The sequence below is a fragment of the Ruditapes philippinarum genome, unplaced genomic scaffold, assembly GCF_026571515.1.
Source record: "Ruditapes philippinarum isolate M1 unplaced genomic scaffold, ASM2657151v2 ctg227_1_1_1_1, whole genome shotgun sequence".
Classification (NCBI taxonomy): domain Eukaryota; kingdom Metazoa; phylum Mollusca; class Bivalvia; order Venerida; family Veneridae; genus Ruditapes; species Ruditapes philippinarum.
Genome location: NW_026863206.1, coordinates 259,000 through 331,088, shown reverse-complemented (window position 1 = coordinate 331,088; position 72,089 = coordinate 259,000). Strand labels below are relative to the sequence as shown.

Genomic DNA, 72,089 nt, shown 5'->3' with positions numbered 1-72,089 from the left:
AGGCCAGCACCACCAATATGATACAACCAAGGATGTTTAAAAGAACGGATCTGAAATGAAAAACGTCATGTTAATCTATGTTCAGATCTTTATAAATAAATTACTGGTTATAAATAAAAAAACGACATTGTGAAGGCCAATACAGTGACGTTGGCCTTGCCTGATGTCGACAGCGATCGCAAGCCTAAACATGGCGTCATTTTGTTCTAAAATTAAAAAAAAAAGAAAAATCAGAAATGTCGATTTGTAAAATTCTGGTATATAAAATGGTTGCTCCGGTGCCTATGTCATGTTTAAGAATAAGATAAATTGCTCATAAATATGGTGGCTGATTCGGCACATTGCGCGTTGTCGTGCGGTTCGATGTCGCCCTGTCACTTGGCTTATATGCCAATCCTTCGATTTGAACAAAGCGACAATGTGACATCGCGACAACACACCGCACAACAACGCGCCGTTTGCCGTACATCGTTAGCGACTGGACGACAAGACGAATGTCCGACAACGCGCCGTTTGGCGCTTTGTTCTGATGTCGCTAGCGCCAACACGACGCACAAAAGCGTTCCAAATCAGCCACCATATATACGTAAATGGTATCAATTCCTTCTTCCGGTTTGTGTCACGTGAGGGAGGGTGTTTCCCACTGTTACGTCATTCTATGAAAAAGTACCAATATGGCGTCTGTCATTATTGAATACAAATGTACTCGGGTCAGTACTGAAGTGATGGAATAGTAAAGCGAAAAGGAATGCCCAAATATACATAGTGGTATAATACAATGTAACTGACTGTAATTCCGCCATTATTTATCAAACAGTTCTTGCGATCTATTCAAATTTTGATATTTATAATGAATATTATTTAGAATTTACTTTTCAGTATTACTTCATAAGAATTACTGAACAAATATATGGCACCCACACTGGAAATACTATTGTGATCAAGGTCCTTATCCGAAGACAAACGAAAAGGGCCGAAGAGTTGCGATTGCACCGATCTGTCCGCAAACTTTTTTATTCGTGAGAGTGAAAGTGTGCTAAGTGTTAACTTACATTTTGGCCTTTTTGTAGGTTTCAACTGCGCAGTATCGCTGGACACTGGCCTGGGTCACTCCGAACGCACCTGTCCACGTGACAGCTGTGCCGAAAACAAGAGACCAGATTGAATGGCGAATAGTCGGATCCGGGTTTGCCCTATTAAATATAAGACCATTTCAATGTAAGACCATCAAAAGGTAAGACCATTAAATTGATTTTAATGAGAATTTGTATGATATACATGTACATATAACCCTGCAGTCCCCTAGCCAAGACAAATTTATACATGTTATATGGGATATTTAAAATGTATAATAAATTTTTGTATATCGATAACATCTTAAACAATGTAACTTATACTTTTTAGCTTATACAATGCACTGTGATCTTTAAATAAAAATCATTGTTGATGTGATCTTATCAATTCAGCCTCGTTTTCATTTTCAGTGTAAAAAAATCATTTCAAAGACCAATTTTACTCCATCTAGCCTCGCTTTCAGTTTGCGAGTCCAAAAATCCATAGCAATTAAATAGGTTATTTATCGAGAATCGTAACATTGATTTTCAGATTGTAATTAAATAAGAGAATGATTATATTATATGATCGTTAAAAATAATGGTAATAACATATTCTTACTCCCAGAAGTCGATTCTATTCCAATCTTCGTTAATTTTCCAAACTTCACCAAAGCTACCGACCTTAATAATGCCCTGTGAAATGAAACAACATTTTATTTAGTTCAAGAACGTTTAAGTAACCCTTTCAAAAATTCTGTGTACCATTTGATGTAAGTCTGGATCAATGACTTGTGTGCAAACGGGATACTTCCTTGCCTTTTTTTCTCCAAATAATTGTTTTTCTTGCAGTGCCCAACAAAAGAAAACAAAGAAAAATAAATACTTCAAAAAGTATTTATATATAGGCACACTATACCTGTTATAAATGTTTGTTATCTGGAAAAAAAGAGTGATTAAAGATTTGAAATAATTTGTCATAAAAGTAGCAAAATGTAAACAAAGTAATATTTTGATTTCAATACAAAATATAGAGTCTCAATAACTGTACTTATTGCTAAAAAGCAACAGATGAAGAAAAAATGTTCTGGTAATCGGCCAATGAGTTACTTTTTGGATTCTATTATTAAAAGTACACCAAAATAAAAACGCTTTTGAGAAATAAAAAATAAAAGCAATTCTGAGGCATAATGGGCCTTCGAATTAATATTGGATATTGTCAGAGATTGAAAATACATGTAATGTATTAGTTTGCGTTTAAATGAAAACATAGTTATCAAACAATATATAGAAATCTTAGATAGACTTAAATACTTGTATTGTAATTGCAAGCAGTCCGGCCACCATGATCGTAGATTGAAAAACGTCCGTCCATATCACAGCTTTCATACCACCCTGAATTCAGAAAATTATAGACTTCAAAACATCCAAAAAAATGTAACACTATTATTAAAGATCTTACGTCACCGAAATTGCAGCTTTTACGTCAAACTGATTGAAACTATGTGCAATAGCGTACTCAAAATGATAGCTCTCAAATTACACTGAATGTCGTATTACTCAAAATTACAGCTTCTAAACCACCCTGATAAACTTCATCAAATCTTTAAGCGTTCATCTCATCATGACTGTAACATTGCAAAGGTTAGCGTTCAGGCCACCCCGATTGCAACTCTTTTCAAAATTAGGGCGCTCAGGCCACCTCGAATGACAAAGCAAAAGCTGCAAAACAATAAGAACTGTATAGTTTTATATAATGAATTAATATATTTAAAGATAGAGAGCTCCTTACAATTTTGGGTATTTCAAAGTTGATAATTTCAACACGTTATACACAAATAGTGTAGAACATATGCAAATAACTTACGAGAAACGTATAAAACGTGGACACACATCCTACTGTAACAATTGTTGCCCAAGTTGGAAATCCTGTAACTGAAATAAAGTAATTGTAGTACCGTACGGTACTGGTTACGGGAGTTGACGGAAGTGAACGGAAGGTTCCGGGCCAACCGGAACTTGTGTGTTAGGTCTGACAGTTGGGCGCCATATTAGTTAATTATTTAACCAGAAGATTTAGGCAATTCTATATAATCTTCGAAAAATGTTTTGAAATTTGGGATATCAATATGTACAGTTAATTGTTGTATACATGTTCTTGAAACCAATTGTATGTTATGCCTTTTAATATGCGCCAAACACTTGTTAACCCACACATGGTTATAGCGGGGACTTTCATTAAAACAAGATAAACTTTAAGTTCAGTAAACATTAACTATGACATACTGCTGTCTTTCGCAGGTGAGCAGCCTAGGCCGCTCAACTTCATCTTGTTTAATTATTTCTATTTGTTTTAATTCTAAGTAGAGTGAATAATGTTTCATGAAAAACAAACAAATGAATAATTGAACAAAAGTTTACCAGCCTCCAAGGCAGTAGAAGGGGCAAATGTTGCAATTCCCATGTACATAATCTGAAATATGAATAGAGACGGTGCTGAGTTAAAACACACACACACACGCACGCACGCACGCACGCACACAGACACACACACACACACACACACTCACAAACAAAACTAACAAACAAAACTGGGACATACTATAAAACCACACACACAAAATTGGGACATACTATAAAACCACACACACACAAGTGGGACATACTATAAAACCACACACACAAAATTGGGACATACTATAAAACCCCACACACAAAATTGGGACATACTATAAAACCACACACACACAACTGGGACATACTATAAAACCACACACACAAAACAGGGACATACTATAAAACCACACACACAAAACTGGGACATACTATAAAACCCCACACACAAAACTGGGACATACTATAAAACCACACACACAAAACTGGGACATACTATAAAACCACACACACAAAACTGGGACATACTATAAAACCACACACACAAAACTGGGACATACTATAAAACCACACACAAAAAACTGGGACATACTATAAAACCCCACACACAAAACTGGGACATACTATAAAACCCCACACACAAAACTGGGACATACTATCAAACCACCACACACAAAACTGGGACATACTATCAAACCACACACACAGAACTGGGACATACTATAAAACCACACACACACAACTGGGACATACTATAAAACCACACACACAAAACTGGGACATACTATAAAACCACACACACAAAACTGGGACATACTATAAAAACCCCACACACAAAACTGGGAAATACTATAAAACCACACACACAAAACTTGGACATACTATAAAACCCCCCACACAAAACTGGGACATACTATAAAACCCCACAGACAAAACTGGGACATACTATTAAACCCCACACACAAAACTGGGACATACTATAAAACCCCACACACAAAACTGGGACATACCATAAAACCACAAACACAAAACTGGGACATACTATAAAACCACACACAAAAAACTGGGACATACTATAAAACCACACACACAAAACTGGGACATACTATAAAACCGAACAGACAAAACTGGACTTACTTTAGTTATTTATGTCTAAGAAGAAACAAACTTTTATTTTGCAATGACGGAGAGTACAATTACATACAACAGGATCTTTCAAATAGAAGATGCATACAAGTAGATAAATGACTAAATCTCATTCTAAAGATTGGTGTGCATCTGGACCGTTCCAGTTCAACCAGCAGAGCATGCGAGGGATAACAGAGATGTAGATTAACATTTATCAATTTTAGCACAATTATTGTCACAATCGCAACTTTTCGGCTCATTCCGTCAATCTCCCGATTAGGCCATGAACAATAGCCGAAGACGTTCCGATTGATACTGTCGATCAAGCAAATGAATTCACTGAATTTTGCGGACATTTCCGTCAACTGTAAAGCATACAATGTGCCTATTCGGAACGCTTCGCCAAATATCAATAATCATACCGGAAAGTTGGCGGAAAGGACCGAAAAGTTGTGATTGTTGTAAGTACCTGTTGCACTACCATGATAATTGCACCTGTCAGCTTGGCTGCTTTCGATTTAAACCTTCCTTCTAAATACTGAAAAAAAAAGAGAAAAAATGTTTCAGATTGATGACATCAATGTCTTCTTAAAAATGAATATAAAAATCATAGAGTGCAATGACAAGTAGTGTTTTGTATTGTATGGGAGACAACTGTGTTTGAATTATTATCATTATAGTTGTACTATTTGCCTCCCTTGATAAAAAAATCTCAGTTCAATTTATCCTTTATGCATTCTCGTCTGATAAATAAATAAAAACTTTTATTTATCTAAATAATCAGCACTTTGTATTATGAAGGGAGACAACTGTGTTTGAACTATTATCAGTTTAGCTGTACTATTTGTCTCCCTTGACAAAAAAAATCTTGTTCAAGTTACAATTTATGCATCCTTTTCTGATAAATAAATACATGTATTTAATCACACGCATTTCATGCATGTCTTTGCTATAATAAATCAAGGTCTCTTAAACCATATTGAAATACACTGGATAAAATATAATGAAGTCAGTTGAGTATACATCAAATTGTAACTAAACACGGAGGAAAGGGTATTGTAAGCTATATTTTTTTAATAAGCCTTTTTACTGCATTTGTTAAGAACTTGCCACGTAAGGGAAGATGAAAAAATAACAAGATGCATGTTCATGCTTTACATATAACGATGTCCAAAAACCGGTTTTATATATGTGAACGAGGTCAGGATATGCGCATGAACGTGCGTATGCAAATCAGCAAGTAATCGGGATCATCTACTCAAGCAATTACAGTTCATTTGACCGATAGCATCGCTTTTGTGTCAAATTTGAATAGAGCAAATGTCACACGTCAAAATCGACCAAATTATACCTCTGCACAATGAAAATGACAAAAGGAAGTGTGTGTCGGGGTGGGGGAGTGGTGGTCCGTCAGTCTGTTTGTCTGTATACACTTCTACTCTTTATCCACTCAAACAATATTAATGAAACTTGACAAAATGATGTCTTCTTGCGCATTTGGTAGAGACTTAATTACTTCGTTATATAAAGCTCCATATGGTAAGGAATTTGACCTTGACCTATAAATGATATTGACCTTTAAGGTTGATTGCTAAGTTTTGCTGAAATCGGCTATAATTGTACAATTAGATATAGATTTTGTTATTCATGGATGTATTGCATTTATACTCGAACATAACTACCATTTTAAAAATCAATACCTTTAACTGACCTTGACCTTATATTTTAAATGACTGACTGGAAGATCAAATTACTGTATTTTCCTTACATTGGCCATAATTTTTTAACAAATGAGGGATTGGATTCACACTTTCAACAAAACAAAAAATAACATAAAACCATCATATTGAGAAGCTACAGTTTGACCTTGACCTTTTAATGAATTTGAAACTGAAGGTCAAGTTGTTAAATTTTGCGGAAATTTGCCATAATGATAATATTATTGGACGGATTTGATTGAATCTTGGGAAAAACATGATCTTATTCTGTTAGTTCAAATTATTGAATTTTGCTAAAAATGGCCAATATTTTGTTTTTATTGCAAGTTTTGTATTCAGACTTGGGACAAAAGAACCTTTATGTAAAAATCTATATGCAAGTCAAACTGAACTTGACATTGACCTGCCACATGACCTTGACCTTTAGGGTAAATTTATTTATTTTTTTTCTAAAACTAGCCATTACGTTTTCTATTAATTGACGGATTTATGTGATGTTTGCACAAACCAACACGTCATGGTCAGCAATTTTGCTAAAATAGCCATAAGTATGCTATCAATAGACCGATTTGATCTACCTTTGGGTAAACCACCACTTAACATAAAACTGCCAGGAATGCCTTGAACTTTTAATGACCTTTAAAGTCAAGTTATTGGATTTTCATGAAATTGTCCAAATCTTTGTTATAAATGAATGGATTTGATTCATTTTTGGACATAACAACACTTTGGACAAAACCTTCATGTGATGAAACTTAAGTATGACCCGAACCTTAACAAATATGAAACTTTATTTAATTTATGCACATATATGATTAATATTTGGATCCATTTACATGTTAAACAACCATTAATTTATCATTTGAGACTTGATGGTAAGAGGAATTTTTTTTCATATGTGTAAAAAATTGTTTGAAGCCCAGTTTTATCGTTATAATAGGTGTCCAAATTTTTGTTAAAATATTGACATATGTTTTATAGAGTGTTTACAAGGGCGTATCATGTCGGGGGAAGAACTATCCCCCAAGCGTCTGTGGATGATACAGGCAAATGTTTATCATTATACAGGCCAATATTTATGTTTCTACAAGCCAATGTTTATAATTATACAGACCAATATTTATGTTTCTACAAGCCAATGTTTATCATTATACAGGCCAATATTTATGTTTCTACAAGCCAATGTTTATCATTATACAGGCCAATATTTATGTTTCTACAAGCCAATGTTTATCATTATACAGGCCAATATTGATATGAAAATATACCTCAAAACTGCTAGTAAGCTTCAATGGATATAGTAATGGAACGAAAATGGCCGCAGAAAGCGCACACGCAAGAATAAGTCCGAGTAAATATAAGAAATACATAGTCCCAGCTGTGTACATCTCGGCTGGTGCCCCTAGTATGGTTACCGCAGACATATTAGAAACCAGGATGCTGACTGACACCGGAAGTAGTGGTAATTTTCTTCCTCCCATAAGAAACTCTCCAGTGGAGTCGGCTGTTCTATTGTAATGGCCTTTTACAGCATAATATACACCAATTAATGCTGAAATTCCGACCATTGCTCCAAAAACAACCCAGTCCCAGGTATTAAACAATTCCGTCATCTTTTGAATAATAAAACTTTAGAAATTCCGTCCAAAAGGCATCTTATTATACGTGCGACTTATGGTCACAATTATTTGTACCCGTTACTGCCTTTCTTGTATTGAATAATCACTTGGCCGTCTTCTATTCAGTGAATAAGTTAAGAACAAAAAAAGAAAAGAAAAAAGAACAAACCCAACTCCGAATTAATTGACGCAAAGCATATAAAACTAATCAGATAACCTATGAGATTTAAAGGCATTTATTATATAATTTACGTGTCAATACATTAATTTATTATATGAAGGTTACCCTTTAAAGTACAAAACAAGCTTTTTTCAGTATTCGACGCTACATTATAGGTGACGCACAATCTACGTCATTTATAACATCCTAGATCTTTGCCGATGAATAATTAAATGAGTCGCGTCACGACAAACCAACATAATGGGTTTGAGACCAGCATGGATCCAGACCAGCCTGCGCATCCGCGCAGTCTGATCAGGATCCATGCTGTTCGCTATCAGTTTTTCTACTTGCTATAGGGTTTGTAAGCGAACAGCATGGATCCTGATCAGACTGCGCGGATGCGCAGGCTGGTCTGGATCCATGCTGGTCGCAAACCCATTATGTTGGTTTTGTCGTGACGCGGCTCAAATATCTTAGATTTTTTTTGCAGAAAATCTATAGATCGTCTTTTCGGTACATGCATTTCTTTTTTTCCGCAGAAACAGTAAAATGAAATCTAAGATGAAGCGGGCGAACGAACTGGCATACTAACATTTGGTGATTGAGGGTTTTATTTACCTTTGAGTGGCATTTTTATACATGAATCGGTGTAAATTACTGCTTAAGGTAGTCTTGCTATACTGCTTTCCCGCTCAAAAAAAATCTGACATCGTCTAGAATCGTAATAAATCGGTTATTTCCGGAACGTTTTTTTTTTTCTCACGGAATCTTCGGTATTCAATAATCTTTAACCGTTTATAACCGGACTTTAAAACATAGCGATAAAGGATGAGTGATTGAAAATAATCTAATGCCCAAGATTTTGAAAGAATAACGTTCCGGAAATAAGCGATTTGCTTGTCAAGAGATCTTGTGATAACTGTCACGGAGTTCGTCGGAAAAGGTTTGTATATGCATGTACTACAAAAAACTCGTCAAAAATGGTAATTTTCATAAAATTTCTCAAAACTACCCTTAAATACAACACGGTTTTTTTTATCTTATTTAACAAATTACACGGGGGAGGAACTGTAACACGAGGGATGGAGTTCTTGTGATAACTTGTCAGGAGTGTTTGTGATAACTGTCACGGAGTTCGTCGGAAAAGGTTTGTATATGCATGTACTACAAAACAATCGTCCAAAATGGTAATTTTAATTACCATTCTCAATACTACCCGATTTTAAACAAGAGGTGATAAAAATGGCTTATGAATTAGTTTTTACTCGTAATACAAGATGTATGACAAGATTAATCATAATAAGCTTAATTTGTCAACCAAAACTCACTTTCTAAAGATGAAAATTTCTATTTTGACAAGTGTTTTTGGAATATATATAAAACGTTTTCCGACGAACTCCATGACAGTTATCACGGAAACTCCTGACAAGTTAACATAAGAGCTCTATCCATCGTGAAACAGTTCCTCCCCCGTGAATAATGAATGAGAGCGCTTTAAAATAAAGCTGCATCAGCAAATAATGACAATAAAGCATAGCTTTAAACTAATGACAAATATGATGTAAAAGTTCATAGAGAGAAAGACATTCACAGAAATGTCAGCTCCTCTATTCATTGGACCAATGCTTTATGGTCAAACAGCCGAATATTTATGAGAATACACTGTCAGGTCAAAGTTTCCTTTTTACAGACAAACATTCATGATTACAGAAGCCAATATGTATCATATTCCAGGCCAATATTAAAAGTTATAGTGAGCAATTTATATTATATTGGAGGCCAATATTTATGAGTATACAGTGCGATATCAATTATATCACAGGCCAATATTAAAGGTTATTCAGGGCAATATTCATTATATATCAGGCCAATATTAAAGGTTATTCGGGGCAATATTCATTATATATCAGGCCAATATTAAAGGTTATTCGGGGCAATAGGCCAATATTAAAGATTATACAAAGCAATATTTATTATATTACAGGCAAGTATTAAAGATTATACAGGGCAATATCTATTATATTAAAGGCCAATGATCATTATAAAGCAAGTCAGGCCAACGTTAATTGTTTATCACTTCACAGGCCAATATTTTTAAGTCACAAACCTGAAAACTGCTAGTAAGCTTCAATGGGTAGAATAATGGAACGAAAATGGTCGCTGAAATCACACACGCAAGAATAAGTCCGAGTAAATATAAGAAATACATAGTCCCCGCTGTGTACATCTCGGCTGGTGCCCCTAGTATTGTTATCGCAGACATGAACGAAACCAGTATGCTAACTGAAGCCGGAAGTAGTGGTATTTTTCTTCCTCCCATAAGAAACTCTCCAGTGGAATCGGCTGTCTTGTTGTAATGGCTTTTTACTGCATAATATACACCAATTAGTGCTGAAATTCCGAGTAGTGCTCCGAAAACAACCCAGTCCCACGTATTGAACTCTTTCGCCATCTTTTGAATAATAAAACTTTAGAAATCCCGTCGAAAGGGTATCTTATTATTCAATTATATATCGCAAGTATTTCCACAATTGCAAAACTTAATTGTATGTTTAACCACCATTTGACCATTTGTTCAACGAATAACAACGAATAGGTAAATAGTAAAGATTCTTGTCTGATAATTTCCTACTTATTTGCACACAGCATCATATATGATCCAATGAGAGAAACAATCTTGTTTTATATATATATTTATATTACATGCATTATTTGTCAATACATAAATTTGTATTTACAACTTGAAGGTTACCTTTTAAACTCGTTTAAAGTACAAAATAAGTTTTTTGTCGTATTCAACGCTACAGTTTGAGTCACGGTCCGTCACCCCTGTTTAAATAACCTTGAACCTGCACTGTGAACAAGTAGACGTTTTTAATATGTTTCACAGCAAGCTAAAATGCTCTCAATTATTCTAATGAGTAAATAACTGTGGTATAATGAGCGAATGACCTGCCAAATATGCAGGTTATTTGTTTATATATACATGTACATGTATTATTTGCATGCGGAGAAATGAGAAAAGTACTTAAAGAAATTTAAAGGTCGTCTGCTCACTATAAGTATATATTTTTCCGCCGAATAGGAAGCTTTATGAAAATATGAATAAACTAACAAACGAACGGACTGGTGGACGGACGAACATACATACCAACATTTTGGGTTTATAGGCGGTTTCTTTGATTTTTGTTTAAGCATTTTCTCACATAAACCAATTAAATTACATGTACCACATAACCCAGAGAGATGAAGCTCACACACGCTTTGATGTTTGCCTGGACGGACAGACGGGTGAGCGGATTGCCAACATTTTGGGGTTATACATTTTTTTCTGTGATCTTTGTGTGACAATTTCCCGGCAAGATAAACCTGTGATCATTTCCTGTTAAACCAACTTGAAACGTTTTCTTCCCTTTTTGGTATGTAGTTTACAATTAAGCTTACGCACCATTTGATGTAAGCCATAACAAAATTAAAGGCGAACGACCGGAACATTATACAAGTGTACTGACACAATAATTTCACAGATGAATCGCAACTTCCCTATCTTGTTTATCTCAAAATCAATAAGTTTCACCAACATGACATGACCATCCTCCCTATCAAGTATGAAATTCTCATATTTAATACCGGTAGGCGGACTGACAGACGGACGCACGTGCAGACAAGAGCCATACCAATGCGACCGAACTTATTTTCGACCAAACTTATTTTTGGCCAAGGCCGGCTAGATTGATTTCGGGCATATAAGAAGCAAAAAGGCAAACTAGATTTAACAAATACATTTTTTTTTATTCTAAGAACTATGAGAGGTCGATTATCTATTACATTTAACAACATACTTGTGTGCTCTATACCAAACATAACAAACAAATAAAAAAAACATGTTTTATTATTCCATACCCATTGGCAAACTTAACACATCAAAATTACTGTATAGAAAGAAAAAAATGTAAAATTAAACTGTGATTTTGCAAAAATATTACATTGAAATTGTATATGAGTATAAAATGTAGAAAGATTTTTATACAATATTTTCATATGTTTAAAAGTATTCCAAGCTTCTTTAAAAGAACGTCACAAAGTGTACATATTATAACATGCTGCTCATCTATTTAATGGGGTTTGAATTTATGACATAGTTGATACACAGTTGCTAAAAGATAACAAGCAAAAACAAATATGAAATGATTTGCATTTTGATTGATATTTTGGTAAAACGTTTTTTTTCAAATTGATAAGCGATTTATTTTACACATTTTAGCTTGATTGTGAGGAATGATTCAAACTTTTTTTCATAATGTACAAAATATGAAAATATTGAAAAAAGGGGAGTAACTCTCATTGACATAAAAGACCTTAAATTATCAGTGACTTCCCTTTGTCAAGTCTATCCCATTTGCAATTTTCAAGGGAGGTCACTCTGATTTTCTTAAATAATGAAATTTTGAAAACTGGTGATTTATATACAGTGTACATTTCATGACTGGTGATCTAAATTTCATTGAAAAGAAATATTTTTATCAATCTTTTTTAAACAGTAGCCTACTGTATTTAATGAAAAATAAACCGTGTCAACAGGTATAAAAATTTAATGCACATGTCTTGAACTGTCCCAAAGTGTTTCTGAAATTACCACCCCTTACAAAATGGAACATAATGGATAAATAGCGTTGAATTTTGTATCAATTTAAACATGATCCTTCATGATGGTGCATATTAATTGTCTGTTAAACAACCATGATTATAAAAATGATTAAATTTGTTTTCAAATACATAAATGAGTTTTGACATATGATATGCCTGCAATTTACATGGAATGAAACTGAAAAATCCTGCAACATGCTTATTGGTCACACTTAATTTTTTTGATGTACATGTTCTTGCCATTTTAAAAACAACTTTATTCCCTAAATTGTCAAATCTATCCTCTCAAAAGTCCAAAACATTTGGAGACCAAAAAAATTGTTCCTCAATTAATTCCAGCATGAATGGTCTCACTTTTTTTTAAATAATCAATCAAACTCCACACATTTAACTTGTTAAGGTTAAAATAATAAATCAAACTGAGGCCTTTCAAAAATACAAATCATAATTATGTGTCAAATGATTAAAATATCTTTGTACTATGTAAATACTGAATCAACTAAAATAAAAAAAACAAACTAATTCAGCCTTCTGAAATAATTCATCATTCAAACTTCCTGTAACCAACCATCATCCTTCTATTGGTCTTAATAAAAATATTAATTTGCCTAAGCATGTTTAAATTGGCCCCTACAACATTTCATTTATCCTGATTATCTCTTTTTATAGGTCCTGATTTTCTATTCATAGACTTATAATGTTAGCCTGTATGGCTCAACTGAATTTATCTATATGCCCAATTTATGTATCTTTTAAATTGATTCTATTTATTAACCAAATTAATATATTCTCTATTTTGATTGGTCCAGATGATATAATTACAGCAGTTCTGTTGAATCTATTGATTGGTTCAATTATAATAATCTAAAAATAGCTGCAATCACATTGGTCCAAACAGCTGTCAATATCAGATGACAGTGTAACAAAAGTATTTACTAACCCACCCAGTTAAATTAATGATTTTGGTTGGTTTGTTTTTTTCTGTTTTGTTTTTATGCCAATTATAACTTAATGTATTTGTCTTGAAAAGAACTCCTAACAAATCAAATTTATTGGCCCCAATTAAATTCTTGATAAACTCTTATACACAAAGTCTAAAACTTTTACATATATACATTTAGCTCCCTTCACCAATATATATAATAAAACAGTTTAAAAACAAAATGTCATTAATATTCAAATAACAAGAATGAAAATTATAAAAAACATGTAAAATATATAAAAGAAAAAAAATCATGTAAAATTTATCTAGTATATAGTAACAAAATATCACAGTAAAAGTAAAAACACAAATAAATTTCTATAATAATATCAGTAACAATTATTAAAGCTATAATATTTTTAATATTGTAGAAAATATTGTAAATAAAAACATTCTAACAATTATAAATAAATAAACTATTAATCTAATAAGAGTATACTGGTCTGTTACAAGATGATATATATTTATATCTTTCTGAGATGTGATATATATTTATATTTTTCACTGGAATGTAAATCTAGAGAAATATAAAACATATATCTCAGACATATCTATATATATAGATTCCTCATCTTACCACGAAACTAACACATTTCCTTTTTCATTTCGTCCCTATGCATTAAATGAAAACAAAATTTCAACTGTTAACTTCGGTGGGTTATATCAAAGATATCTCCTTGTTTAAAGCATATTAAGGCTAATCAATTAAAGCATATAAATAAAATTGAGATCACAGCTAAAGATATCTGAACATAAATACTATCAAAAAAGTAATACTTGAAATAATGTAGTAAAAAACTTACATAAACTTCATTTAATAATACAGTCATGTATTACAAAGTCTTTACCCTCCATTTAACAAAGTAACACCATACAGTTATTGCCCTTTTTAAAAATATCATAACAGTTCTATCCCTTCTTTTACAAACCTTTCAGAGTTATTGCCCTTCTTTTAACAAAATTTCATAAGTATTGTCCTTTTTTCTCAACAATATCATACTGTGATTATCTCTCTGTCACTGGCATTATATATGGCATTATATATTTATCTCCCTTCTTAAACAGTATTACACAGTTACTGCCCTTCTTTCCATAAAATTACAGTTAAGTGCCTTTATTGCAACAACATTACATTTATTACTCTTCTTGCAATAATATTGCATATTAATTACCCTTCTGTCAACAGGATAACACAGTTATTGCCCTTTAATGTGGTCGATATCAGGACTTATTGCCCTTTGAAAGTGATATTGACCGAGAAGGGTAGAGCTTCATACAATCTTGATTTTCACACCATGCTTTAAGCTCTTTATCTGAATGGAAGACATGAATTTATTCGCATATTAATCATAAAACATGTAATACTGTTTCAGTCATTTGCCAAAGGGAGGCAACCACAGCTGTAACAGAACAAGTACTGTAAACAATTACTTCCCTTTCTTAGAAATTCTCACAAAGAAACAACAGCGAAAAACGAAAATCATGTGAGACATTAAAGTATATCAAAGGGTATAAAAGCTCTTACTGCCAAAAACATACATTTTAATTACATTATAACATTGTTTATATATATTTGTTTTTTTTTGTTTAATTGGGTTTTACGTAACATCTACACATTATACGTCATATGGTGACATTCCAGCTGTACTGGTGGAGGAAGACCTCAGGTGCCCTTCTCTGCATTATTTCAGGCAAGAACGGGAACCCGAGTAGAACCACAGGCATTCCGTAAGCTAGCTCGGGATAGCTTCCTCACATGAAAAAAACCAAAGTCCCTGTTGGGATTCGAACCTTCAGCGGTGAGGGGCAAGTGGTTTGAAGTCAATGACCTTAACCACTCAGCCACAGATGCCCAACATATATTCTTATATTTCACACTGTTTTTATTTTTTACCACCATATTAATACAGAGATTTAGCAAAAACTGTCAGAAAAACAGTGTTGGGGCATCTACTACCTATGGACAGATTCTGTTTTTTAAATTATCATAGATATTTGTTGTGTCACCAGCGACAGCTTCAATGCCTTCAAACCAATAGGAATAAAGAGTAATTAACTCTAAGTTAACAACTAACAACAAGTGTGCTATGGAAGCCCAAATCAGCATTATTCTTAAACAACTTCAAACATCCAAACAAATCAACTGTGTTACAAAGAAATACAAAAATTTCTATCCATACTGATTTGTCTACATATACACAATTATGTAGTTTTGATCAATGAATTTAAATCAATAAAACCTGTACTTTATACATATGCATAACATCAGAATATAGCAATATATTCAATAACTGATAAAAATTAAATGTAGTATTTCAAAACCTGAATATTGCAATTTGATTGGTCAAGAAATAAAAGTTGTATTTCAAAACCTGAATATTGCAACTTGATTGGTCAAGAAGTAAAAGTTGAACGTTTTACAAGTTGAGTATTGCAATTTGATTGGTCGAGAAATGAAAAATTGAATACAAACATTTATATTGCTTTTTTTTGATGACTCACTTTCATAGTTCACAATAAAAAAAGCAAACAAAAATGACAAAAAAAATTTAAATGAGCAAAAATTAAAGTGCAGAACACAAAACATGTCATGACAGTAGAATCAAACAAATTATTTTGGAATGTCATGGAATATATCTGATTTTAAGTAGTTGAATATGGTTTAAAACTATTCCTTACTGTAGAGAATAATATTTCCTTAATTAGTGCTTCATGTCTGTCAACAACTGCATCCTTCATTGTATCATTACTTGAATAATTTTGTTAATTATCAACTATAAAAATAAAATAAAATTACATGAAATTGTTTTAAGTGTGGTTGAGATTTTATTATTCTGTTGTCTAAATTTTACTAATTGTTCTTTATCTAAATTAAAAACAAGAATAATTCCAAAAGACCTGTATGGTTCACTGTCCCCAACCCCCAAACTCTTTGCAACACACCTTACATAACTCCCCAAACCTCTTGATAAATGTTGGACTCATTAACACAAAAAAACAAACCCACAAGACATTCTGGGCAAATAATATCAATTCACAATAAGATTTCTTTCTTTATAAAAAAAATCATGATAAAAAGTTTAAATAACAAACAATTCCACTGTTTTCAAATCATTGACCAAAACATTGTAAAGTTAACCAAAAAAATAAATATAAAATTAACCATTCAAAACAACACCTCAAACTAAGTTTACAAGAATATCCTTTGGCAAGACTAAATTAAATGATTATCATTTCTTATATAAAAACTAAAACTGTGTCCAAAGGACACGGATGCCCCCACTGTGCAGATGTGCTCGTAAACAAGAGCATGCATATCTGTATGTAAGATTTTAATGTGGAACTTTTTATTGAAATTTGCCATCCCGTTTAAGAGTTGTGTTCACAAAATTTCTATATGGTATATAGTGAAAAAATTAACAAAGGGCCATAATTCTGGTAAATTTGGTAGCAGCAAAAATTCCTTCCTTTACTACCATCTACACATTAAGGCTGTTCATCCCTGAAAGTTTCAGCAAAATCTGCCATCCGGTTTAAGAGGAGTTGCGTTCACAAAATTTCTACATAGTATATAGTGAAAAAATTAACAAAGGGCCTTAATTCTGTTAAATTTGGTAGCAGCAAAAATTCCTTCCTTTACTACCATCTACACATTAAGGCTGTTCATCCCTGAAAGTTTCAGCAAAATCTGCCATCCGGTTTAAGAGGAGTTGCGTTCACAAAATTTCTATATGGTATATAGTGAAAAAATTAACAAAGGGCCATAATTCTGTTAAATTTGGTAGCAGCAAAAATTCCTTCCTTTACTACCATCTACACATTAAGGCTGTTCATCCCTGAAAGTTTCAGCAAAATCTGCCATCCGGTTTAAGAGGAGTTGCGTTCACAAAATTTCTACATAGTTTATATTGAAAAAAATCAAACAACAAAGGGCCATAATTCTTTTAAATTTGGTCGCAGCAAAAATTCCTTCCTTTACTACCATCAACACATTAAGGTTGTTCATCCCTGAAAGTTTCAGCAAAATCTGCCATCCAGTTTAAGAGGAGTTGCCTTCACAAGATTTCGGGACGTACAGACGGACTGACTGACTGACGGACGGACAAGTGCAACGCTATATGCTCCCACTTTGTGGGGGCATAAAAATCTAATTTACATAACAGACTCTGTGTCACAATAGACAAATATTTTGTAAAATTAAAATATGAAATTTAATATACATTCATTCCATACTTATTTTCAGGAATAATTTCGTCAAGAAATAATGTAAATATTGAGGAATCAAACATTATTAGCTCCCTTTAGTGTTTTTATTACCTTTTTCAGTCACTCTTCAAGAATACATTTTTAAATGTATTTTTTCTGTCAGTCCCTGTTGAGTAAGCTGAAAGAAGAATAACTCTGCTGCACATTTATACAGGAGAGTTAGCTCCCTTTAGTAATGAATAATGTTTCCTAGACACTCTTCAATCAAGAAAATTAAACAATCTCCCTAACAGATACATTTTTATATATTATCACCTTATTGCAGTAACAGGTTAACTCCTTCTAAATTTAATAGGAGTTAACCAGTTATTGCACCGAGGTGACGAAATGTATAACCCCCATTAGTCCCTGTTGAGTTGTAACTGCAGTAAGTCATATCTATATAATAGATTGTTTATTTTATGTCTTTTTTGTTGCACGTGCTAATGTAGTTCTTCAAGTGCACGTGTAAACTTGAGTATTTCAATCAAAGACATGTTCAGTCTCTTCTCTAAACACTGATAGAAGAATTCCGGGGCCTGAAATGTTTATAAAACAATCGAAGATATTATAAAGTTACGACAACATTATCAGTGTCTATTCTAGGAGGGGGGATATGGGGGGATTCAGTCATATTTTTGAGTTTTCCCCCCTATTTATTTTCTTTAAAGGCAGGGGAAACATTTTACATAGAGAAAGAAGGAAAAAGATCAACAAATATAATAAATTCCCATTTTCCCATAAAATTCAACCCTGTTTTTCGAATCCTAGAATAGACACTGTATTATGAATCAAAACAAAGATACATGTATTATTAAATTAACAAAATATTTCATGAAATTATTCATATTTTTACCATTCACCTGCTGAATTTCTGTAATCGAATTACTCTGCTTTGAATATCGAACAGTCCATTCAAATTTTAAAGCTGCATGCCTCTAGATGAGTCAAACTGTTTCAATAAAATCAAACTTGAGAAATATGTTCTACGATTTTAGGAAAAGTGTAAACTTTGATTCAAGTAATATTTTACATATTATGTGTGGTTAATGACTGATTTTTTTCTGATATTTACAACTATATTTCTACTGGGTTACTAACGCAGAACGGGCTATTTATGCATATTTTGACAACGTTTTGGTAATTTACGTGGGCTATAAGTGCCATTGATAATGTGCAAATTCCTTCCTTTTGGTTATTTCACAATATTATACATTCAAATACATTTTCAAAATGTTCATGAAAATTAGCGTAAATCTGGAGGCGTGCTGCTTTAAGGGGATTTCAACAGCATTTCCAGTGACCGTTGAAAAATTCTCAAAAGCTTTCTTAAAAAAATGCGTGTTTCTGTGAAATTGGCATTTTAAAGATACAGTGCAATACCTGTGCAGAATAGAATGATGTACTTTAGTAGAGCAATTCCTGTTAACAATAACAGTAAAAAAAAAATTCCCTGAGATAAAACAATGTGTCACTGAAAGCCCAGGTTCCTGGTTTAAATCCTAACTGAAAGCCCTGGTTTAAATAATAAGCATAAGTAAGTTTAAATCATAACCGAGATTCCTGGTTTAAATAATAAGCATAAGTAAGTTCAAATCATAACTAAGAGCCCTGGTTTGAATAATAAGCATAAGCAAGTTCAAATCATAACTAAGAGCCCTGGTTTGAATAATAAGCATAAGCATACATGCCATAATTTTTGGACAGCTTTCCGGGACACTTTTCATTGCGGCAATAATGGATGTGTTGGCAGTTGTGAAAAAGGGGGGGGGGTGTGTGTCAATCGTATAACGTTATTAAATTAGGACGACTTTCTCCTGAATTTTTAATGATAAAAAGTTAACTTACTAGTTTTATAAGTAGTCTTTTAGGTCGACATATTTATCATTTTATAGTATTTCTTTATTTCATTAATTATTCCCTAAAGGCATGTAAGTTGTAAGTTATAATGCCGGTGAATGGGCGCAGCCATGTTGTTCACCCGTTATATCTTAAAGTCATGATAATTATTACATGTCACGTAATGCAATTCTTCCAGTCATAAAAACAAACACAGCAAGGTGATTTATTTGACAACTTTAATTTTCTATTTGATAGATATATTTACATTGTTTGTAATAATTAGACTTTCGGCAAGTTAGCGATTGATCTAAAAATTAATGATTATCGGGGATTAACGATAATTGTTAAGGGCCGTAAACCATTAATTAACCCGACCATTAAACGCTGCTGAATTAAACAGAGAATGTTAATTGCCGATGCATGAAGAAAGCTATTGCCGAGGGGAATCGACAGTCGATAATTGGGGGGCTGTATATTGTAAACTTGTGTCAACGTTCCTGTGTATTATGTGTACCAGGTCAGAATATGTTTTACGATCGAGAGGTGAAATGTGCGAGATTTGATTTAAGAAAATTTATGAAAATTTTGCAAAATATCATGATTTTTTTTTCCGGGATCAAATCGATGCCCGGGACATCTCCGGGACAGACATCCGATTTCTGGGACAATCCCGGGCATCCGGGACGTTATGGCATGTATGGCATAAGTAAGTTCAAATCATAACTAAGAGCCCTGGTTTGAATTATAAGCATAAGTCAGTTTAAATCATAACTGAAAGCCCTGGTTTTAATAATAAGCATAAGTAAGTTTAAATCATAACTGAGGGCCCTTGTTTAAATCATTATAATAACTAAAACACAATGTTTACCTCTGTCCTCATTTGTTTAAGCTGCAAGAGTAATCTCCCATCAAACTCTAGGAAGGCGGGTATACATCTGTAACATGTAAAGAGGATATTGAATGAGTGTAGGTTTAATATTGAATTTATTGAACAAGCTGAATAAAATCATATTATGCGAGCCTCTGGTAGCATAATACTGTTTTATTCAATGAGTTCAAAAAATTTAGTATTGAATCTACACGGATATAATATTCTATTTATCACATATATTTCATCATACATCAATATCAAGCTATGTTTTAAATAGCCCAAAAGTGTTATTACACTAGCGTAATATCGTTTTTATTATAAATGGCTTTATAACACTCCTGCGCACGGTTTATGTGATAAATTTCTAATATTGTATTTTGTAACCTTGATTTTCATTGGTTAATCATGACATTTATATAAACTAAAAACATAGCTGCTGTAAATTTATAAAGAAAATTTCATTTTTCCACAATAAAGGAAGAATAGTGTAGATTTGTTTAAATGATATCTGGCAGGTAATATGACCAACTAGGTGCGAGCTTTTTCTGTATAAAATACTTGAGATTTCATGTCAAATCTGCTTTTTTTTCAAGGTTTGTCCATTATTTATATAATTTGAGAAATCAAAGAGATGGTTTCAATTTAAAATTCAACATACTCTGTTAGTTTGACAACTCTAAGCCATTTTACTAATTCTTCCTGGCCCATCGACATTAACACTGAATTGGAAGGCACTGGGGTCCCTGAAAACAATGACAGCATGTGTTTATTTTAAGAGGTGAGAAAAAAACAACAACTACATTGTCTTTTTAAGGTTAAAAACAGCACTTACTTTATTAAATTAATTATAAATCGATATAGATTTCACAAAAATAACACAATGCATTTGTTTTCACTTTAAACAAAGAATTTGGTCCGAAGGGTTTCTGGTTGGAATCTAAGCCATAAATCAGTGTTCATGGGCTACAAAAATTATTCAACTCTTAGACCATTGTCATACAAATGTAGGCTTTAAGGGTAATTCAAAACAGTTAAAAACATGGTCTTGATTTTCAAACATAATTCATACCCTCAGACTAAAGTATTGGTTTTTCGAGGTTACTAAAACCTTCAGACTAAAGTATTGGTTTTTAGAGGATACTAAAACTCTCAGACTATAGTCCTGGTTTTTCGAGGTTACTAAAACCTTCAGACTAAAGTCTTGGTTTTTAGAAGTTACTGAAAAACCCTAAGACTAAAGTCTTGGTTTTTTTTTTTAAAGGTTACTGAAAACCCCTCAGACTTAAGTCTTAATTTTTTAAAGGTTACTGAAAAATCCTCAGACTAAAGTCTTGGTTTTTAGAGGTCTAAAATGCTCATACTATAGCCTTGATTTTATTAGGTAACTAATTCTTGGTTTTTGGAGGTTACTAAAACCCTCAGACTAAAGTCTGGTTTTAAGAGGTCTAAAACCTGTAGACTAAAGTCCTAGTTTTTAGAGGTAACTAAGTCTTTTTTTAAGGTTATTAAACATATGCTATCAAATTTCTATGACCATGGTCTAAGTTTTGAAGTGGAGTATTTTAATACACCACCTCAACCTTGGTTTTACTTTTTGTGAATTTAAACAATCATAAACATTAACAAAGATTTGGGGAGATCTCATTGTCTGAGGGTTTAAAGTGGTATATATAATATCAAACAACTCACCAGGACTAGCATATGAGGTCAGAGATTGAGATGTTACCATGTTACCATCACTAGTGTCTGAAATTACAACTATCATGTCAAACTACCAAAATGTTCATAATTTTTTAACAACAATCATGTAAAATTACCAAAATGCTCATAAAAACTAATAAAAACCATTTAATATAATTATATAAAACATTTAACTATTATGAATCAAGGTATTCAAACCAAAATAATTGACTTACTCCAAATTATATAAAATAATGATAACACATAACCCTCTGCCAACTGTACTGGCAAAAACCTTTGACTAGGTTCAGTACAAGAAAAATCGCTAATTTAAAATTACAAGGACAAATGCCTTAATTATTTAAAATATTAACAAAAACTTTAATTATACATTACCATTACTTCCTACAGGGGTTGTATTAGGTGTCACCTGTCCCCTACCCCTTAATTCCTTCAAAAGTCCCGTTAAAGACTTCTCAAATGGATATTTCCCGCTAAAATCAAAGTATAATTTGGCCCCCAATATAAATCCCAGCCAACCATCAGGCCGGTATTTTTTCTGTAACATGAGTGGAATGTAATCCTTCTTCAGTTGGAATGTATATTCTGCTTCTGTAAAAAATTGAAAACGAATTCCACTATAATTAAAATATTAACAATAATGTATATTTGTAAATCATGAACTTCAAAATAAAGACTTGAACTAGATTTATAATTTTCTTTTTAAGAGAAAGTGTATGCAATGGACTTTTTTGCTTGTCGTATAAAATTTTCATTAAGCAAAGAAAGAATTTTAAGTAAAAAACCTGTAAATTTAAGCATAAGCATTTTAAAATACAGTAAACTCTGCTTAAAATGATATTTAGGGGACCACAAAATTTATATTGTTGAAACGCCATATCATTATATCTGAGAGGCAACCAATTTGAAAACAAGTCTAGACTGTGCAACAGCAGTAATATAGTGTTGTAAGCAATATCATTATAAGTGAAGTTTACTGTAGTTATTAAATTGAATATTTAAAAGTTGGTCACTATAGCAAATCTGAAAATATTGCATGCCAGGTTTGATTTAAAGCATGTTCAAGGATAGAAGTGGTTAATGCAAGCTACCACTTTCCTCAGCACTGGCTTAGGCAGATCTCAAAATTACATCATCAAAAACATTTTTGAGCATTAATTATTTTTCGAGGAATGAAATGCTGAATTCTATAACATGTATAACTAATAGCCCTTTCTTGAAGTCCCATTCACTTTCTATATCAATTATAATTGATTATAATAATTATGTGCAATCCCTTTACATGCCGATTTTTGACTAATGGATTTGCCCTGAATTAAGAACCGTCCACTTTAAATTTTAAGGTATTTAAGAATCAAAATACAAAAAAAGAGCTACCAACAGTATAGAGCCTGGTCAGACAGCATGGATGTGCAGGCTGGCTTGACTCTATACTGGTGGCAAAGGCTAACATCTTCTCGGTTCCTGCAGGTTAAGTGCTAAAAAGTTTCATACCTGTTCTACAGTTAGGATTCTGTTTGTACTTCTCTGACATACAAATTAGTACAACAGCTGAGTTCTCAATGGCATTGGCCATCCCCTCGAGGGATGCCGCTGACCCTTTCTCTATATCTATCCATATAGCGTAACCCTCCGCCTGAAAAGTAAAGCATTATATACCATGTAGTGTAACATTATCATATAATTTTAACTTTACTTTTTTTATCATTTTTTTTTAGTGTTTCTATCATAAAGTATATACGTTAGTAAAGCAAACCCCAAACAACAACATTTAAACATCATCATTCAGCGTTTTCTTTTTTGCATGAAAAATAAAACTGGTTTCAAATAACCTCCGAAACACAATCACCTTGACCTTTTTACAGCTTATAATCTTGACCTTGGGAAAAATATTGTACGTTCAAGCTTGACCTATTTATATATGTATTAGAATTCACCCATTATTTGCCTAATTACATATAAATGAGTACTCACCCGTAACTTGTCCTGTATCTGTAATATATATAAATGAGTACTCACCCTTAACGTGTCCCTGATCTGTAATATTATAAATGAGTACTCACCCGTAATTTGTCCCTGAACTGTTATATAATAAATGAGTACTCACACGTAATTTGTCCCTGAATTGTAATATATATAAATGAGTACTCACACGTAATTTGTCCCTGAATTGTAATATATATAAATGAGTACTCACCCATAATTTGTCCCTGATCTGTAATATATATAAATGAGTACTCACTAGTAATTTGTCCCTGATCTGTAATATATATGAATGAGTACTCACCCATAATTTGTCCCTGATCTGTAATATATATAAATGAGTACTCACCTGTTATTTGTCCCTGATCTGTAATATATAAATGAGTACTCACCCGTAATTTGTCCCTGATCTGTAATATATATAAATAATACCTACCTGTAATTTGTCCCTGATCAGTAATATATATAAATGATTTACTCACCCGTAATTTGTCCCTGATCTGTAATATATATAAATGAGTACTCACTAGTAATTTGTCCCTGATCTATAATATATATGAATGAGGACTCACCCCTTATTTGTCCCTGATCTGTAATATATATAAATGAGTACTTACCTGTTATTTGTCCCTGATCTGTAATATATAAATGAGTACTCACCCATAATTTGTCTCTGATCTGTAATATATATAAATAAGTACCTACCTGTAATTTGTCCCTGATCTGTAATATCTATAAATGAGTACTCACCCGTAATTTGTCCCTGATCTGTAATACTGTGTCTTTATCTGACCATGAGTAGCTGAGGAAAACATGTGATTTTGTTGGTGTACCTTTTGGCTCTGTAAAGGTCATGTAAAATACAATAACATTTTAATACCTACATATTAGATTTTGTTATTATACATATATTTCAATAAATCTACTCAAGATACGAGTCTTAACCATTGACGAGACTTTTAAAATAAAGAATTATAAATTGTTAGGGTTTAAATGTTAGATAAAAAGTTTTAGAAAATCTATAATCAGAAGGGTAGCCAGTAAAGGTCAGTGACTCATTTTAACATATATGTTGACAGGTTTATTTATATTTCATTAATTTAATTCTTTTTTCGCAAATCATATATTTATTACTTTTGACGCAAGGTCATTTGTTTCCAAATGTGACCCTATTGACCTCATGCAAGGTAATTTGGCTTCTTTACTGACCCAAGGTCATTTGGTTCCTACTGTATTCCAAAATACCTTATGTATAGCCTTTTTAATCCAATTGTTACCCTATTGACCATGTGCAAGGTCATTTGATTCATATTATTGCCATATAGAACACCAATGAACTATGAAACATTTTATTTTACAAGGTCAAAAGGTCATTTGGTTATTATTCAAATTTGAAACAATATTATATGAGTGTTAAAGACTATAACTGTACAATGGTATGTTCCATTTTGCTGCTCTGTTGACCTTTTGCAAGGTCATTTGGTAACTATTTCTGCTCTGTTGACCTTTTGCAAGGTCATTTTGATTGTATTATGTACACCATTACAATGCATAATGTAATAACATTATTCAATTGACCCTTTACTAAGAAATTATATGTAAACATGTACTTTCTTCCACAGTCTTTTCAAGGTCATTATAGTACATTAGGTTTAATTATTTTCAAAAATTCTATCAATAGTTACTGACATGTGTACTTATTAAAAGAAAGTTCATTATATTTCTTCATCATTTATTATCAACATTTATTAAAAATCTAAAGTAAACATTTAAACAGGCATTTAAATCAAGCAATCAGGAGGGTGGGGGGTGGGGTTTTAAGCGGGCAGTCAATGCAATTGTTAAGTGTTTTCTTTCTAAGGTGCACATTAAATTTCCAGATGCAGTCTGGCGGACAATTCTGCGTGATTCTAGCAAGTCTGCTCAAGAATAAAATATGAAAACACGAGGTTAGGTGTATTGTGTAACTTGAGCTTTGAGTGCAAAATAAAAAAAATTCTAACACTTTCTGAGATTTTATTGAAAAACATCTGGGCTTTTTCGAAACAAGACTCTCGCTGTTCTTATTCCCTCCCTGGACAATATATTTGTCCTTCCTTTGACCAGGAAATTCTGAGATAAACCATCATTTCCACAATCAATATCTTGGTCAGTGAATGTACATAAATGTTTTCAAAATAAATTATTCTCAAAATATTTCACCCCAATGGTCAAGCTTTTCTACACTTTCTATTAGCATAAAGTTCATACTGTTTTCTTCCCCTTTCATTGCACTGAAGTGTTAGAATGAAAAACGAAATCTTGATTGTGAGTCCACTGGTGCATAATATTCCATGGTTCAGATGTGTTTGTAAGTAATTTGACCGATTTCGAGATTTTATTACCGCGCATCCGAACTACATAACATGGTCTATTATTACCACAATGTATTCAAAATCAAGATGTGTTTCTTGAAATATAAAAAAGTACGAAAATTTCAAAGGTTTCAACATATGAAAAAATTATGTTGAGGAAATATTGTTAAAACTGTATCACAGATGACACCTGTATTTTCTAACAAAGTATTTGCTTTTTTATAGGAAGGTGGAATTTTCATAATTAAGGGACTTAGATTATTTCAGAAGAAAGTGGGATAATTTAGGGACTGCCATTATTATCATAAGAAAAAGGGATAATTTAGGGGCTGATATTATTATCATAAGAAAGTGGGATAATAAGTGACTGATATTGGTTTCATAAGAAAGTGGGATAATTGAGGGACTGAGATTATTTTCATAAGAAAGTGGGATAATTAAGGGACTGAGATTATTTTCATAAGAAAGTGGGATAATTAAGGGACTGAGATTATTTTCATAAGAAAGTTGGATAATTAAGGGACTGAGATTATTTTCATAAGAAAGTGGGATAATTAAGGGACTGAGATTATTTTCATAAGAAAGTGGGATAATTAAGGGACTGAGATTATTTTCATAAGAAAGTGGGATTATTTTCATAAGAAAGTGGGATAATTAAGGGACTGAGATCATTATCATAAGAAAGTGGGATAATTAAGGGACTGAGATTATTTTCATAAGAAAGTAGGATAATTTAGGGAATTAGATTATTTTCATAAGAAAGTGGGATAATTAAGGGACTGAGATTATTATCATAAGAAACTGGGATAATTAAGGGACTTTGATAATTTTCATAAGAAGACAGGATAATTTAGGGACTGAGATTATTATCATAAGAAAGAGGGATAATTTAGGGACTGAGATTATTATCATAAGAAAGTTGGATAATTTAGGGACTTTGTTTGTTTTGGGTTTTACGTCACATCAACACAGTATAGGTCATATCGCGACGTTCCACCTTTACTGGTGGAGGAAGCCCTCAGGTGCCCTTCCGTGCATTATTTCAGGCACGAACGGGCAATTTAGGGACTGAGAATATTATCATAAGAAAGTGGAATAATTTAGGGACTGAGATTATTTTAATAAGAAAGTTGGATAATTTAGCGACTTTGTTTGTATTGGGTTTTACGTCACATCAACACAGTATAGGTCATATCGCGACGTTCCAGCTTTACTGGTGGAGGAAGACCTCAGATGCCCTTCCGTGCATTATTTCAGGCACGAACGGGCAATTTAGGGACTGAGAATATTATCATAAGAAAGTGGAATAATTTAGGGACTGAGATTATTTTAATAAGAAAGTTGGATAATTTAGGGACTTTGTTTGTATTGGGTTTTACGTCACATCAACACAATATAGGTCATATCGCGATGTTCCAGCTTTACTGGTGGAGGAAGACCTCAGGTGCCCTTCCATGCATTATTTCAGGCATGAACGGGCAATTTAGGGACTGAGAATATTATCATAAGAAAGAGGAATAATTTAGGGACTAAGATTATTTTAATAAGAAAGTGGAATACTTTAGGGACTGACATTATTTTCATAAGAAGACAGGATAATTAAGGGACTGAGATTATTATCATAAACAAGTGAGATAACTTACAGACTGAGATTATTATCATAAGAAAGTGGGATAATTTAGGGACTGAGATTATTTTCATAAGAATACAGGATAATTTAGGGACTAAGATTATTTCATAAACAAGTGAGATAATTAAGGGACTGAGATTATTATCATAAGAAAGAGGGATAATTTAGGGACTGAGATTATTATCATAAGAAAATGGGATAATTAAGGGAATGAGATTATTTTCATAAGAAAGTGGGATAATTAAGAAATTGATATCATATCCCTTTTATACATCTTAAACTTTAATTTCAGGGCCAAATTCAAACTAAGACAATTCAATTAACACATTCTTTTCTCTTTTTTGGTTCACATAAAAAATGTTAGAATCATATAGCAACATTTCTAGCTTTACTGTTTTAGAAATATTTTAGGTGTCCCTTCGTGTATTACTAAAGTTAAATTCTAGGTTTGGATGTGGCAAGTTAAGGACTCTGTTTGGGTGGATGTGAACATAATCCAACATTAGGTAAATGGGTTTGGGAGTGGACTATATATCAATGTGTTAATAATAAATCATCAGGCACTGAGTAAAGGGTTCTGGGGGAGTGACATATTCATTAAGGTGTACATAATTAATCACCAGGTAAAGGGATGGGGGAGTGACAAATTAATAAATGTGTACATAATAAACTATCAGGTATGGGGATGAGGGAAGTGACATACTTGTTTAAGTAAATAAATCATCAGGCACTGAGTAAAGGGTTGTTGGGGTCAGTGACATATTCATTAAGGTGTACATAATAAATTATCAGGTATGGGGATGGGGGAGTGACATACTTGTTTAAGTGTACATATAAAATTATCAGGTAAGGGGTTAGGGAGTGCCATATTGGTTAATGTGTATATAATAAACCATTAGAAAAAGGCGAAAAGGCGTAACATTTCTATCAATGTGTACATAATAAATCATGAGGCATGAGGGAGTGACATATTAATTAATGTGTACATGATTTATTAGGTAAGGAATTGTTGACTAGATTTTTGGGTGTGTACAAAATCAATCATTAGAAATTTTGGTAGGGGTGTGACAAATTATCAATGTGTACATAATAAATCATTAGGTAAGGGGATGGGGGTGTTACAATTTTTGTAACTTACTGCGTCAAGCATTTTTTTGCACAACTTACTGTAGTAGTTCGGATCATTTGCATTTTCTAACAATCAAAATGTAACATTAATATATAAAATTTTATTTGACATTCTTGTAATATAAAAATTGTATTAACACTTTTTAAAACAATCAAACTATTCTAATAATCACTATTAATTTTCAATTAAACATATCTCAGGTTTTAAAAGTTTTTAGATACATTAATAACATAGTAATGTTACAAAAAAATGTCTTAATTTTTAAATTCTAAAATAAGTTTCTCTTTTTTATCTTGCAAAAATAACATTTTAGAAAAAGAAAAAAGAAAAAAAAATCCATGGGACTTAATCTTTTAACATGCCTTTGATCTTTTTCATGAATAAGCCAATTCAAAAATTCATAAAATTTAAATATTTACAATTTATTCATTAATTTTATAATTTTCAGCAAGTCTTCACTAGTCCTTCCTTAATCATATTAAACATTAAAAAAAATTATCAAGAACAGTAACTCCTACTTACTACTTTCCCTTGATATGTCATTCTCTCCCTTTATAATCCACAATGCACCATTGGCATTTTGTTGTACACTTTTATTCGTACTTTCCGTGAGCTTTTCAAGAGTCGCTATGAGATCAGAGTGTTCTAACAGTTTATGTCGCACATCTTTATCGAAAGAAAGTGTCCAAATAATGCGGGCCGCAGAGCTTTGTTCGCGAACGTCCTCGTGTTGCAGCATTAACAGAAACATTGGCAGCGAACTTTCCTCAACTATCTGTAAAATTGTCAATTTTTCTTTAAATTTCTTTGTGGTAAAATAGGGACATATTAAATTTTGCAGAATATATTTTAGGAATTTCTCCCCTGGTGATATGTGATCACATATAAACTATTAGTAAAGTAGTTTACCAAGTTTGAAGTGAATAGCTTTGGAAGTTTCTGTGAAAATTGGCCTTATTATGATAACATTTAACCTATAACAGGTTACCGTGACCTTGACCTTTTGACCTAAAAAGTCAGACAGATCAAAAGGATGAAATCAATATTGACCCCAATATTAATCACCTTTATCTATCAATCACTACATGGAAAATAACAAGAGCTGTCAGGACATTTTCATCTATTCTCAGTGCTTTATAGTAAAACTAGAGCCTGGATAATATAAACTTGAGTTCAAAAAGGGACATAATTCTGTCAAAATTCATGTTAAGATTTATGAGCCTTACACAGTGACCTCCCTATTATGCTCTCAAAATACGTGCAAAAGTTTCAACACATTCCCTTCAGCAGTTCTGGATATACAAACTTGCACAAAAAATCTTAACCAAAGTGTAACGGTGATGCTTAAGGCTGATATCCGTGCAAGTACAAAACTTCACCTTAGTGCAATAACTTAATAAGTCCTTCTAAATGTAAAAGCATTTAATCAGTTATTGCACTGAAGTGACAAAAAGCTCTCCCTATTCTTTGAATAGTCAAGCTAAAAATGTATGTTATATCTGAACTATTGAAATTTGTAACATACTCTCATTTTGTTACTGTCATTGACAGCAAGTTTATTTAGTCCTTCCGTCAATTCCTGCGGAGTGAAGCCCTTAAATCGACGTCGTGGTAAACTGATAGCCTTCTCTATCCAACTCACCATACAATGTATTGTACCTAAAATAACAGTACTAGGTAAGTTATAAAGTTTGAAATATTTATTTTATGCTTTCAAATGAAAATTGATTTACATTATTTTTACAAAATGAGTAATGTAAGTTATAAAGTTATTGGTTTAAACATATTGTATTTATTTAAGCTAGATTGTGAAACAAGTTCTTGCTACTTACATTAATCACTTTCGAGTCTGATTCCTGGAACCAACCAGTACTGGTGTCAATTATGAAGAAACATGGTCGTGACCTGATCAGGGTTCAAACCCATGATCCCTGGGTTGAAGGGCAGACACCTAAACCACTAGGCCACACTCCCCTTACTATAAAGCTCAAAATTTAAATTTCATGTTCTGCGATAAAAATCGTAATTACAAAATGTGCACTTCTATCACTATGCTATATATTAATATTTCATATTTTTGCCTAAAGCTGAACACCACTATCTCCTTTCAGGTCTATCATTTTGCAATATAAGTACATATAATAATGTATTTCATTTTTGTCCCATAACTAAAGGCTGAACATCACAATCTCCTTTCAGGTCACAAACATGTCAAATGAATGACTTAGACTTGATTCAATCCTACAATATTCACAGTATCTGTTATTGTAACTTCCAGGGTTTGTTCAAGTCACATGACTTGTTTTAAAACTTCTAGACAGAAATTCATGCTGGAACTTTAAAAACAGTCATTTTAGCATGATATGAGGAGATAAGATCATATTAATATTTTTGTCATTAATTAGAGTATCCCTTTAAAATCCATTACAAAACTTTTTTTTCAGATACATTAATTTTGCATCTTTACCATGGTGCAAGATAAAAATATCAGATAAATCTAGTTATTATTTTGATAAGACAAAGAGAGCGCTCAAGAGTAAAAACAACAACAACCTAGCCTGAAAAAAGAACCCAAGATCTTTATGTTATTAGACACAATATTCCTAAGAATAGGGGATATAATTTGACTTACAATATTTTAAATTTTCTCCCTTTGTCTTTGAAAAAAGTATTCATGATCTATATGTTATTAAATACAAAGTTCCTAAGAACAGAGAAGATAATTTGACTTACAACATCTAAAGCTGTCTCCATTGGTCTTCGTATATGATTATATAGAAGTATTTACCTGTTTCAGCGATAACTGTTTTGTTTTCTTCTTCATCCACTATGTTTGCTATAGTCAATGTTGCCAGAATTTTCAACATTTCATCTTCAGAGTCCATAAAAGGCATGATCGTCTTCAAGTAAAACATGGTTTGATTACATACATGTATATTTATGAAACATACTTGGATTTTGACTGTGATGTTGTAGAACAAGAGGGCCATGATGGCCCTGAGGTCGCTCACCTGTATATAGGCCCCCAACCCCCACCCCCCCAACGTTGCAGGGCCAATTTAACCCAAGCGCTTTTATTTGCACAAACTCGGTAGACACCCATAAGAAGATGTTTCATGCTAAACATCTAAGCTCTAGCTCATTGGGCTTTATTGAAAGAAGATTTTTTTTAAGTTTTTACTATACACATATAGTTAAAAACAATGACACCCCTGGGGCCGGGCCAGTTTTGACCCCAGGGCTTTTATTTGAACAAACTTTGTAGACACTCACTGAAAGATGTTTCATACTTAATATCTTAACTCTAGCTATTTGGGTTTTTTCAAAGAAGATTTTTTAAGTTTTTGCTATACACATATAAGGAAAATCAATGACCCCTGGGGCGGTGCCAATTTTGACCCCAGGGCTTTTATTTGAACAAACTTGGTAGACACCTATTAGAACATGTTTGATGCTAAATATTTTAGCCATTATTAAGCTCTTTGAGTTCTTTAAAAGAAGATTTTTTAAGTTTTTACTATTTGCATATAGGGAAAATCAATGATCCCCCGGGGAGGGGCCAATTTTGACCCCAGGGCTTTTAATTGAACAAACTTGGTAGACACTTATTAGAACATGTTTCATGCTAAATATCTTAGCTTTAACTCTTTTGGTTCTTTAAAAGAAGATTTTTTAAGTTTTTACTATATGCATATAGGGAAAATCAATGACCCCCTGGGGTGGGGCCAATTTTGACCCCAGGGCTTTTATTTGAACAAACTTGGTAGACACCTATTAGAACATGTTTGATGCTCAATATCTTAGCCATAGCTCTTTGAGTTCTTTAAAAGAAGATTTTTTAAGTTTTTACTATATGCATATAGGGAAAATCAATGACCCCCCCGGGGGCGGGGCCAATTTTGACCCCAGGGCTTTTATTTGAACAAACTTGGTAGACACTTATTAGAACATGTTTCATGCTAAATATCTTAGCTTTAACTCTTTTGGTTCTTTAAAAGAAGATTTTTTAAGTTTTTACTATATGCATATAGGGAAAATCAATGACCCCCCGGGGCGGGGCCAATTTTGACCCCAGGGCTTTTATTTGAACAAACTTGGTAGACACCCATTAGAACATGTTTCATGCTAAATATCTTAGCTCTAGCTCTTTTGGTTCTTTAAAAGAAGATTTTTTAAGTTTTTACTATATGTATATAGGGATAATCAATGACCCCCCGGGGCGGGGCCAATTTTGACCCCAGGGCTTTTATTTGAACAAACTTGGTAGACACTCACTAGAAGATGTTTCATGCCAAATATCTAAGCTCTAGCTCTTATGGTTTTTTAAAAGAAGATATTTAAAGTTTTTTCTTTCGGTTGCCATGGCAACCAGAGTTCTGCATGGAATTAAATTCTTTGAAGAATTTTTAAAGGTGACCACCAAAGGAACATTCCTGTGAAGTTTGGATGAAATTGGCTAAGTGGTTTATGAGGAGATGTCATTTAAAGTAAAAGTTTACGGACGGACGGACGGACGCCGGACGGACGCCGGACGAAAAGCGATCACAAAAGCTCACCCTGTCACTTTGTGACAGGTGAGCTAAAAAAGCATGGGTTTAGTTCAGACACGCAGAAATATTATCACAAAGGCCTGAGTGATTACTTCGTATAATAAATCCTGCATTACTGTTATGTATCACATACTCGTGCCACTCTTGAGACTCTGTACAAACAGTATTGCATAGCTGTGCACATACTTTGACATGACGTCATTTGCGTTATACAAACATCATAAGTGTAAAGACGTGCTAAATGTTAGCTTTACACAATAGGCGTGTCATTTCGTTCAAAGCCTTGGTAATGGCTGTGATGTCACTCCCGTATTTAATGAAAAATTATTCTTTTGCAATTTTTACTTTTTGCACTTTTAACAGTCTTTATGAAATGTATGTGATACATAAAATATTATATTTGTGTAGATTCAATACTAAATTTATTGAAGTTGTTGAATAAAATAATGTCATGCTCGCCAAATCCAAATGCTCGCATAATACAATTTTATTCAACCCATTCAATAAATTCAGTATTGAACTTACACTCATTCAGTATCCTCTATGTAATTCATGAAAAATTAATAAACATATATTTTCCATTCTAACAATCTAACAGAAAGATAATCTAGATTATTATATACTGAACTACAACAAGCATAGAAGTAATTTTCATGACATCATTTGATTCACTGATGTCATATCTGAAGTCACATTGTGTGTAAACATTGAAACCTTGAAAAATGATAACCATGTAAAATGAGTGACGCTTGAATAGTAATGATTTTACAGTACTTTATATTTTGAAAGGTTATTTTGTAATTTTTGTCAGTCCCTGGTGCCAATTGTTTGACTATATCTCTTATTAGAACATCTTTTTTTATATTTACCAAAATACCAAAATTAGCTGTATGTATGCCTATGCTTTTATTTTCTATACAAAATAATCTTTAGATTATTTTTTAGGGGGTTCAGTTTAACTTCACACAAACACAGTATAGGTAATATGGTGACTTTTCCAGCTTTATTGGTGGAGACTGGAGAAAGACCTCAAGTGCCCTTCAGTGCATTATTTCAGGCCCGGAAACCCGGCACCTGAGTAGAACCACCGACGTTCTATAAATTAGCTGTTTAGCTTCCTCATATGAAAGAATCCAAAGTCCCTGTAGGGATTTGAAACCACAATGGTGAAGGGGGCAAGTGGTTTGAAGTCAACAATCAGTTAACCACTTGGCCACAGAGGCCCCTTTTGAGTTATTTATTAGATTACCTCTGAAGTCTTGTTTTCATCAAACAAATGTTTCATCCCAGAGTTTCTCGCCATGTTGTGTAATATACTCAATGATGCCTTGATTACGTAAAATACATTCTGAAATAACAAAATGATGCCTTGATTACGTAAATGATGCCTTGATTACGTAAAATACATTCTGAAATAACAAAATGATGCCTTGATTACGTAAATGATGCCTTGATTATGTAAATGATGCCTTGATTACGTAAAATACATTCTGAAATAACCAAAAAACTTATTAAATGCCAAAACAGTAAAAATACAAGTGTACACCTGCCTTACTGCCAGCTTAGATTAATAGGGATAGCATCTAATATGTTATCCTGGGGTCATTGGTTCAACCCTAGTGGTAGATAAACTTTCTCTGTGATAATTGATCTAAGCCATAATAGACTAACTCGAGAATTTAAAATATTTTGGATTTTATCCAAGCTAATTCAAAGGTACAAATAAACTTTTACAGTTACAGCTTCGAAATTAAGCCCAACAGGTTGATTAATCTATTGTGAACAGTAGTGCACTGTGCAGTTATAACAGTAAAAGTTTGTACCTACGATTTAACTGGGGAAAACTCATTTTTGCCAATGGATAACATCTATTTAGTCTAATGGTCTTTTTGTCTCTCTCCATGCATTCACGCGGTAGAAGTGGCCAGTCATTTGCAGAGAAATTAGTATTTACTGGATAGTTATTCGGGAAACCTTTTAAGGAGGACATTGACCAATGAGAGATGACAAAAAATACATTTAAATCAGGATTAAAAGAAACAGTCTCAGTTACAATGACTACAACTTCTTAAACCAGCTAAAAGCATCTTAGCTAAGATTTGCTCAATGGTCTTGAGAATTGTTTGTTATGTTCTTTGCTCTCAGGTTGAGCAGATAGCCCACACAAAACAAGATTTTTACCAGATGCTTTAACATATTCAATGCTTCTTTGTCTTGCATATCTAACATCTCTGTGAGAATAATAATCAACAAATGAGGCATGTCACGACAAAACTAACATAATGGGTTTGCAACCAGTATGGATCCAGACCAGCCTGCGCATCCGCACAGTCTGATCAGGATCCATGCTGTTCACTATCAGTTTCTCTACTTGTTATAGAGTTTGTAAGCGAACTGTGTGGATCCAGATCAGAATGGGCGGATGCGCAGGCTGGTCTAAATCCATGCTGGTCACAAACCCATTATGTTGGTTTTGTCGTGATATTGCTCAAATAAACAAGAGTAGTTTTAAAGACAGCACAATCTACTATTATCAGTGCTTGACAGTATGGCCCCCATTTCCATGAGAGGTTTATCTTTTTGTTGGTTTTTAACTTTTAAAAATTAGATACAACTCTTTTTTTTTTCTTTAACACCAACACTGTAAACAGCATCATTATTATCAAATGGTGCTGTTACAGTTTTATAGCCAATTAAAATCCTCAGATGCACCCCTGTTTCAGTCACGAATGTGAAACTGTGAGTAAACCGGTATAAACTTATTATATATAGTGTCCTGACATGAAAGAATCTGAAAAACAGAAAGCAATAAAAACCCAAAGAGGAGAAATGTAAAATAATTTAGAGTCAATTACTTTTTCCAGACTTATACATGTATACATAGGCCTTGATACGAAAATATATCACACTGGTTTGAACAAGTATTTCATTACAGGCCCACTAAGCCATCATTTATAACTGATTCTATTTCAATTTTTCAAAATGTTTTTAATTTTGGTGCCTGTTACAGTTTCCAAAAAAATACTCATTGGCTGTGTTTTTGAGACCTCTTTTGTTCATACATTTAAACTTTCCCATTTTTAGCGGGAGACTCTCTGTAACTTTCTTCAGCCAAGATTTTTCTTAAAATAAGGTGTATTTTCACAAATTATAGAAATCTCCCTCTTTTTGATGTTAGAACTTTCTTCTAAAGTTGTTTATTGCAAATTCTAAAATCTCCCCTTTTTTAAAGAAAAATCTCCCACTTGATCATCAAAAAAAGTTCACATGTATGCTTTTGTTTCCTTTGTGTTTTGGTAATTAGTACATTTATAGTTAATTAGCATTTTTTATGGGAGTCAAATACCACTTTGTTTACATTTTGCTACCATTATCCCAAATTATTTCACATCCAAGTGTGGGTAACAAATACCTGCACTCTACTGTGTATGTATTGGTATACAATTTAACTTTGACATGTTTACGATAGTAAAGTCTCCAAACTATGATACAATAATACTTACTTTACTATGTAAGGCATTGATGTAGGGTTTATGGCCACAGTTTAATGTTAACAACCTGACAGCATCATTTTCTGAGAGGGCCTGAAAATATCAAGACATGTATTATACATGTATAATTAAGTAAAAACATATAATGCCTTTTTATATAATCATCTGTTCTTTATATTAACAAAAATATAATGCCACTTAATATATCTGATCTTCTTAACATAGAATTTAAAATTTCAAAATCATATGTGTGTGAATTTTTCCTACGATGTTTTGAATGTTCAATTCTAATGCAACTTTAAATGTTAAAGGGACTGAATTGCGGTATTATAGCCTAAAATGCATAAAATTTGAATTTCTTACATAAATAAATGGGCGCACTTAAATAGGTTATATTGATTATGTAAAAATACTCAGTACAGAATTGTTAATTGTTTTTTATGTGTTTTTTTTAGGTGCAATTTGAGTGAAAAACGTTCAAATGCTTTTAAATTTTGAATCAATTTGTGCATTAAAATTGATAATCTCTGGGAAACAGAGTGAGCAAATCATCTAAACTTTTGCACATGAGTTATTCAAACCTACATACAATTACTGTACAAAAATCTTGAAAAAATATTTTCAGTCCCTTAGTGTTGAAAAACCTCAGTGGAGGTCGCTTTAAAGCTGTACATAGAAAGAATGAAAGAAAATTGTTTAAGTATTATATTTACTGGTTCCCTTCCTTCCTAACATAGTCATTTAACAGCCTAAAACAAAGTTATAACCCTAACCCAGTGCTGGAACCAGTAATATAACATTCTTACACTAGCTACCGGTACAGACTGAAATATGTAGCTTAAGAGTAACTGTTTACTGCTATAACAAGGCCCTGCTTTGTTTTCACTAAACTGTTACCCCGAGAGCTAGATATTCAATTTTGTGACCACAGCCAGTGTTTGATTCTTTTTTTTTTTTCTTTGCATTCTTTTGATTCTTAATATTTATCTTACTGGTTCCCATTCTTACCTTTGCAAGATTGCTGCTAGCATCAGAGAAGTTCCACATAGTATTGTATGTATAATATGTCGGGAACCAGACATCATCATTCTTGAATATACCTATACCATTGAGTGTCTTCAACATCTTCATGGAAACAACTGAAAAAAAGATAAAAATAGCATCATAACTACAAGCAAAGGGAGACAATTGTTCCAGACTTAAAAGCAAAGGGAGATAAATCTTACAAATTTCAATGACCTAAAACCCAAAGGAGACAATTTTTGTAGACTTTAAACCTAAGGGTTACAAATTTTACAGACTTCAAGCAAAGGAAGACAATTATCCCAGACTTTAATGTAAAGGGAGACAATTAATCTTGACTTAAAAGCAAAGGGAGACAAATTCTATAGACTTTAAAGCAAAGGGAGATAAATCTTACAGGCTTTACAGTAAAGAGAGACAAATAACCCAGACTTCAAAGCAAAGGGAGACAAATTTGACAGACTTCAAAGCAAAGGGAGACAAATTTGACAGACTTTAAAGTAAAGGGAGACAATAAATCCAGACTTTAAAGCAAATGGAGACAAATTTTACAGACTTTATAGCAAAGGGAGTCAAATTTTCTGAACTTTATAAAGCAAAAGGAGACAATTGTCCAGACCTTTAATTACAGGGAGAAAACATTTAGACTTACATGTAAAAGCAAACAAAGACATGATCCCACATATAAAAGCAAAGTCAGACATTATTTCTAGATGTCAAAGTAAAGTCAGTCAATTTTATTTAAAAATTAAATCAATGGGTGGCAAATTAAACTAAAGGGAGGCATTTTTTCAGACCCTGGAGTAACAAGAAACAATTTTTCCATATCTTAAAGCAATTTAATTGAGATAAAAACAAAGATAGACAATTTTTATATAGCTTAAAGCAAAGGGAGACAATTTCCATTTAATTGCACAGGTAGGCAATTCTTTAAAGCCTAACAGCAAAGGGAGGCAATTCTCCTATAGGCAATTTTGAAAACAATTCATTAAGACCTAAAAGCATCAGACAATTTTTACATGAGTAGATAAAAAAACCTTACAAGAACAACAACCTTAATGCAAGGGGAGACAATATCTTCTCATTTACAGTGTAAAGTCATTAATAATTACTGTGCCTTGCCACACAAAAATGTCAAAACTGCAGACAAAATTACCATCTGATAAAAAAAAGTATTAAATTACTTTCCATTAAGCCTTTCATCTACAAACAAAGCCAGGGTTCTGTGGATTTTTATCTAGATTTACTGTTTCAAACTATACAATGATAAAGTCATACTTTTGATTAGTTTTTGCGGTATAAAAGATGGACAGGGAAACCAAAGTACATATGCATACAGTTAATAATCTTAAGCTGGTTAATATTTTATGAAGCTATTCATTACTACTGTGATGTTTTTGACATGATTGAAATATTAGCTGGTGATAAGATGTCTGAGGGGGATAACCAATAGCATAAAAACTAATTGTCCTAATTTTTTTCTCTGAAAGCTTATCATTTTAACAACCCCTCTAGGGAGCTATTGGTCTATACCGGTCTTTACCAGTAATATAGGTCAAAGTTCAGGTGACACTGTGAAATCTATGTGTCATGAAAGTAAGTAATTTGGATGAAAACTATGCCAGCGGACATGTTTTTTGGTACACTAGAAGAGTTTGTAGACAATGGACGGAACAGAATTGAACATGCTTATAAATCCAGCTTTTAACCATTCATACAGATAGTTGCTGGTTCTACTTCAGGGTCTTTTTGGCCATCCCACATGACCTGTGAGGACGGCAATGCCAGGGTGAGTACTGGACCCCTCTCCATATACTCTGTATATAGATGAGCTAAACACTGCCTTAAATTTGAAATATTTTTCATGTTGAAAGAGGACCAGATTAAAATACAAAGTGCAATATTATAGTTGGATTAAACTTGCAACAGCGTTGGAGCAGTAACTCTAGACGCTTGAGGAAATTATGATCACAAAATAGACAAATATCGCTTTTTTTCGGTGACTGTTACATATTTCATTCATTTTGTATATAAATCAGTATGAAGAGATCATCAGATGTCTTAAAGTTCATTTCATAGATGAACAGGCAAGATTTTAGCATTAAATCATGTGCCTTGTCCGGTATAACAAATACTGGAATACAGTATTTAGTGTGGTGCTCGTAGTCTCATAATAATATTAAATGCCGTAGAAGAGGAGGCCTTGCAGACAAATACATTTATTTTCCTTTATCCTGAGGCCTACACATTTACCTTATTAAAAGCTATTTTCTTTTAACTCCTTAGCTTCTATATTTATTTTCTCACTAAGCTCATTAATCATTCTTATTTCGTTAAAATCACAGACAAATTGGCTTGAAAATTACGTGAGAAAATGAATTAGTCTTATTAGTCTGATATATAACTGCATTAGGAGACTGGGGAACATGATGTTAAATTACAAATAGGCTAAATCATTTTATTTTTTTTTTTTTCAGTTAGGTTTTACATCACACCAACACAGTATAGGTCATATGGCAACATCCAGCTTTACTGGTGAAGGAAGACCTCTGAGGTGCCCTTCAATGCATTATTTCAGGAACAAACAGGTACCTGAGTAGAACCACTGACGTTTTGACTTAGCTGGATAATATAAGCTTCCAATCAATTCTATCATCTTCATAAAAACTGATTTTGCGTATTTCTTGCATATAAAAACTAGAACTGTGTCCAAAGGGCACCGATGCCCCCACTTACTGTGCAGATGTTCTCGTAAACAAGAGCATGCATATCTGTATGGAAGTTTAAGCAAAATCTGCCATCCGGTTTAAGAGGGGTTGCGTTCACAAAATTTCTATATGGTATAAGTGAAAAAATCAACAAAGGGCCATAATTCTGTTAAATTTGGTCGCAGCAAAAATTCCTTCCTTTACTACCATTTACACATAAACGTTGTTCATCCCTGGAAGTTTAAGCAAAATCTGCCATCCGGTTTAAGAGGAGTTGCGTTCACAAGATTTCGGGACGTACAAACAGACAGACGTACGGACGGATAGACAAGTGCAACGCTACATGCTCCCCACTTTGTGGGGACATAAAAAGAATTCGACAATTTCAGGTGTTTAAATTTTGATTTCTTTTTCATATTTCATCGATTGTATTATTATATAGAGAACATTGACACCCAAAAAGGCTGCCGTGTTTGGCAAGGGAGGTAATTATTGTAAAAATCGGGAACCATCTATTATTGTAAAAATCGGGAAGTATCTATCAATTTAAATTAGTTCTGTATAAAGTGCAATCACCTGCGTATCCATTTTCTGCCATACAGTCAGCTATCATCTCTCTAAGGTGAGTGTAGTCCCAGTACATGTCACCTAGCATTTTCTGTATGCGCATGCCGTCGCCACGGTGATAATCTTCTAGTTTCTCAAGGTGACCTATGATCTCCTTAATTTTTGCCATCAAATCATCCTCCTGCAGAGAAGAAGCAGAATCAAGGGAGGCAAATCCAGGAAGAAATTTCCAAAAACAAGGGAGACAAGTAAAAAAATAATATTCAAGCAAGGGAGACAAGTAGAATCTGGTTTTTATTGCATCAACATGCTGTCTCAGGGAAAGAGGCAAATGTCATTTATAATACTGGTAACATTATAATGTCTGAAATTAATGCAACTTTCACTGTAAGGGTTGATTATATATAAATCATATAAACTATTCATTACCTTGAGATTTTTATAAACTATTCATTACCTCGAGATTTTTATAAACTATTCATTACCTCCAGATTTTTATAAACTATTCATTACCTCGAGATTTTTATAAACTATTCATTACCTCGAGATATTTATAAACTATTCATTACCTGGAGATATTTATAAACTATTCATTACCTCGAGATATTTATAAACTATTCATTACCTCAAGATTTTTATAAACTATTCATTACCTCGAGATATTATTAAACTATTCATTACCTCGAGATATTTATAAACTATTCATTACCTCGAGATTTTTATAAACTATTCATTACCTCGAGATATTTATAAACTATTCATTACCTGGAGATATTTATAAACTATTCATTACCTCAAGATATTTATAAACTATTCATTACCTGGAGATATTTATAAACTATTCATTACCTGGAGATATTTATAAACTATTCATTACCTCGAGATATTTATAAACTATTCATTACCTCAAGATATTTATAAACTATTCATTACCTCAAGATTTTTATAAACTATTCATTACCTTGAGATTTTTATAAACTATTCATTACCTCGAGATATTTATAAACTATTCATTACCTCAAGATATTTATAAACTATTCATTACCTCAAGATTATTATAAACTATTCTTTACCTCGAGATTATTAATATGAAAAAGGCAAAGCCTCAAAGCGAGCTCGATGTACTTTTTACGTGAAATAGTATGAAATAATCGCTCATTTTTATTTCAAATGCAGTAACGAGTGCGTGTGACGTCACACGTACTGTGTTAAATATGGCTCCGCCCCTGTCGTGAAATGAATAACGAGTTTTGAAAACGTTGATAAAACTTTGTTTATTTTGTTTCACTCTATAATTTTTCAAGCGAAATAAAGATTATCTAAACTGAAATAAATGTAAAACTTAAAACGTTTGCGACATTAAAATAGCGTACTTGATTTGTTTGTTTTGCACCTGCTGTTTGGCGCTACATTGTGACGTCACGTAAACAATACTTTAAACGTCTGTACAGCGTTAACGACTGAATAAAAGATATTGGTGTTCGGATTCATTTTCTTAGTTCGACCATTTTCTTTCATTCTAGATAGCTTTCACTACAAAATTCGACAAAAAAATTGTTTTTATTTATCAGATTTCAAACAAAATGGCGCCTTCAATTTTTAATTTTTATACACAGCTTCCGTTATTCTGGTTCCCTGTCCAATTATGGTTCCCATAGACGTGCGCAGGTGACCAGTCACCCACCACATCCGTTTTCAGTCAGAATTCCTCAGTTTTTATCGTTATCTTTATATTCGAAAGGTTGCGATGTGTCCAATTCGGTACTTTGGACGAAAGTTTTCAAAACCATCACTTAGCAGGTACTCGCGTTACCGTAAAGCTCGCTTTGCGAGCAGGCCCTTCGGGCCAGCTCGTCGAGCTCGCTATAAACTATTCATTACCTCAAGATTATTATAAACTATTCATTACCTCGAGATTTTTAAGTCTTTCGAACTTGATGCCATGAGGATCGTCTCTTTTCTCGCCATTTATCTCGGACTGATTCGACTGTACGGAAGTTTGTTTCACTAATGTGTTCTGACGTGACGGCGATTTCGCCGGCGCCTGACGGTTGTTGAGAGACGTCGTGCTGTCGGAAAGTTTCCCCTGCGACTGGGAGAGATTATGACTGTCGTTTTGGCCTCGGTCCATTGGGGCGAATGTATCTGTTAAACTTAGAGGGCCATCTGAAAAATACAAACAAGTGAAAGAGAATGAGTTCATGATGTTTATAAGATCGCTGTTGTTGTTTGATAAAGCTTAATGGGAGGTCCCATTGGCCATTACAGACACTGTGAGTACTGCCATATCAACTTGCAGGATAATTATTTTCAAGTACACAGTTAAAATAGAAACAGGTCTTAGATGGTCGAACACTGGTGCACTGCCCCAACATTCCACAGTTTTATCAGTCTACAAATATTACAGCCTGAGCTTGAAAGCAGGACAGTCATTGAGGAAAAATCTATATCTCCGCCCCCATGTTATTTAAGTTGGGGCATAATAATGAATGTATAAAAACCCTTAAAGATAAGATAATAAAAAAATACGCACCTCGTGGAATCAATGACCCAATTACATAATATTCATTGTTAATAGCCTTCTTTAGATATGACAACATCGTTAAGACTTTTTTTTTGCCGATAACTTACACAAAATAAATAACTTTTTACATTTTTAATTAATTAAGTGTCCTATAGAACATTCTATATAAACACAAAAGCTAAGATACTTCTTCAACTTTTAACCCATAGTGTTCCAAAAGCTTGGACTGAATTGTGGTCACGTCACAAAAAATAGTTAAGTCTCTCGTCAACGACTTTTGAACACTGACAAAATTTCAATGGTAACATAATCGAAGATATTCGAATTACTCCGGATTTTCACGCTAAAAATAATATCCATTAAACATCATGTAAACCCAAACAATTTCCTGTACGAAAATTCTGAGCCAATTCTGTACAGACTCTGTACCAACTCTGGTTGTAATAGAGGCAGATTTCCATTTTTCTGTACAGAGTTGACACCGACACAGAATTGGACACAGAATTGGCCTGGGTAATAGGTGATTTTCTGTGCAGAATAAAACAGAATCAAAATTTTTTCTGTACAGAAAAATTTTCTCACAGATATTTTGCTCTTAGTTATTTTAACAAGACAGAATTTCAATACTTAGAAAAAAATTGAGGCAGAATTTACATTGACACACAGAATTTTAACACTTAGATTAATCTTGAGACAGAATTTACTTTTCTGGCCAGAATTTCTCTCAGAGTAGTAGATATTCTGTAATACCAGGTGTAACCCCCATGTAACCCCTGTTGGTCAATTCAAATCTCTCAGGCTGCCACGTGAGATTTTATTACACAAAGTGTCTTCATATTGGCAAAGATTATGTTTTGTTTAGTTTATTTTTCTAATGATAAGTTAACAAGTTGCTTGTTGTGAAGAGCAATCATGTACAGACTTGAAATTCTCAGATTTAGGGACCAAAGAGGAATAATGATGGAATTATAATCAAAACCAGAGGTAAGATTTTGCAATGTTTTCTTTGAATTTTTCTTTGAATTTTTGGGTATACCTTCCACTATAGGTAAAAGAAATTATTTATACATCTTTTAATAGTCTATGGATTATCTATATATTAGTTAATGTACAGACCACTATGGTCTAATGAGTATAAATGCACTGAGGTCAAAGCTGGGACAGTGAAATTATTAGTTCATAAATTGCTTTTTGATCAGTTGATAGGTCAAGATCTATTTCTTTAAATTTCATATCTTGCTCTTTTATGCAATAAATAGTTTAGCTTTTTGTTTTGCTATTCTATAATTCAATTCATTTAGTTTAAATTAATCAATTCAAAATTCCCAGCAATTGTGTTACTATTTTAAGTTATGTTGCAATTTACATGTGTAGATTTGTAACACAAGCTTTGGTCAGGGATGATACAGTTTTGCTAAGTCAGTGACTTTGATGTTACTGGGTGCAAAAAAAACTTAGGTATATAGGGATACAATTGTAACTGTTTTATACACATTGAAATATTTCACAAATTTTGCGTATCATTTAATAATAGAATGAACATATTCAAATTCCTTTTTTTTTACTCTTTAGATGATGTCGGGGTGTGTGGTGCAAAGACAGAGACAAGCCAATTCCTGATGACAGCGCCCTCAACAAGGCTATTACTCGTTGGATAGACTACTCCAGGAAAGAAATGAATAAAAATTGTTAATTGAAATTAATAAATAAGAAATGTTCAAAAGGAAAATTGATTTTGTTTTTAGCCAAAAAAAAGAAAATCTGTACAGAATATTTTCTGTACAGAATTTTTTCTGTGCAGAATTCCCTTTCAGATATTTTCTATGGACAGGGTTAATTCTGTACAGAATATGAAGAAGCCCAGAATTTTTTCTGCCCAGATTTTTTTTCTGCCCAGATTTTTTTTTTTCTGCCCAGATTTTTTTCTGCCCAGAAAATATTCGGCTTAATTTAAATATTTCAGAAAAAATCTGTACAGATTTTGTTCTTTATCCTTATTGCTAAAATCTATTAATAGAATTCTGGTTCAACTTTGTTTCATTTAACCAGATTTTTTTCTGTACAGACTCTGTACAGAGTTTTCTAAATAAAGTCTGTACAGATTCTGTCTGCATTCTGCCCAGACTTTTTCGTACAGGTAGATAACTAGTCTCTTTATGGCATCTTTTAAATCAAATACACACACACAAAAATCATCAGTATTTTGTTGTTGTTGTAGTTGCTAACAGACTTTCCATAAAAAAACGAAGAAAAAAAAACATATCCATGATGATCTTCGAATAAATCCAACATTAATTGACATCTGGCATATAATTTCCTGACTTTTGTAAAACTTTCCGAAATACAAAACAAAACAAAAACACTTCTGCAAAAACGAAAATTTTGTAACCAAAATAGAAAACCTAGAAATAAATTCCAAATATTAATCTTAATGAAAGACTCTGCGGAAAATAGAAACCAGAAATTTATCCTGCAAAACAAAATCTACGTCGCCCACCAAAGAAACGTAACACAAAAACTATTTGAATTCAGATTGTGAAACATTTAGAAATTGCTTTTAAGATAACATAAGTTTGTGTTTTTTATAGAATTTCCCAATTTTTTTATTCAAATTTAAGAAAATTTTCATTCCCTTTAATTTCAAGATGTGGGTTCAAATCTCAGACCAGGAATATTTAAGACTTTTATATACCATTTGGACTTCATTATCAAAATGTAGCAGTGTGACATGATTACTAGAAAAGGAACAAGGTCAGTTATGATGAATAACCATAAAAGAATGGGAACCATAAAAGAATATCAAAAGAAAATCCTGCTTTCTTTGTATGGCAGTTTGGATGAAATTGCACCAGTAGTTTTTTAGTAGTCCAGACAAGTTTTGTGACTGATGGACTGACTGTGAAAATGTATAATCACCAGAACAGAGATATAATCACTAGAAAGGAGAACTTATATTACATAATCAACAGAAAGGAGAACTATTAATCACCTAAAAGGAGAACTATTAATCACCTAAAAGGAGAACTATAATCACCAGAAAGGAGAACTATAATCATCAGAAAGGAGAACTATAATCACCAGAAAGGAGAACTATAATCATTAGAAAAGAGAATTTCACCAGAAAGAGACAATTATTGCTAGAAAGGGTACCTCACGGAACACCAATTAGAGACTATTACAAGAAAGGGGTCACTGTAATAGAAGAGTGACAGAAATATTTTACGAAATATACCTGACGGACTATTTCCAAAAGGAGCACTAAACAGCACTGAATTATAGGAAAAGAAAAAGGAAGTTACATTATATACAATGGCATTATGGGATCTATAAAATAATTTTGAAAGTTTGTTTGTTTGATTGGCTTTTGCATTGCACTGACACAGTATAGGTCATATGGCAACATTCCAGCTTTACTGGTGGAGGAAGACCTTGGGTGCCCACTAACAGGCACCCAAATTGAAACACCGATGTTCCGTAAGCTAGAATTTTGAAAGTTACAGTAGTCCTGCTTTCTTTGTACGGCAGTATATTTAATCATGATGATGCATTTTATGATTAATTGGAGGCATATCCTTACAAACAGCAAGATCTATATGACACAGTGAGAGAGAGGGAGAGACTTTCTCCTCTTGTAGTAATGAATGAGTTACTCAGTCTGTTATTGTAAAAATGGATTGGCATTTTTATATTGCATTTTTTCATTTTTGCACACACAAAAAAACCCCAACAAAACACAATTTTTAAACCAACCTTTTTCTTCTGTGGTTTTAGATATGCAATATTGATTAAGATTAGTTAAAAAGACCTTAACCTACTGGTACAGAAAGTGATTATTTGATTGAAACCCTAATTTGTCATCCTGCACTAATAGATCAAGCCAAGGCATCTGACTGTCAGTGAAATCTGCATAGCAATAATTGACTCATGACCCAGCCCCCCTAGTCAAAATATATTGACGTGCCAAAGCTTGATTCTGAGATTTTTTCATTCTGGGTCAGAATCTAATTATTGCCTTGACACAAAATAGCACAATATCTTGTTGTGCAGTACAATTAGTTGGATTATTGTTGGACCCCATCTAAATCCATCAAAATGCCAAACCCCTTTTTGGAATATAATGCATCAACCCCTGTTGAAATTTTGCAACACTCAGGGCTCTCTAGAACAAAATCATGGATACACACCAGCATTTTTACAGGCTTTAGACACATTATTACTGAGATTCATCTGGCACATACTTAAGTGGTGGCCTAGTGGTCAAGGTGTCCGCCTCTTAACCTAGCGATCTTGGGTTAGAACCTTTAGTTAGTAATGGTATTACAACAATGTTTTTTTAGTATGACAATTTTAATAGTACTGGTTGTCTCCATGAGGCAGAATGTGAGTGATGCTCAAATAGGGTCTATATATAGGCTTTCTTCATATTTAAACTAGCTAATATTATGTTAACACTAAAATAAATTTGAAAAAAATATTTTAACAAAATGTAATTTTATTAACTTCCACACAAACACATGGAGCTTTAAACTGCATATAAATACCTTTTCTATCATTCTATACATGGATCTTTAGAACTAAATATAAATACCTTTTCTATCATTCTATAAGTTAGATTTTTCTAAAATTGTGAATATCAGTTTTCATTATATTACTAAAGATTTTGAAAATACATGACATTTAGGGTACCTCTGGAAAGTTCATAAAAATATGTGCTAAAGCAAGTGATTATCATTGTAATCTACCGTTCAACCTTTGTACACCAGATCTCTCTCTAGAACAATTACCTTTTTACAAGTACAATAAAATTCTTCTCAAAGTGACTCTTTAAGAATTAATCATAAAATTTAACCTCTCTAAAGAGACTCTTCTAGCTTCAGTCGATTTTTCTGCTCCTATTCAGCAAAAACACAAAGGAGTATGAAATAAAGCGTGCATGTTATGTATAAGCAAAAAATATCAACGCCTGAAATCCCAGGCTCAAAACACTCCTAGTTACAACCAAAATCTTTGTCGCTTAACTTAACAGTGGTTATATTTGTAAAACTCACCGTATTGTACTGTATTAGAACTAAAACTCACCATACTGTACTGTTTGTAACACAGAGTCCCAATGTGACAAGGTCAAGGACACTTGAGTCTTTGGTGCCCCTTTATATGGGTCACTAATTGACCTTGACCTTTTAAGATTTTGAGCATCCAGGGGAAATGTCCTTTGACGAAGAAGCACAGCCGGTGCGCTACCTTTAGTGGGACTGATGGCACCGAAGTCACAACTGGCAAATGTTATTTTTGAAGCCATCTTCAACATAGGTCAGCCTTTCTTTACTTTTTTTGTGAAAACTAATGTATCTAATTATGAAAATTATTTTATCTCATCCGATAAGAAGAAAGCTGCCACAATAGATTTTTCTTTTCCATATACAGTGTCTACATTGCTATGTTTAAAAAAGTTGTTGGGAAAAAAAACGGCAGTGTCTTAAGAGCACAATAAAACCAGAAAAAAGTAGCCAAAAATATTTCTTACACTATACAATGGTTACAGATGGAATTTCCAAACCATTTACACAGTAAGATATACTATTAAGGCCAATTATTGTATTCCAGTGTATTTTCAAGTCTTTTGTTAATGGATCACAGACCTTTTTAATTGTGAAAATTGGTGTACTGGCTTGACATTATTTGTGAATATTGAATTTTGCTTTTAAATAGAGAACATATTAAAATCATTATTCAAGAAACATTTCTCCAGTGACATTCGCATATAATGATGTGTCATATATATTTTCTGAAAACTTCCTTAAATAGTATTATATAATATTGAAAAGTCCCCTCTACAAGTTAATTTAAACTTTAACTTTTCTAAAATAATATAACTCTCATTTAACAAGCAAAGAGTTGCTTTCCAAATCAATATTTAAACTGTGTCATTTAACAAGCAAAGAGTTGCTTTCCAAATCAATATTTAAACTGTGTCATTTAACAAGCAAAGAGTTGCTTTTCAAATCAATATTTTAACTGTGTCATTTAACAAGCAAAGAGTTGCTTTCCAAATCAATATTTAAACTTAGTCATTTAAAAAGCAAAGAGTTGCTTTACAAATCAATATTTAATTTTAGTGATTTAACAAGCAAAGAGTTGCTTTCCAAATCAATATTTAAACTGTGTCAATTAACAAGCAAAAAGCTGCTTTCCAAATGGATATTTAAACTGTCCTTAAACAAGCAAAAGTTGCTTTCCAAATCAATATTTAAACTGTGTCAATTAACAAGCAAAGAGTTGCTTAAACTGTGTCATTTAACAAGCAAAGAGTTGTTTTACAAATCAATTTTTAAACTGTATCATTTAACAAGCAAAGAATTAGTTTCCAAAACAATATTTAACCTGTCAATTAACAAGCAATGAGTTGCTTTCCAAAGCGATATTTAACCTATTAGTCATTTAACAAGCCATAATAGTTGCTACAAACAATTTCATTTAACAATTATGTATAAAGTACAAAAATAGCACAGTACAAAATTGCAACTTGAAAGAGTAAAGTATAAAATAATTAACACAGTGCAAAGTAAAAAGTTGCAGGGAGTAAAGTAATGAACTATAAAATAACAGAGTGCAAAGAACAGTACAAAGTTATAAAGAGTAAAGTACAAAATAACAAAGTACATGTACAAAGAAAAGTAAAAAGTTGCATCGAGCTAGCAAAGTTAGTAAAGTATAAAATAGCACAGTTAAAAGAAATTTTAGTAAAGTTGCAAAGAGTAAACTAGTAATTTAAAAGTATAAAATAATACAGTACAAAGAACAGTAAAAAGTTGCAAAGAGTGAAGTATAAAATAGCAGTACAGTACAAAGTACAGTAAAGTTGCAAAGAGTAAAGAAGTTTAAAGTATAAAATAGCATAGAACAAAGAAAAGTAAAGTTGCAAAGTAAAATAGTAATTCAAAAGTATAAAATAATACAGTACAAAGTATGGTAAAGTTACAAAGAGTAAAGTTACTTAGTAAAGTATAAAATCCCAATACACTGTACAATTCAAGTACGGTAAATTAAGTTGCAAAGAGTAAAGTTACTTAGTAAAGTATAAAATCGCAATACAGTACAAAGTACGATAAAGTTGCAAAGTCGCAGTAAAATATAGAATACACAGTACAAAGAAAATTTAAAGTTGCAAAGAGTAAGGTTTTTGTTGTCCGTTTGTTTGGGTTTTACATATCACACCGACACAGTATAATGTCATATAGCCACATTCCAGCTTTACTGGTGGAGGAAGACCTAAGGTGCCCTTCTGTGAATTATTTCAGGCACAAACAGGCACCTGAGTAGAAACACCAACGTTCCATAAGCTAGCTGGATAGCTTCCTCACATGAAAGAATTCAAAGTCCCTATCGGGATTTGAGCCCACATTGGTGAGGGGCAAATAATTTGAAGTCAACAACCTTAATCACTCACTCACTCACTCACTGCTGCCACTGATGCCCCTAAAAAGAGTAAGGTAGTAAATTATAAAATAACGCAGTTAAAGGAAAGGTTAATTTGCAAAGAGTTGAGTTGTAAAGTATTAAATAACACAGAACAGAGAACAGTAAAAAGTTTCAAAGAATATAGTAGTAAAGTATAAAATAACAAAGTACAAAGAAATGAAGGTAGCAAACAGTATAGTAGTAAAGTATAAAAAGTAAAGTAGTAAAGTATAAAAGAACAATATAAATTTGCAAAGATTGGAGAAGTTAATTAAGTATAAAAAACAAAATGTAGAACAGTACAATGTTGAAGTGTATAGAATATAAGAGTCAAATAGCTCAGTTAAACATAAGTATAGTATTTTAACAATGTAATTAAATATAGATAGCACTCATAATAACTAATAAGTGAATGGCTTGATTATGTACACAATTATCAAAGTATATATAAGGTGGTAAAAATATATACACTTACCGGAAATAAAATCCCACAAAAAAAATAAAAAAAATCAATAAACAGAATTGACCAATTGACGACCCAATAAAAAATGAATGCTTGAACACAGCTATAATCCCTTTGTTGATTGATTTTAAGCATAGACAAAAAATTATTGTTGAAGTTTTTTTTAAATCTAATACACAAACAAAAAAAAAAAATAAAAGAGTATATAACTATTTGTAACCAAGTTATATCTCTATATATAGCAACTCTTTGCCAGTCGAATAAAATGACAGCCGTAAATTACGATCAATTTCATTGCACATCTTAAAACACTGCCTAAATTTCTAAAACACTGCTGAAATTTCTGTAAAACATTTGTTCTCATAACATGTAAATTCATCGATATTAAATTTAAAAAGTCCTGATGGTATTTCCAAGATAAAAAAAAAAATACCAAATTAATGAAAAATTTAAATATATATGTATATTTGTAACGTTGCTATGACAACGATATTAAATTATTTACATAGAGAAACATTCAAGTCACAACAAATAACACGGTTTTTCGCTGGTTTTATTCCCAGAATAATATAGCATGCTAAAACTTTCACATCACAAACTTCACAGAAATCATTCAGAAAAGCTATTGTTGTACATTATATATATTTACTCTGTTATTTCACAGAAAATAAATATAAAAAAAAACTCATCTCCCGATGATGTTATTTTTTTCCCACTTTTAATACACTTATGCTATCAAGGGGGGTTTTCAGTCTCGCAGCATTCGCTCAACGCATTATCTCCAATTGTTTATTAATAACATAATAATACACAATTGACGAGAGAAAAAAAATAAATTTTTGATTCAATTCCCCCGAGGTGCCTCCGTTGTTGAGAGAGATCATACAATTAGCAGCTTCGCAGGCAACCCTGTCACTTAATTTGTTAAAAGCTTCCAGCAGCATGATATGATAAAAGTCTCCAACCACGCTTTCACCATATTTACTCATTTAATATACAGATAAAAAAAAAAAATCTCCAAAAAATTCACACTTTGAAGCCTAAAGTGTAACTTAATAACCTTTCCACATAAAATAGAATAAGAGCTGTTGGTAGGACCTGAACATGCATGACTTTTATCAGTGCTTGATAGTAAAACAAGAGAATTTTTTAAGTTCAAAGGGGAGCATAATTCTGTCACTTTCCAATTGTTAGAGTTATGGATCTTAGGCAGAGACATTCTTTTACGCTCTTAAATAAGTTTGTGAAGTTTCAACCCATTCCCTTCAGTAGTTTTGAAGATACCAACTTGCAAAAAAAACTTGATTGACGCCCTGATTGACGCCAACCCCTGGGTGAGTATACAATAGGATAATATTCTGTTCCCAAATATTTTATTCTATTAAGTAACTTTCAATATTCATGTGTGATAAATAAATGAGACAATCTAATTGTTTCAATTTTTTTGTAAAAACAATGTAATTTTACTATTTATAAACTTTACAAAAATATTTCAAAAGATATAGCTTAATATACCCTTTAAACCCACCTGACTGATAACTGTTGTATATACAGTTATCACTTCACATTCTAACTGGAACCGCGACTTATAGACTGACCGCGACTTATAGACTGACCGCGACTTATAGACTGACCGTCTTATAGATGAACATTAAGTCTTACAGGTGAAGCAATGCAAACATGTAAAACTATAAAAATTGGAACAAAACAATCGCAATTGTTTTACCAAATTCAGAAATCTTTTCTTTAATGCTTTGAAAACATTAACTATTACACAAACTTTAAAATTCCTCTGAGAATTCATCCATCGCGGCAAATTAATAAGCACCTTGGCCGATAATTCTCTCCCATTAACCGGAGTACCTAATAACATCTCCATTAAACGCCATCGCTCTTTCTTATTATCATACATCGCCCTTGAGACGCATTAGGTATAAAGCCACTAAATGTATTTTTTCTCATAAAATGAGCTAAAACAATGATGTTACAATGAACACAATGGGATAATCTCCCGTCACAATCAATTTTATTACATGTAGGAAATGGCTTCTTCTATTTTGTTCTCTACAAACGGGATGAGCTCAGTTTATTTGACCGTAATTTAATTATCTGCTTCAAATGATAATTTACTAATTTACTTATATATGAATTGATGTATCAGAATTGGTACTAAAACTTGCCATGGGCACAAGTGCAATTCTTACATCATTTGACATAGGGTGAGTTGATTATTTACGTATATATGATTAATTGATGAATCAGAATTGGTACTAAAACTTGCCATCATGGGCACGACTACAATTCCTACATCATTTGACACGGGGTGAGTTGATAATTTATGTATATATGAATGGTTGTCCATTTGGAATTGGTGCAAAAATCTTACGTCATTTGACATGGGGAAGTTTCAATTAATTTATAGCTTTGGCCTTCAGATTACTATGTTATATGAGAGTTATACTCAGGTCACAAAATAACACGTTTTACATCATACTTTAATTCATATGAATGAATCAATTAATTAATCAATTGATCAATCTATCAATCAGCCAGCCCTGCAGTTAGCCAACAAACTATTCAACTAACCAACAAACCATTCAACTAACCAACCTGGAACCAAACAAACACAATTCAACAAAAGCACCAACCAAACAAACTATTCAACCAACCAATACACCAAAAACAAACTAACCATTCAATCAATCAACCATTACCGACCAATCAACAAACAAATAAACCATTCAACTAACCAACCAACCAACAAACCATTCAATCAACCAAGAAACAAACCATTCAACTAACCAAACAACCTACAAACCTTAACCAAACAACCAATAAAGCATTCAACCAAACAACCAATAAACCATTCAACCGACCAAACCACTCAACTTAAACCAAACAACCTAAAATTTAGCATTCAACCAGAAAAACCAAACAACCATTTAACTAACCAAACAACCAACAAATCATTAAACCAACCAACACACCATAAATAAGAACAAAAGGCATCATATTAAATCTTTATCTTAAAAGATAAGTTAAAGTTTGCATCAGCAACTTACAAACTTACATTATAAAACTACTGTTTAAACAAAACATACACAGTCTATACACTTAAAATGATTTAATACTTAACCCCAAAAAAAAAACCAAAGAGAAAAAGATAAATCAAGGGTTTGGTGCAAAACAGCTGTTACTCATATTACATAATAAAGGAGTTATGTCTGTTTTGCACAAATCCATCGAAATGTCTTTCAAGAAACTCCTAGATATCAAAATCGGCATTATAATCATTCTGCTACATAATTCTCGTCTGGTATTTGTCAAGCCATGCTATAACTAAGTTATACCAATGCTATATCATTCATCTATCTGTAGTAAACAAGCATACAGTATTTATGACATCCGGGCTATAATTGATGGTATCACACTGAATCTCTTTGTTATGACCTTATCTTGACAATATGCAGACAATAATGGTTGTAAAAAAATACGACAAATATTTACAATGCCAATATTGTTGACTATTTTATATTTCTGTATACTAAATTCATATACTGAATTTGATTTTCTACTGTACTCTTAAGAATCAGTGGATATGAAAAAGTGTACAAATACGGTATTTTTCAAACATTACATAATAAAAACATAATTAAGAGCACAGCATGCTCAGTGTTCATAACGCTTGTCTGTTAAAAATGCTTCTACAAAAAGAGGCATAACTTCAATAATATTACTTTCAGAATTATACCCCTTGTCTAACATCTGCACCTTGTCATGACAAGTAAGTATTCCAAGTTTCATGTTGTTACATTTTGAAATGTTTTAATAGTCAGGGCTACAATATTGTACATTAATGTTACTGCATCATCAGACATGACTTTTCCTTCACAACAGACATTTAGCTTTAATAAATGAATTTATCAACCATAAGCTCGCTGATTCTAACCCATATGATCAGTGCGGACCAAGATGATAGCTGGCACATCGCAAGTCACTATTTGCTATTCAGAAAAGTACAATGATGTATATAATTAATATTCTGAGGTTTTCCTTATAAAAGATAAATGTTTCTTTTTCTTGTTTATTAAATTTAGTCTAAGAATGGAAGATGAGCAAATCCATTTAGGATATTTAGCATGGTTAGGGTTGAGCAGATACTATGATATCAATAGGCGTAATTTGTACTGTGAATACTGTCATGTACATGCAACCTTTGGTCACTGTCACTACCCTCTGTTTAGCAATAACCTGTATATAACAACTGATACTATAAATCATTAAGTTTTTTCTATAGCAATTTAACCTCTAAGCAACAAACAAAAGGAGCTTGCTCTGCATGCAAAGGTTATAGTTATAGTCTGTATAAAAACCCATTTAAAGCCTCAAAAATACTAATGTTTCTATTTCTCAAAAATTTATGGTGTCCCATTATAATTAATTTCCAAAAAATTACTCATTGACCGAAAATAATTGTTTCCAAAAATTATTACCCATTGACCAATTGGAGGAACAATTTTTGTTTCTGCTACTTTTTTGGCCATTAGTACCATTAAAGCTATTATTAAGTATTTTATAAGGAAGTCAAAATATAGCTTTGTTTACATTACATTTTGTTGCTTTTATGACAAATTATCGCAATTTCAAATAATTCCTCTCAGAATTCTTGTAATTAAACCATTAGTCTGATGCAGTTCAGGCAACCCTAATATATGACCTGGTGAGTGCCAACCATGATCAGACAGCATGTATTAACAAGTCAATAATTTTGAAATCTTTCTTAAAATTGATGAACTGGTTTAGTCCAGATTTAAAGATGAACAGAAGTCTATGTAAGATAAAAATTTAGCTCGGTGACAGCTAGATTAAAATATCATCCTAGAATCTGTTAATCAATCATGGTAACATGTTAACTTTTTTTTGATGATCAAGTCGCAGATTTTTCTTCAAAAAAAGGGAGATGTAAGAATTTGCAATAAACAAAGAAGGAAGTTCTAACACCAAAAATATGGAGATTTCTTTAATTTGTGAAAATACCCCTTATTTTATTAAGAAAAATCTTTGAAAACATGGCTGAAAAAAGTTGGAGTCAGTCCCGCAAAAAGTGTAAGAGTTCACATGTATGATCAATGCAAGGACCTATAATTATCAAAAGACAATTCATAACAGATCATTTATTAGTAATTCTTAAGTATTCATGAAAATAACTGCACTGAAATATAATTATTATAAATATTTACGAAAGCAGACGGCTTAACTTACCAATCCATGTTACAGTCTTAGATGTCTTCATTATTTACACGAGAAAAAAACAACAACAGAAATCCCTGCGACACAGAATAAAACTAACTTATAAAAATATAAACGTTATAACATCCACACAAAAAAATATATATTTATATATCGGTATTCCATTCATCTTCTAGAAACCTATTCACAAAATTATTACTCCATTCTTTACAGTATGAATACATGTCCCATGGCCCCACAAAAAAACATGGGTAACTTTATAAGCAGAGCATTCTCTGAAAATCAGTGCATAAAATTCAATCAATTATAAAATCCAATCAAATTGCATAGCAGAGGAAAAACCATAACAATAGGGGGGCGAAAGAGAGTTCCTAGCAATATACAGAATTCGTGTATGAATAATGACGCTAAAAAAAATATGAGCCGCATCACGACAAAACCAACATAATGGGTTTGCTACCAGCATGGATCCAGACCAGCCTGCGCATTCGCGCAGTCTGATCAGGATCCATGCTGTTCGCTTACAAACCCTATAACAAGTAGAGAAACTGATAGCGAACAGCAGGCTGGTCTGGATCCATGCTGGTCGCAAAACCCATTATGTTGGTTTTGTCATGACGCGGCTCATATTAATAACAAATATGAAGGCGCACATGTGTAATTATTTTGTCCGTGCAATAAATTACCATCACAGAAAAGTCGTAGCTTACTATACGTGATTATTATTTATTAAACCAATCTCTTATATTATATATATCCGGCCCTATTGTGATGCAATCTGTGTTATTTCCCACATGGCAACTTACTTACTGTGACTGAGATAAAGGGATTGAGTGTCGGACACTTTTCCCTTGCTCTTTTTTCCCCCCGTGATTGTTTCCGAATCTAAGTTAAAGCAATGTCATCGTGCCCAGTGACTCGTAATGATTAATATAATTCCACGAAGGATAATTTTCGTGGCATTTTGCCTCAAACCATATTGTCTCCATTTAACGCCCCAGGGAGCTTGCATTTTTTCAAGGACTGGGGGGGGGGGGGGGGGGGGCACTAATTAGAATTATAATTGCTTTAAAATATGTTTATTAAAGATACAATTCAATTATAAAAATCTAATTAATACATTATTATTTTCATTACTGGGGTGTAATTAATGGTTATTATTTATTGTAACAATATTTGAAATTATGCTCTTTCAAATGTATTATGTAAGATTGTGAAAGTGAGGGAGTGTTTATTATAAGGGCATTTATTGGGAAAAATACGGTATTCCAATAAAAATAATGCAGCAAACCCTGAATATTTTTGTTATTTTATGATGACCAGTACTGAAACAATTTTTAATATTGTCACTTTAAAGACCCTTTAACGCAAACTCTTTTTTTCATTGCTTTTATCTCAAATGACAATTTGTCAATCAATATTGTAAGTTTCAAACTAGAACTCGGATGTGTCGCCTAATGTGAACAATATAGTTTAGAAGAAATGGCCAGGACAAAAATGAAATATGAAAATTAACAAAGGGCAATAACTCAAAAAATAAGAAGTGCAGAGCAGCAGTTTCTGTGCACTGCACTTCTTATCAATAAGATATATCATCCTATTAAGTTTCAAGTCCATAGCTTTTATAATTTATGAGAAATGGCCTGGACAAAAATAAAGTAAGAAAATTAACAAAGGCCAATAACTCAAAAAAATAAGAAATGCAGAGTACAAGTTCTTGTGCACTGCACTTCTTCTAAATGAGATCTATCATCCTATGAAGTTTCGTGTCCAAAGCTTTTATACTTTAGGAGAAATGGCCCGGACAAAAATAAAGTATGAAAATTAACAAAGGGCAATAACTCAAGAATTAAGAAGTGCAGAGTACCGGCTCTTGTGCACTGCACTTCAAGTCATTATAAGAAGCATGCATTCCAAGTTTGATTAATGAAGTCAATCCGACTTATAATGACTGACTTATGCTCCGGACAAGCTTAAGGGGACGCCGACACCGACGCAGACGCCGACAACGACACCGCGGACAAAAGTAACCCCTATATTTCGCCTTTTTCAAGGTCACATAAAAAGCATTATTTGTAAAGATATTGTCGAATTTAACATTTCATGTAAATAAAGGGAGGTAATAAGAAATTTATTTGCAGTAACTGATTAACTGATATTAAATTATTTAAAAAGTTAACCCACTCACTGCAATAAGGTAACAATATTATGACAACCCACTTTTGTCACAGAAAAAAACTAATTTGTCATATCATCTTAATTAAATATACTTATGATGACGAAAACATTGTTTGTCTTTTTTCTGGAACACTTCTTTATCAACTCAAATTCATTTCATTAATTTAAGTGGTTGAAAAATTAAAAGATTTTTATTTATTTATTTATTTTTTTTTTTGTTGTCAAGCCTTAGACATGATCATATCATGTAATAGAAAGAGCACCGAAACACGAGGCTATCTGATTTGTACGAGGGGGCGTAGCCCCCGAGTATTAATCAGATTGCCGAGTGTTTTGGTGTTCTTTCTCTTTTGTATCATAGTCAAACATAAAAGCATGTTCCCTGTTGTCACAATATGAAACCCCGGCAAAAATGAACCAATGAACGAACATCTGAATATGACATTTCTGTCCCTTTGCCTTTCTGAGACTGCCGTCACAATATGTTAACACCAGCAAAAATGAGCCAATCAATGGGCATGCTCTGGAGTGCGGGTAACTAATACCCGCACTCCAGTTAACGCACGGTGCATGTATATGTATACGATTTAACCCTGACACATTTTCAACAGAAAGGTCTCCAAACTATGATACAAGATTCTTTTATGTCCTGAAACTGGAACATACATATTCATTTAAGAAAATTCTCCATTTTCTTTAAAAAAAAACAAAAAAAAACGTCATCATCAGGGGGCAACAATCCCATGACAGTTAATTGAGAATTAAAAAAGAATATGTTAGTTAGCAATTACAAAATTTGAACATTATTCACATTCTACAATATCAATTTTAATATTTGACTTTTTTTTAAATTTTGCAAAAATTCAATTTCTCAACATTTTTACAATTTGTTTCACAAGCTGCAGACTAAGTATCTTTTTAGAAAAATTAACAGTTTTCTGAACAAGTTTTAGAAATAAAGAATTCGATATTGATCAATTCCACTGACAAAATGCACTAGCTCTGGGGGATGAATTTTCATGGTTCATAAAAAAGTATGGGTAAATTAAGCATGAATTTGTGGTAAACAAAGAATTATTTCTAATATTTCTTTTATTAGTTAGTACAAGAGGAATGAGCTACTGAATTATTTATACAGTTTTACATGGAAACATATTAGTCAGGGGAATTTTCTAACTGTACTTGAGATAAACAATATCTTAATTGTGCTTGTCAGGCCTCCCCGTATAATATACATGTTTAATATAATTAAATATAAGATGCAAATTTCACTTGTACTGCTGGTTTTAATTATACATGTACATGTTTTATGGTTTAAACATATTTATTTAAGCTCGATTGCGAAAGAAGTTCTCACAACTATTTATCACTTTCGAGTCCTCTTTCTGGACCCACCCTGAGTACTCAGGTGTCATATGAAGTAACATGCATGGTGCTGACCCGAGAAGGGCTCGAACCCATGATCTCTGGGTTGACACCTTAACAACTAGGCCACCGCTCCCTGGTTTTACATCTTTTATAGTCAGAAGGAAAGTCAGGAATCTTATAAAAACCCATGAGCAATAAAATGAAGATGGCAATATACTGAAGCACGGTAGAACAGGGTGGCAGCAAACTGTCCTGTAAGCTCAATAGGTAGAGTGTTGGACTGTGAATCAGGCAATCCAGGCTCGATTCCTGGACAGTGCAGGTCATTTTCATTGTGATTAATCATGAAATCCTTTCTACGATCATTCACACTGTACCTCTTTGTACAGAAGTTAATTGAGTTCCTTGAGAAAGGTAAAGCAACTAGTATAAGTTAAGTGCTTGACAGCCTGCCCAGGAACAATGTCGTGGCTGAACTGTACTAGATGGAAAATTCAATGTGGCTTACTGCCGTGACCTGCAGCGAAAACTACCAACATGGCACCACCAGGGTGGCTGCTTTTTAGTGTCAAGGGAGATATTTTACTCTAAAGGCTGAAAATTAATATAACCAATCTTTAATGCATTTCAACCAATGATATGGATCGCCAAACTGTTAATAATGAAAACCCTGCTTATATACATTATTATTAGTAAGACAAACAAAATCTTAAAAAAAAATACTTCGACCAAGAGATAGTCTGGCATTTCTAATTTTCTTACTTGTGCCTATAAAATTTGTTACAGATTTTATGTTCATACATATGAATAAACCTTTAAAGCCATGTATATTATTTAAGATTTTCAAATTTTCAAAACTGCCACAAAAATTAATATATTCTTAATTCAAGCCTCACAGATAAGGGACTTAAAAAAATTCCCCAAGATTATCTTAATTTGAAAAGGCCCTTTCCCACCTTGGAATTATTAATGATTATTTCAAACACATATATACATTGTGATTATTTCAAACATATATAAATTGTATATAGCATAATTTTATATACATTGTGTATGTTACATAAATGTAGACAAGTTGAAAGGGACTAGTTATTATCACCAGTAGACAATTAAAACTGTCAGAAAACACTCCTATAGCTATGTTACATTAATTAACCGAGTTCATATCCATTCATCATTCTACATAATCAATACTGAATGAAGCATCAATGCACCAGTCTGTTCATAAATAACAACAAAAAAATGAAACCCTCCCGTCCAATAACTTCTCCCTTATTGTGACACATAATAAATTCTCCCTTATTATGACTGAATATAATGACAGATCCCTAGACACACTCCCACACAAGATAGTTTTTGGTGATAATAATTACAGCAATCTGCGTCTAAAATATTTTGAATCCTGAATCTAATGAATTTGTAAAATGGACTAATCCTGCTTTGACTTTGGAACAGTCAATTTTAAATTTAGGGGATTTTCACTAACATTTAACACAAAATCGAGCCATCAACAGTTTATATAGCCCATCTAAATGTCATACTGCACAGATGTAATGATGGACTGCCTTTATTTATAATACTTAGTGACAATTTTTTAGGCTAAAACACTTTCGATTCAAGCACGGTATGGATCAAATTAAAAAACATATTTTAAGGTATCACATAATAATCACATTAGAGCTCCAATTTAAGTACTTTTAGTTCTTAGATATGAAAACACTTTTTTCATTCTCTTTTTTTTTTACTTTTAATGAAATAGGACTTTTCAAAGAACAATTAGTCAAAGCCCATTCAGAAAAACTCAGTGTCTGAAAAAATTTGAAATTTGGAATCATTCCAAAGACATACATGGCTGTCTGTTACAATTGAAGTACAGTCTAGAAATTCTGACAAATTGTCACCATAAATTCCTGGCAGAAAAGTTAATAAATCTAAGATAGGCCCAATTTTTTTTAGACTTTATTATACTGAACCCCTCACAGCTAGAAAAATAAATAACTAGGCTTTGCCATAGGTATATACATGTAGTGTAAGGCCAGCCTGCCCTACTGAAGCCCACACCGTTTAAACTGATCGACCAACTTCAAATTTTCATCTTTCAAAATTGATAATGAATATTGCTGAAAATGAAAGCCTTAAGGACTCAGGCCATGTAAGAAACTCTGAGCAAGTCATTAAATTATTATCTTATTTTCCCGCTTTATACTTTAAAGACACTAACATTGGGACAGTTCTAAAATTGAAACTTAATTGACAAGTCTGTTTACGAAATAAAGCAGGCTACAGGTTAAGACAGAATTTTTATATAACGGTATTTGGTTGTAATATGTTACAAATGTAAATGTATAACTAAATATCTTAACCTTTTGTGAATTCACAAACTATTGTGACGCTGTGCTTTTTGAGGCATTTCTTTTTATCAATTATTCTAATTATCATGTATTCTTGTAATAAAATTTATTCGAGAAATCAAATGTTTGCTGCAAAAATGAAAAAAAAATAAATGCATGTATGATGGAAAAAATTCTGAATATATGCATAATATTATATAAATATAATGAAAGCTTTGGTTTTTTTCTAATACACTTCAAAAGCTTTTATATTTTCCCCTAGGTGCTTATAGCTATAACCCACAACAAAGACTGCTTCTCCAAAATTTTAGCGAATGGGAAATCAATGAAATCCTTTAGTAAAAGATTAAATTACATGTTTCTGGGGAAAAAATCACAAAAAAAAAATCCACAGGCAGATAACAAAATAAAGCAAAGAAATGCAATAAATCATGCAAAATTAAAAAGGCAAGAATGCCTCTGGCAGTGTAACCCGTAATTATATTAAAAGAATTTTCTACTTAGCAACCCAAATACGAGACAATCTATCAAAGTTAAGTGTATCTTCATCTGAGATAGTTTCCTATTTTCCGAGGACAATTTTCCCTTCGTTTCTAATATTCATAATTACATAATAAATAACAAATTCAGAAATGCCTAATGTCCCGGCTTAATGCACTATAACTTGACAGCCACTCGTATATTATACACCATGTGTGTAAATTTCATAACCCACAGATATTATTAACAATAATGGAATTAATAATCCAATTGACACATACCTTGTGAGGTTTCCCCAGACTTTGTCGGAATTTTCATCCTGCCCTTATCGTTAACTCCATCAATAGAGTTTGGGCACCTTCGTCCCCCTAGATTTTGTTGGTATTTACTCCGTGTATGTACATAATCTGGATTAGCGGAATAAAAAGTCTCTCCATTATCTTGATTAGAATTGGCTACTAAGGACGGTGTCCGTAAGTATGCCTCATGTTTTTGAGCACATCTGTTTTTCGCGAGCGGATCAATAACATTATTGGGTTCTAAGCTAGCACTCGATGCAATATCCACATTTCTGTTGTAAATTTGACGGAGCTTGTTATCTTTATGCGGAAATCCAGATTCGTTAAATTGTCCACTGTATTGATTACTTCCTCTGCCATCCAGATCAGATTTCAAATTACTTTTTCTCCCCTTTTTCTCTTGTTTTTCATATCTATAAACGTCAAATATCTTGGCTTGAAACGCCAATGAATCTGTGTTATACTCTGGCAAATCTCTCGTTTTCTCAATTGATGTACTACTTACAAGGCTTTTTCTTTTGTTTTCTTTGCCCTTAGGCCGTTCGATGCTTACGCTCAGCATGTCAACGTGACCAACATTAGGTTTTGGATTCTTTGGGGGCTGACAAAATATTTTAAGCTGTGCTGAAGTAAGGAAATCAGCCTTTTTCTTATCACTGCCAAGGCCATGCTTTGTATCTTTTCTGAACTTTTTCACTTCAATATAATCAGACTTTCTTCCAAGCCGACCTTCCATAAAACCTTCATCAAATTGAGGCAGGCTTTGATTTCTTTCATTTCTCTCTTGCACAAGCTCAAGGCTTTCCCTTCGGCTCACTTGCCTCCTTTCATAAAGGTCATCATGTCTACTGAGTGTTCCTTTTTCAATCACATTTTTTCTTCGATATTTAGAATCCTCTGGAAAATCTTGATACATTTTCTCAGAGCTACCACTTTCACTTCTCTCATAGTTATCTCGTCGTTTATAAATATGGGACTTATCCTGACTACCATGCCTTGAAAGTCCTTCACCTTTTCTAAGAAGCTCTTCACCACTGCTATGTCTACTTCTAGCATACGATTCACCTGGGCTGCTATACTTTCTCTCATCATAAAAGCCTTCTCTACTGCTCTGTCTGCTAACACTTCTAGTCATTTCACCTTCTCTGCCTTTGAAACTGTCACGTCTCACTGCAGTAACATGTTCATGACTAGACTGCCTTTGAGCATGACTACCACCATGTCTGTTATAATCTACTAATCCCCTACCTCTGTCGTACAATCCTTCAACACTATTCTGCCTGCTCCTTGCATATATCTCTTCTTGACTCATTCGCCTGCTTCTATATCCCCCTTCCTGACTACTTCGTCTACTCATCTGGTGCAAACTGTCTTGACTACTATGTCTGCTTCTGTGTACAAATTCTTGGCTGTTACGTCTACTGCCCTGGTACAATCTGTCTTGACTGCCATGAGTAGTTCTGCTATATGCTCTTTCTTGACTGTTTCGCCTTTCTAACTCCTTTATGTCCTTATCATGTTGTCTCCTCTGTTCATTGTACTTAGCCTGAATTTTTTGCTGTATTTCATGCTGGTCTCCAGGCATACCTTCATTTATAAACCTCTCAGTTTCTTTCTTAATTGACGAATCTCTCTCTGTCTTTATCCATTTTTCAAGTTTCTCCTTTACAATATTGGGATCAACAGGCTCATCACCTTCAGCATCTTCAAGGTCAATATCAACTGTTGACAGACCAGGCATCTCTGTAATATTGAGAACTTCAATATTTTGTCTGCTATTTGGTTGTGATGTACACTCTTCATCAACATCATCTTCATATCTGTTAACAATCCATTCTTTTTCATATAATTCTGGATGGTACTGACCTTCATCATCAATGCCTTCAGAGCTTTCTGAACCTTTATCCCTGGAGTTCACAGTATCCCCTTGAATGACCTTTTTAACAGATATTTTCTTCTTCTTTTCTGGTGCAAGATCTTGTGCTTTTTTATTGTTCTCTGGCAGCTCTTCTTTGTCTGATGTTTTGTTACTTTCTTCCCTATCAGTCTCAGTCTCTATCTTATCTATAATCTTTTCAATTTCTTTCAAACTGAATTCTTCTTTATCAACTGGTTCATTAATATCTGCACTAAAGTCAATCATCCTGGTATAAAGTTCAGGATGGTACTGACCAGAGTCATCAATGTCATCATCACTTTCATCAGATGAATCTACATGTTCACCTTTGACTTTCTGTTTGGAGATTTTGGTACTTTTCTTCTGTTGATAATGTATTGTCTTATTATAACTCTTACCAACTTTATTTTCTGACCTACTTGATTCCTTGGAAGATGGTGGCTCTTTGGAAACTTTGTCCTTATCAGTAGGACACTCTACAGCTGCTGTGTTAACTATCTCAACATTTGTCAATGTATACACATCTTCAAAGACCTTAGTGTCATCATTTGATTCTTGTTCAAGAGTTCTATCAAATTTTTTTCTCATCCTGCCTTCATTTTTATCAAAATCATAATTGATATCATCTAATTCATGTTCAACTACACAAATGACTTGATTAATGTCAATATCATCAAGACATTTTATATCTTCCACATCATCAACAGCTAATTTATTATTTTGATCAATGGTACCTTCATATTCAGTATTATTTTCTTTTTCATCATCAATTGTTTTACTGTTATTCTGCTCTTTCTCAATTATATCTCTTAAGGGATTTTTTTGTAGTCCAAAGCCTTCTTCTTCACCATCTACTATTGTATCACCACAGTGTTCCATGTTGTCTTTACTTTCAATTTTTTCTTGCATGTTGTTTTCCTTTTCATCAAATATTATACCATTATTTTGTTCTGTCTCAATTTTATCATTGCTGTCAACATTTTCTAATTTAGTGCTTACTTCTTCACCATCTTCAAATGTGTCAATTTGTTTGTCTTCAATAGTATTTAGTCTGTTGCTTTTAACTTCATTATCAGTCTCCAGTTTATCACACTTCCCATTTTCTAGCCTGGTGCTTTCTTTCTCATAAACAACACTTTTGTCATCAGGTCGGTCAAGATTATCTTCGATATCATCTATTATGTTGCTTTGCTTTTCATCATTTACTGATAAATCAGTTTTCTTAGGCTGAAGTGTACTATAGTTGCACTCATTTTCAATCACTTTTCGTTCTATACTATCATTATTCATACTGCTATCATTTGGTTCAACAGCTGTGTTGTTATCATAATTTTCATGCATGTCATTTACTTTTTCAAAATCCTCTGTCATCACTATTTCTTTTTCAGTTGCTGACATGATGCTGTCTTTTTCATCTTCAACTGATAGGTCTTCATTTGAAGTTGGTTCAAGCATTTTATTGGCACAAATATTTTCATTTTCATATTTTCCTTTTACATCATTAACTGTGATGTCCTGACAAGTATCAATATCATGTGTGTTTTCAGAATTTTCTTGCACCCTGTTTCCTATTTGATCATTATTTGCTATGCTATCATTTCGTTCTTTCATATCACAGGTGTCAATATTTCCTTGAATATTGTCCATAGTTTCATCAACTGACATGACTTCACCACACTGTTTTGCCAAAAGCACACTGTTTTTGTCTGAATCGTCGTCAATGATGCTTACTTTGTCAATATTGACTTCATTGAGATTGCCTACTTGCTCATAATTTATATCATTAATGTCTATATCATAATTTTTCAGCTCAGAAACATTAATGTTGTCAGCATAGTCTTGATTGATGCCTTCCGTGTCATCAATATCGTATCTGCTATCATTGACAATTTCAATTCCATCATTAACAACATCATGTTTCAGATCTTTGTTACCAATGTTGTAAACATTTTCTAGAACATTTTCTTTGTCATTACTTATGCTTTTTTCATCGCATTCTGACTCAAGTATACAGTCAATGTCAGTATTTTTCTGAAAATTACTTTTTTTGTCAGCATTATCATTCATGCTTTTGTATTGTTCGAATTCACCAAAGTTGACTTTATTTTCAAAACCCGAATCTTTGTTTTCATGATCCAGTTTTATGACCTGAGGTTCAGAGAGTACTAAACAAGTGTTGCCTTCGTTTTCTTGAGAGGTATATTTAATATCATTGTCATTTTGTATGTTATAATCATCTATCTCACGAATACCAGTCTGGTAATTATTTTCCTGAATGTTGCTTTCCTTTTCATCGCCACAGTTGATTCCATCACGGTTCAGTTCAGGCATACACCTTTTGTTACCATTATCAAATACATGTATATTTGTTTCATTTTCATCATCAAAATGAATGTCATCTTTCTCAAGCTGACAGGTTATTGAATTTATTCTCCTGCTGCTTTTGTTGTCATCATTATGGTTTTCATCACCATGTCCAAGTTCCGTATTAATGTTAATATCATTTTCTATACTGACAATTACACCTGGCTCGGGCTTAATGTTATTGTCGTCATCCTCTACACCAATACACTCATTTTTATCATCCACTTCAATATCATCCTGTTCTGTGTTAAAGATATTTACTAGACTGGTGCTTTCTTTTTCATCATCAATTTTTATACCACTGTAATCTTGAACAATGTCATTGTCATTAATTGCTTTAGAGATACTTTCACTGTTTTCATTACTGTCATGGTACCCTGGCTCATGTATGATGCTGTTGTCATCATTTTCTGTGTTACTGTCTTCTTTTTCATCATCAACACATATGTCATAATGGTCTGGCTCATGTACATGGGTACTGTTACTATTTCCTACACAGCTGTTTTCTGTATCATTATCAATATTAATGATATTCTGTTTTTGTTCCAGGGTAGTGTTTTCTGTATTGTTGCTTCCTATTTCATCACTAACATTTATAACATCTTCTTCTTGTTCTTGATCAGGTATAAAATCATTGTTTTCATTTGCTGTATTTATGCTTTCATTTACATTTTTTATGTCATTCTGTTCCGGCTCAAAGGTTGTGTAATTGTCAATGCTGCTTTCTGTTTTATCATCAAAAGTTATGCAACTAGATTCCTTATCAAGTTTTATATTATTGTCGCCATTTTCTGTACTGATGCTTTCTATTCCATGATCAATATTTATGTCATTTATGTCATTATCTTCTGGCCCAACTATAGCTTCAAGTATAGATTTACTGTTTACATCATTTACACAGATGTTTTCTGTTTCATTACCAATATCAATGTCGTTCAGATCTTGTTCAGGGGTAATGTCATAGTTTATAGTATTGTTGTTTTCTTTATCATCATTAACATTTATAACATTGTTTTCTTGATCAGGTATAGCTTTATTTTTTTCATTTGCTGTATTTTTGCTTTCATTTTCTTCATTAACTTTTATATCAGCCAGTTTCTGCTCAAGGGTAGTGTTATTATCAATGCTGCTTTCTGTTTTATCATCAAAAGTTATCCAACTAGGTTCCTCATCAAGTTTAACACAATTGTCAACATTTTCTATACTGATGCTTTCTTTGTCATCATCAATATTTATGTTATTATGTTCTGATCCAAGTATAGCCTTACTGTCACCAACTTCTAAACAGCTGTTTTCCTTTTCTTTATTAACATTAACATCCTTCTGCTCTTGTTCAAGGGTAGTGTTATTAGAATTATTTTCTGTTTTCTTACTTTCTTTTACATCATTAACATTTATGTTATTGTGTTCTTGATCAAGTATAGTGCAACCATTTTCATTTGTCATATGGTTACTTTGATTTTCCTCATTTACATCATTATGTTCTGGCTCAAGTAAATGGTTATCACCACCACTGTCTTCATCGTTGTTTGCATTTACATCATCAACATTGATTTTATGGCATTTTGACTCAACCATTCTGTTATCGCTATCATTTTCTGCACCGTTGCTCTTCTCTGCATCATCAACGTTACTTTGCTCTGGCACATGGGTATTGTAACTGTGTACACTTTTTACACTGTTGCTTTCTTTTTCATCACCAGTGTTATTATGTTCTCTTTCCAGTATAAAGTTATTGTCACCATATTCAATACTGTTGGTTATCGTTTTATCATCAACATTTATGTTATTTTCTTCCCTCTCCTGTATGGCATTATTGTCACCATTATCGACACTGTGTTTCTCCATTTCATCGTAAACGTCTATGTTACTGTCAGCTGTGTCAAGAGTAGCATTCCTGATTACATTTTCTTTATTTTTGTTAATCTTTACATTAATTTTGTTTTCCTTTTCTTGCTCAAGTACAGCATAAGTTTCACTGTTTGCTATCTTACTATCATTTTCATCAACAAAATTCATGCCATTGTTTATTGGGTCAAATGTAGCATCATTATCACCATTAACAATACTTTTGCATTCCTTTTCCGCTTCAACTTTATTGTCAGTCTGTTCTGAATCAAGTGTTGTAACATTGTGTTCTTGATCAAGTGTTGTGACATTGTGTTCTGAATCAAGTGTTGTAACATTGAGTTCTTGATCAAGTGTTGTGACATTGAGTTCTGGATCAGGTGTTGTGACATTGAGTTCTTGATCAAGTGTTGTGACATTGTGTTCTGGATCAGGTGTTGTTGCATTGTGTTCTGGATCAAGTGTTGTGACATGGTGTCCTGGATCAGGTGTTGCAACATCATGTTTTGGATCAGGTGTTGAGACATTGTGTTCTGGATCAAGTGCCATGACATTGTGTTCTGGATCAAGTGCTGTGACATGGTATTCTAGATCAGGTGTTGTGACACTGTGTTCTGGATCAGATGTTGTGAGATTGTGTTCTGAATCAAGTCTTGTGACACTGTGTTCTGAATCAACTGTTATGACATTGTGTTCTGGATCAATTGTTGTGACACTGTGTTCTTGATCAAATGTTGTGATGTGGTGTTCTTGATCAAGTGTTGTGACATTGTGTTCTGGATTAAGTGCTGTACCATGGTATTCTGGATCAGATGTTGTGACATTGTGTTCTAGATAAAATGTTGTGACACTGTGTTCTGGATCAGGTGTTGTGACATTGTGTTCAGAATCAGGTGTTGATACACTGTGTTCTGGATCAAATGTTGTGACACTGTGTTCTGGGTCAGGTGTTTTGACATTATGTTCTTGATCAAGTGTTGTGACATTGTGTCCTTGATCAAGTATTGCAACATCTTGTTCTGGATCAGGTGCTGTGACATTGTGTTCTAGATCAAGTGCTGTGACATGGTATTCTGGATCATGTGTTGTGACATTGTGTTCTAGATCAAATGTTGTGACACTTTGTTCTGGATCAAGTGTTGTGAGATTGTGTTCTGAATCAAGTCTTTTGACACTGTGTTCTGAATCAACTGTTATGACATTGTGTTCTGGATCAATTGTTGTGACACTGTGTTCTTGATCAAATGTTGTGATGTGGTGTCCTGGATCAGGTGTTGTGACATTGTGTTCTGGATCAAGTGTTGTGACATTGTGTTCTGGATCAGGTGTTCTGATACCGTGTCTTTCTTTTTCATCTCTATCAACATTCATTCCACTGTCTTCTGGCTCAAATTCAATTTTAGCAGTATTGTCACAATTGTATATATAGCGTTGCTTTCTTTTTCATCAATAACATTTTCGCTATTATGATCTGGGTCAAATATAGCATTACTATCACCATTTCTTATAGAGTTGCTTTCTTTTCCATTATCAAGATTAATGTCATTATGTTCTGTTTTTAGATTTGCATAGATGTCACTATTTTCTATGGTGCTGCTGTCTTTTTCATCACTAACATATGTGTCTTTACTTTCTGTTTCAAGTACAGCATTACTGTTATCATTTCCTACAATGTTGCCTGTCTTTTCATCATTAACATTTATTCCCAAATTTGTCTCCAGTAATTTTTTGTTTTCACAGCTGTTTTTCCTTTTCTTTCCTGTATTGTTTCTTTCCTTTACATCATATACATTTATGTCACTATCCTCTTTC

General features: G+C 32.9%; 2 protein-coding genes across 4 annotated transcripts in view; both read right to left on the bottom strand.

Moving 5' to 3' along the window:
* The window catches only part of LOC132721479 (sodium-coupled monocarboxylate transporter 1-like), a 16,855-nt gene extending 6,090 nt beyond the window's left edge, over nt 1-10,765 (bottom strand). Inside the window, exons 1-8 of one of the 3 annotated variants that reach the window (XM_060705789.1) lie at nt 10,182-10,765; nt 5,044-5,112; nt 3,474-3,525; nt 2,920-2,987; nt 2,367-2,447; nt 1,675-1,748; nt 1,053-1,193; nt 1-50 (exon numbers count right to left, since the gene is read on the bottom strand). The exon at nt 1-50 is cut by the window's left edge and continues 172 nt beyond it. In XM_060705789.1, coding sequence (XP_060561772.1) covers nt 1-50; nt 1,053-1,193; nt 1,675-1,748; nt 2,367-2,447; nt 2,920-2,987; nt 3,474-3,525; nt 5,044-5,112; nt 10,182-10,526 — 880 coding nt within the window. In that variant the 5' untranslated portion in view covers nt 10,527-10,765. Of the gene's footprint in view, nt 51-1,052; nt 1,194-1,674; nt 1,749-2,366; nt 2,448-2,919; nt 2,988-3,473; nt 3,526-5,043; nt 5,113-7,560; nt 8,045-10,181 lie in introns of those variants that run through there. The other 2 variants (XM_060705787.1, XM_060705788.1) reach the window with 2 other exon arrangements.
* A 7,480-nt stretch (nt 10,766-18,245) lies between these two features.
* On the bottom strand, nt 18,246-71,648 carry LOC132721465 (uncharacterized protein PF3D7_1120600-like). Its single transcript, XM_060705771.1, has 20 exons — nt 70,424-71,648; nt 69,884-70,306; nt 69,227-69,757; nt 64,151-69,076; nt 43,707-43,963; nt 41,807-41,978; nt 38,508-38,638; nt 37,512-37,592; nt 35,258-35,356; nt 32,247-32,358; nt 30,984-31,117; nt 29,981-30,233; nt 29,497-29,523; nt 25,096-25,187; nt 23,857-23,998; nt 22,738-22,953; nt 22,351-22,407; nt 21,320-21,404; nt 20,659-20,725; nt 18,246-18,487 (listed from the first exon to the last, which is right to left on the bottom strand). The coding sequence occupies exons 1-20, from the start codon at nt 71,646-71,648 to the stop codon at nt 18,392-18,394; spliced, it is 9,126 nt and encodes a 3,041-aa protein (XP_060561754.1). The 3' UTR covers nt 18,246-18,391.
* Nucleotides 71,649-72,089: the final 441 nt, after the last annotated feature.

Bases quoted from the DNA above. Each gene is read 5' to 3' on its own strand.
- LOC132721465 (XM_060705771.1), bottom strand. From the start codon at position 71,648: ATGAATGTTGATAGAGATGAAAAAGAAAGACACGGTATCAGAACACCT. The intron at 69,758-69,883 runs GTAACCATATGA...CCCTTGAACAAG, and splicing joins TGTAAATGAGGAAAATCAAA to AGCAGAAGGATGTTAATGTT. The intron at 18,488-20,658 runs GTAAACATTGTG...TAAACATTTCAG, and splicing joins TTAAACAAATGAGGACAGAG to GCCCCGGAATTCTTCTATCA.